This window comes from Bidens hawaiensis, unplaced genomic scaffold, assembly GCF_021521415.1.
Source record: "Bidens hawaiensis isolate Kalapana, Puna unplaced genomic scaffold, B.hawaiensis_p1.1 tig00018666_1, whole genome shotgun sequence".
Taxonomy (NCBI): Eukaryota; Viridiplantae; Streptophyta; class Magnoliopsida; order Asterales; family Asteraceae; genus Bidens; species Bidens hawaiensis.
Window position 1 is genome coordinate 280,177 of NW_027492828.1, and position 72,089 is coordinate 352,265.

The window sequence follows — 72,089 nt, forward strand, 5'->3', positions numbered from 1 at the left end:
AGTTATAGTTGTCAATTGTTCAGACAGATTTTCACATTTCGTACAAGGGAGTTTAGTACTTACCTCGGAGAGCTGGTCTGTCACTTCTGCCATGTAAGCTTCATTTTCGCCAGTCACTTTCTCACTTCCTGCAGTTTCGATGGTCACTAAATTGGCCTGTTCGAATACTTCCTCAACATGCAGATTCCAGTTGTACTCCCCGTCCTGTCTGGATATCATCGCCCTATTCTCACTACTTCCACCACTCTGTTGTGTAGACCTGTTCTGACTGCGTTCTACACGTTCATTTGTGCACTCCTTCGCAAAGTGTCCATTTTGTTGACAGTTATAACATCGCACCTTTGACTTGTCAAAACCTGGTCTTTCACCAACAAACTTTCTACCTGTCTTCTTCATAAACCTCTTAACTCTTCTCACAATCATCGCCATCTGCCACTGCAGATCCATCTCTTCCAGATCATCAGCATCGATCTGATCATAGTCTTCGTCCAAAGTTGCAGGATCAACAATCTTACCTTTAATGTAATTTTCATACGAAGCAATGAAATATGCATAGAGAGCAAACTGCTGTTCGGCAGATTTAACACTCATGGGCATCTTAGAGTAGTTGTTGTTAGGAACACTTGAGGAAAAACTACCCTTGGTTGCTTGAGGTTTAGAAGTATTTGATCCACCAGCTACAAAACACACATCACCATTCATGTTGAGAGATACATGACCTTCATGTGTTGAGTTAGCGCCCGAGTCTCCTTTTGAGTAGTAAGCAGATGATTCAGACTTCGAACTTGAACTTGTATTAACTTTTGCACCATACATTCCTGGATCTTGAACCTGATCAGTTGGTGTCTCTTTTCGAACCATGTTAAGTTCAAACGTTCGTAGTTTGTTGACTGCTGTTTCCAAGTCATAGTCGGCAAACTCTTTATCTTCTCTCATCAAGACAGTGTACATCTCCCATTTCGGTGGGAGAGCATCAAGAAGTTTTTCCACGATCTCATCTTCTTTGTAAGCAATGGAATAATTGCTGAGTTCGGTCATCAGATGATAATATCTCGTGATGATATCATCAAGTGATTCATTCTTCAAGTACTTGAACACCGAGAATTGGGGTTTAAGTAGTTTAATCTTTGATGCACAAATCCCCACATTACCCTCAAATCGGTTTTCAAGCGCTTCCCAAAGTTCTCTAGCAGTTTTATACTTCCTGAAGGTGTGAAGAATCTCTTGTGGAAGAGCCATTGTTATCGCTGCATGAGCTTTGCTTTCAGCCTCATACATTTTCTTTTCTTCCTCTTCCATCTTGTTGTATTTCTTAATCTGATCACGACCCTCATACTCAGCAGTTGGTGGAATGTATCCATCTTGAATGCATACCCACATCTTAGCATCTTGGTATTTGACATATTGTTCAAACCGATCCTTCCACGCCACGAAATCGGTTCCCTTAAGCATCTTCGGTGCCTTAGTAGCTGAACCCGCTTCCACTTCCATCTTCACCAGTTCCGTAATGTTTATAGAAGTCATCTTTCACGAAACACAAAGAAACCCGAAAAATAAAAATTTTATTCTTAACAGTACTGTAGGCGAAGTTGAAGTTAACTTCGCTTAAGTCTGAACTTCGCTTGAATTCGTAACTTCGCTCTCTTTTCTAAATTCGCCTGATTTGGCGAAGTTGTGGATAATTTCGCTTAAGTTAAGCGAACTTGTGAGGTAGGCGAAGTTGTGGGTAACTTCGCTTGAGATAAGCGAACTTGTGAGGAAGGCGAAGTTGTGGATAACTTCGCTTAACCTTATATCTTCGCCTAAACCCTACAAACAGTAGCGGCAACTTCGCCTGATGAACACGATGATTTTGCAGGTTTGATTTCTGGATTTTGCGAGGTATGCGAAGGTGTTATGGGTTGTTTTTGATGGTGGGAGGTGAGTAGGACACAAAAACTCGGTAAACTCGTCCCGCGAATAGTCGAACGGAACGATTTCTACACCCGCGTGATAATCCCGAACCACACAATCACGAGCAAAAGCTCTGATACCAATTGTAGGTTCCCAGCCGGATCTACACGGAATATCTCGTTCTACGTAGGTGCGGAATCCCTACGTAAGACGTTACGAGCGTAGAAGACGATACACGTTAACACGATCAAACACACGTAACAATAAACAAAGACACGTTGTATTGCAACTGGAAACACGTGATTCACTGATCACCGATTACACAACACGTAAACTCGTTACACAAAAACTCTAACCTTCGATTCTAAACTGCCGTAACCTAGCTGCTTATAAAGCACGACAACTTCGCCTAGCATGTTTAGGCGAAGTTGTCCCTAACTTCGCTTGTTCCACAAGTTCGCCTATATCAGCGAACTTGTGAGAACTTCGCTTACATCCAAAACACAAATCCAACTAACTCGATTACAGACACTATATACTGAACTACTGACATCATGTACCAACAGTCTCACAAATCTATGATCGACTGTACTTCACGTTATTCACGGAAAATGAATGTTTGATCTTAAACCCAGGTTTCAAATTCCTTGAGGAATGGATTTTGATATGTACTTCGAGGCACAATGATGCTTATATATTGGACATGAATAGTTCATACTCACGCAAAACTGCTTCATGTTTAATATCTAAGGCCTCGGATAACGTCTCATCTCTATGGCATAGACGTCTTGGCCATGTAAACTTTAAAATTTTAAACAAACTGGTCAAATGTGAGCATGCGAGGGGCTTGCCTATTAAAACTTTCTCTTGCATTCAAAAATGTCTTTCATGCTCTAAATGCAAGCGGCGCAAGCCCCCTTACATGCCCAAGACTGTCAATACCATACATTCCATTCTTCAGTTGTTACATATGGACTAATTGCCCTATTCATCCATTGGCAATCGGCTGAAAATCCCATTGTCATGTGATTACTGATGATTTCTTTTGTTTCAGTTGGACTTTCCTTTAAAGGCACAAGGATGAAACCGCACTGTTTTTTATCAGATTCATTACTGTTGTAGAGAGGCAGACTGACAAGAAGGTGAAGTGTATAAGAATTGACAGCGGAACATAATTTTGCAACAAAACTGTGGATGACTTATGCCATTCAAATGGGATAGATCGCCAGTTTAGTGCCCCGTACACTCCACAACAAAATGGGGTTGCTGAACGTCACAATCGAACGCTAATCGAACCTGCAAGAACCATGTTGTCATACTCAAAACTTCCATTATTATTTTGGGGTGAAGCCATCAATATTGCATGCTTCATACAAAACCGTGTGATTATCAACAAGCGCTTAAAGAAGACTCCTTTTTGAAGTCTACAATAAGACCAAGCCGCAAGTCAACTACTTCAAGACATTTGGATGTCCATACACTTTACTCCATACATGTGCTCACCAAGATCCAAAGTTTGCTGAAAAGGCTGATGAGTGTTCCTTTATTGGATTTGCAGCCAACAAAACCGCTTATCGTGTCTACAAAAAGAAGACAAATGTGATTGCGGAATCCTTTAACGTTGACTGGCAAGAGCTTAACCCAACTGGTGTGGCGACTACAGTGTCGCTTTAAGCCGGCAATGGTTAGGTGCGATCGCCGGTGTTATGAAGAATTTCAACGATGGTGGTGGTGCTCCAGTGGGTTGAAGAGAGCCCTTTTATGTGGCGGTGGCAACGTGGTGCTCAGGCGGTTGTCTGTCATCATGCTTAGGATGTGATTGTGAAGAGAGAGAGAGGGGGGGGGGGGGTGGAGAGGGAGGGGGGACAATAGGCAGCAGTGATTCCGATGAAGGGAAATAGCCAGTATTTTCTTTTTAGTATGAGAAAATCAGGTCCTTTGAATCTCCCCGTTATCAACAGTCAGGGTTATTCTACCCATGTGAGAACGGGATCCAAAGAGCATGTCGTTGCTATTGGCAACTCCGCTAATTCTTGTAGTGCGAGTTGATGTTAAACATTAATTTTTTTTAATGTGACTTTAACAAAATCTTGGAAATGTGGGTGATGACATGAGGAAAAGCTAGTATGCAATAACATTATTTATAGTATTTTTAGAGAAATATAAAATAACATTTTATAAATTTATATAAAATTGCAATATGACTATTTTATGACGCTGATTAATTAAAGAACAAGGCATGTTCAAAACGATCAATAGAGGTAATATTAGCTAATGTCCACGTTTAAAAAAAGGCTATATGTCTATTTCCAGTCTTTTTTTTAACCATCAAGAGTCCATTTTTGCTTCTATAGATGAATTGTGTGCCCGAATCTAACTAATCCCGACCTGCCTCCTTCAATTGAAAGGTCATGATCCTACATTTTAGTGGTTGGTCTAACTGATTTCCAGATCAATCGCATTTTGTCCCCCTTCTAAATGACACATTTTAGTGTTCATGTTCATTTCTCTACAATCATAATTGCAAACATACAAATGCAAATCTACTTTTCCTCTCCAGCTTTTTTTCATAAAAGTTGGACTACTTATGTCTTTCAGTTATTGGAGGTTACCGATATCTTCTTATGATTGTTTTCAAGGTGGCCTTCAAATATAAATTTTGTAAATAATAGCAAGATAAATAAACACCACATAGAAAATACGTATAAAAAACAAAAAAAAAACTCTACGGCGACATTCTGTCAAAGATTATGAATTTAAGAAGACACAAATTTTAACACATTTTGTTGCTATAATCATGATTGGGTTGAGAAAGGTGAGTTAAAAATTAAAGGGTAAACTAATAATTTAAAAAAAAATGATAAAGATAAAGATTGTTAAAGTTTAAATTTAATGTTTGAATTAAATCGTTTAGTTTAATTGTGTGGTTTATCAGTTAGATTTTAATGGTGTATTAGATTAAGTTGTTTCAGAAGGATTGACATTTGGATTTAGCATATATGTTAAGTCATTGTATTTGTTTTAACTCTTGTTGAATTTATTAATAACCTTAGTCGTGTTGGCTTTATTAATAACTGATAGTTTAGGTGCAGGGTTGACTTCTTGTTTTAGTCATCGATCGTGCACATGCCTTCATTTGGTATCAGAGTTTGGTCATGAGAAGATAGACAATCACGAAGAAAAGAAATTCGACACAAAAACGCAATAGTTGGCCTTCAACAAAATTAAAAACCAGCAGTGATCAAAAAGAAGAAGGCGGCCATGCAACATTTGCTATTTTTAAAACTCGAAAACCTGACCCGTTTAAATTTTTGGGTGTTCATTCATGTTCGTTTACGTTAAATTTTATCAAATTATGTTTATTTATATTTTTAGGATATTTTACAAACTCAATTTTATGTATTTTTTGCTAAAATTTCAATTAAAAAAATCCATGGGCTAATTATGTCAAACAAAATAATATAAACTTTTGGATATTGCCACTCGTCGTGTTATGCGACGAGGATTCATTAAGCTAATCGTGATACGTGACCAGACTGCAGATCAACAAATCTTTTGTGGTTCATTTTGTCTCCGTTTCTCTTTTTTTGGTATCCCGATTTCGTGTATCTTCCATATAGAACAACTGGAATATGCCTTGGAATCATGCCAAAGTATAATCCATTGATTCCTTGAAGTAAAGAACAAGATATTGCTAATTTTGCTAATTTGTCTATTTTGGTTAAAAACTAAATCTTTCAATTGAAACGATTTCAACTTGTTCTCCAAGACTGTCAAGCCTTTATACACGCCCTAGTTTCTGCTCATTCGATTCTACTCCCAATTTTACATTCAATTACGTTTTAATGCTATAATTTACAAGTTCCTTATGTTTTTGGGTAAGTTGTAAGCATAAAAGTTGTTTGTTTTCAATTTTTTTAAAATCCCATTATCAATTTCGTCAATTGAGGCGGTTTATTGGTTCAATTTCGTATTAACTCGTTTAGGGTTCTTAAATATTAAAATTGGGGATTTTCAATTACTATACTTTCTAATCAGAACTGGTTTTCGCTCCTAAAGAGTTTTAGCTTTGTTTTTATGTTTTACATGTGAGGGATCAGAATCTGATCCCATATTTACTGTTCATATTCTGACCCCCATCAACTCGTTTAAATATTGTTTTTATCATAACTTGAGAAGCGTATTAAGTTATTATGTGATTCAAGTTCGTAACTTCTCGGTTTAGTTATACTATCGCATGTATAATTTTTAGGATTATTCCGTGTAACATCATGAAAATTTCAAGTTTAAAATACCAGGTTTCCAAAGTCAAATGACCAAAATGACAAATTTCAAACCTTAGGGTTTAAATTGAAAATTCCGGTTTCCTGACCAATCGCGATACGCGACGGATCAGAAGGGAAACCCATTGCGTATCGCGATGGGTTGTCTGACACACAAAACACGTGGCGTGCCACGTGTCGACACGTGGCATAACGTTCGCCACGTGTCACCACGTGGCAGCACGTCTGTCACGTGTCGCCACGTCTCAACACGTGGCACAACGCCTGCCACATAGCGCCAAGTGGCAGGTCTACTTGGTAACGACGCAAGCCTACGTCGCGATATGCGACGGGCTAGCCAGAAACCATCGCGTATCGTGATGAGGCTACTGGTTTCGTCTATAAATAGCAGCTATGGGTGTCTCATTTTCCACATCCAATTGAACAGCTCTCTTCTCTCTCTAAGACTCGCACTCTCTCACTAGAAACCATCTCGAAATTTATGCCAAGCCTTCCTCGTAAACCGTGTCAAAATACCGACATTCCTCGAAGTGCGTGCAATATACCACCAACGTTTCAATCAAGAAAGTGATACCATCCCGACGTCCCGACGGCCTGCCTCGTAAAGCGTGCCGACGTGAGAAGAAGTGTCGGTGCCTCGTTTTGCGTGCCAAAGTGAAGTGTTGATCAAGAAAAGGTTGAAAAGGGTAAAAGACGTCGAAGTGCTGCTCGATTGTCTAGAGTTATTATAAGCCGACCAAGGTATGCATAATGGCAAATAAAATAATAATAAAATATTATAAAGGCTTAAAACCCAAAGTCGAGAAAATACTCGATACCTCGAAAATAAAAAGAAAATATAACGGAAGAAAAGAAAAGAACATGAAAATATATATCAATGTGAATATATATAATTCTTTATTATAGATTATTATTTAAGTAATTATGAATATTCTTAAACAATAAAGAAAAGAGAAGAATACGTTTCTTAAAGAAGAAGAAACATTCTTTAAGAAATGTAGGGTTTAAAGAAAATAAGATTAACTATATATTATCTTATAAAAAGAAAGAAGGATATTTTGAACTAACGGTTTAAAAAGAAAAAGAATACTTTTTAACTAAAGGTTTTAAAATAAAGAAATATAATCAAGGTAAAGATTATAAAAGACTAAAGGTTTTAAGCCAGATTGTATATTCGACTAACAAAAGGTTATACTCGTACTATAGGTGTGAGATAGCAACGAAAAAACCCCTCGGACGATGTATTGAAGCCGATCCAAATCAAAAAGGTGAATGCGCCCCAAACTTTACAAACTTGTTTTTAAACGAGTCAATGTGTTAATTGAAAAGGTTTACATGAGACTACGTGTCTCTAAAACATTTATAAACAAAGGTATAAGCACTAGACCTCATGCTATTGTATGTGTTTGTCTAGATCATTACATATGTGGCGGGCACACCACACCTGGTTATATTGATGCTTTCCTGCGGGGAGTTAATGACCATGTGTATACGAATAGGTACATAACTATGTCGAACGTTGCGGTGTTTGCTGGGGTATTTATTGTAGAGACTTGCGTTTATAATTGTATTTAACTTTGTTGTTCCTAAGCCACGATGGGCCGAGACCTACGTAGTCTTGAGGGGTAATAAAGTAAAAGAAAATATTTTTACGTCAGAATATTCGCCAGCATTCGTTGCTGACGTATTTTCTAAACATTTTGCAGGTAATCAAGATTAGGGATTGGGAAGATGAAGTGCTCAAGATTCCGATGGCTAGGATCTTTTTGTTAAACTTAATATTATTGAATGTGGTTTTGTAATTAAAACAAGTAACTCTAAAACGGGAACTTTTAATCCCGTCTTTTGTGAATGTAAATATTATATTTTAATCCACATGTTTTAAAGATTTTCGTTTTTATTACGTAACTCTGATATATTTAAAAATGTGGTACCAACTGTTGGTCGCACTCCCAGGCCTTAGATGGGGGTGTGACAGGTTGGTATCAGAGCCATCGATCTTAGCGAATTAGGTATTAAAAGATAATACCTAAGCTTCGATCCAAGTACATAAAAATAAATATTTTTGTTTGTTTTACTTGAATAGGGATAAGATAGGTTGGTAACCTTTTCTTTCCCTCCTCACTCTAAACCACCCAACTTGGATGTCTTTCAAGAATATGATGAGAAGTTTTGTACGTGAAGCAAAGAAGGCTGGAATACCCGAACCCATACCGAAAAATAATATGAGTGAAGATTATTATGATTATGAGGCATTCTTTAAACAAGACGTAGAGATTGGCCGAACCAAACCAATATACTTTCACGTAACCGAACAATACCCAATTAATCTACCTGATGATCCACCAAGGCAAGAATATCAAGCACCGAGACATTCAAGATACCACCCATCGAGCATACCAATGTACCACCCATCGGAGATCCCCACATATCAACCATCGGAGATTCCGCCATATTATCCATCCGAGGTCCCAACATACGTACCACCAAATCCTCACCCATCATATGCATTCCTCGCCAATAAACAAGTCAATGAGGAACCAAGATCCCCCTCTTCTGATTGGATGCAATGCCATTCTGATCACCGACGATGGCATACCGGAACATCTACTCTCGACGATGTGAATTCTCACCCCAACTCTTCCGAAAGACCATCTCACAAGCCAAGAATGAGGAAGATGATGCCTATGAAAGTTTCCGTATGCCCCCGATAATGAAGGAAACTACCAAAATGATGGAGGAAGAAGATACTAAGGAAGAGGAAGATCCAGAAGAAGAATTTGAAGAAGAACCAGAAGAAGAATACCCAGAAAACCCCAATGAAGTGACAACACCATGGAGGAACCGTCCGACTGTGATTGCCTGCCTGGACAAGGATGTGTGCAACCTTTCATCCATAAGAACTTGAGTTATGGCTCTGTTGATCCCAATATGCAATACCTCGAAGAACTCAAGAACAAATCGTCATCAAGTTTTCCACCCTACCAAGGAACGATCCCAACGGAGGAAGTGCAGGCAAATGAAATCCGCGAACAGAATGAAGCGGCCGAAGCTTTTTTCCATTACTCATCTGATGTGACCGCATCTCCATACCCTGACCCGAGGAACCATTATGATGTAGTTATAATGGGATATCGCGATCCACCACCAAAGTATGGGTACCCAAACGAGACCCCTCAATCACAAGAGGAGCATTTGGATCGAGCCTTGCATGAAACAGATGACCTAAGAAAGAAGATAGCAGTGGATGGAAAGAAGAAGAAAAATATGGGATAAAAACTTCTGCGAAAATGTAACAAAATGACTAAGATGGTAAAGAAGTTTATCAAGGACTGAAGCAGTGAAGAAATACGAGTGTTGTGTGTGAAAGATGCTAATGTTGTGAAGTTGTATATGTTTAATAATCCCTGTAATGTATGTGATGTTGTAAGGATATGTGTGTGTGTGTGTATATATATATAAGTGCGTGTTGTAACAAAATATATATATATATATATATCATTTCTGATATATATACATATTGTGAAATGAACAAAACATGTATTTTAAGAAAGAAAATTTGTTAAATTTCAGTTGAAAAGAAAACATGAAAAGAAAAGATAATTATTGTCAAACCAAATTAATAATGTTGAAGCTTCTCGAAAAGAAGCAAACAAAAGAAAAGAAAAAGGGAAAGAACATGAGAAAGAACAAGAAGAGAAAATTCCCGACAAATATATGAACCAAATCCAACAAATGATCAACGAAGCCATTAGGGCTGAAACTGAAGCTAGATCTCAGTCTAGAAAATCCAAAAATTCTCAATCCGTTGAACTTTCTCGCAAATCTGTCAAATCCCATCCTAAACCCTCCCACATTGAAGAAAGTGTCTTTGAATCAAATGCCAATGAAGGCCTCAAGAAAAAGTTTTAAGAAAATGAAAATCGAAAGTTGCTCATTCAAAGACTTCAAGTACTTTGTACCCAAGGAATTCTATGGTGATAAAGGCGCCATTGCTACTGTTAGATGGATCGAGGAGATTGAGTAGATAGTAATCATAAACAAATGTTCGGATCAAGAGAAGATACAATACTCCGCCCAAATGTTCAAGGGCGAAGTCTTAGAATGGTGGAACACGCTGATATTGAGCAAGGGACGACAAGTGATGTACAATCTTTCATGGGAAGAGTTCAAGGAGTTGATAATGGAAAAATTTTGTCCTATGCATGAAACCGACCAAATCCAAACCAAATTTCTCAATCATAAGGTCATAGGAACTAACTCTGTGAATATAATACCAAGTTCCATGAATATTGTCGCCTCGTTACCCAGCTGGTTAACCCTGAGTCCATCAAAGTCACTCGATACAAATGGGGATTTCCACGGGAAATCCGCGACATGGTGAGGTCTCATCCCCCTCAAACTTCCGACTCCGCAATGGAGTTAGCTGGTTATCTCATGGGCGGCCTTGTCCGCAATAAGGAGGAAGACAAGAAGGTCGTTTCAACCAACGACCAAAGGAAGACTAGAGGAAGCGCCCGATTCAAGGGCAAAAGTGTAAACCGAACTGGATTCAATTCTAATGCTCCTTTCTGCAAGACATGCAAAAAGAACCATACGGGCAACGTCGTTTTGCTCCGTCTTCTACCGCAACTATCTGTGAATCGTGTCATAGACCTGGCCACGCAACGACCGATTGCTGGAAAAAGAAGATGACTTGCTACAATTGCAAGGAATTAGGACATCTGAGCTTTGAGTACCCTAAGAACAAACCCGCGATTGGTGGTGCGGGTGGAAGTGGTCAAGCCAAGAAAGGCAATGCAAGAGTCTTCGTTCTTGACACCAAAAAGGCGGCCGACATGCCGGGAACCATCACCGGTACGTTCCTAGTAAAAAACACCTATGCTAGAGTTTTGTTTGATTCAGGTTTCAATTTAAGTTTTATAGATTATAACTTTTGTGGTCTATTAAACATACCTTTAACAAAATTAAATAAAACTCTAAGCGTCAAGACCGCTAACGGTGAAATAGTCAAAATCTCTAAAGCCCTTGAAAACGGAAAAATTCTATTAGCCGGTTATATTTTACATATTCAATTGTTGCCTATGACTCTTGCTGGTTTTGATATTATACTTGGTATGGATTGGTTATCCGACAACCATGCTCGTATCATTTGCAATAGTAAAACCATCGAACTTCGAGCCCCTGATAAACGAAATATTCGAATTGAAGGGGATAAAGACGCTGGCCAAGTTAGCATATTCTCAATGATTAAGGCTAACAAATGTTAAAATCAAGGATGCTTAGCATTCATGGCCTATGTCACCGAAGAATCTAAACCCAAAGAAATAAAAGACGTACCAATTGATTCCTATTATTCTGATGTCTTTCCTGATGAACTTCCTGGAATCCCTCCCGATCGTGAAGTAGAGTTTAGGATCGATCTTATTCCTGGTACTGCTCCAATTGCCAAATCCCCTTATCGTCTAGCTCCAACCGAAATGAAAGAATTGAATAAACAACTTGACAAACTGCTTGAGAAGGGTTTCATCCGACCGAGTTCATCACCATGGGGAGCACCAATTCTATTCGTCCGGAAGAAAGATGGATCCATGAGGATGTGCATTGACTACCGAGCGTTGAACAAAGTTACCATCAAGAATCGTTATCCTCTCCCTCGAATTAATGATCTTTTTGACCAACTCCAAGGTGCTAGTTATTTCTCAAAAATCGACCTTCGTTCTGGTTACCATCCATTCAAGGTTCAATCCGAAGATATCCCGAAAACCGCCTTCCAAAAAAGGTATGGACATTATGAGTTCACGGTCATGCCGTTTGGACTTACTATTGCACCAGCTGCGTTTATGGATATGATGAATCGAATCTGCAAGCCTTACTCAGATAAATTTGTTACCGTATTCATTGACGGCATACTCATTTATTCTAAGTCTAAGGTAGATCATGAAACTCATCTTCGAACCTTACTTGAATTGCTTAGAACTGAGAAGTTGTACGCCAAGTTCTCAAAATGTGAATTTTGGCTTCCCGAAGTATAATTTCTTGGACATGTTATAAATGTGAATGGTATTCAAGTCGATCCCGCTAAAATTGAAGCCATCTCAAAGTAGGAGATTCCAAAGTCGCCAACCGAAATCCGAAGTTTCTTGGGTTTGGTCAGCTACTATCGTAGGTTCATTGAAAATTTTTCTCATATAACCATTCCCCTAACTTCCTTGACTCGCAAAAACATTAAGTATGAATGGGGAACAAAACAACAAGAGGTGTTCGATATACTTAAACAAAAGCTCACTCAAGAACCTATACTGGCCTTGCTAGAAGGTACTGAAGACTTTGTTGTCTTTAGTGACGCGTCTCATTCTAGTTTGGGATGCGTAAAAATCCAACGAAAGAAAGTGATCGCTTACGCCTCTCGTCAACTAAAACTGCATGAAAAGAATTATACAACTCACGATCTAGAGTTAGGCGCCATAATCTTTAATTTAAAGATATGGAGGCACTATCTCTTTGAAGTAAGATTTATCGTGTATACCGATCATAAGAGTTTAAAGCACATTTTTGAGCAAAAAGAGCTTAACATGCGACAACGATGTTGGATGGAGACTCTAAACGACTGCGACTGTGAAATCGTATATCACGAAGGAAAGGTTAACGTTGTAGTCGATACGTTAAGTCGCAAGGAACATGAAAAGCCGAAAAAAGTCCCAGCGTTAAGATTAGAACTTCAAATTGATCTCATCGAACAAATCAAATCCGCTAAAATTCAAGCTATCAATGAAAACAAGATTTCCGACAAAAAACGTAACGGCACCATTGACTCGTTAGTCAAGGGTGACGATGGTATCCTTAGAATAGGAAACCGGATTTGGGTACCAATCATTGGAGACTTGCGTGAAAAGATTATGAACGAATCCCACAAGTCCAAGTACATGATGCACCCCGATAGTGACAAAATGTATCAAAATCTCAAACCGAACTACTGGTGGAATGGGATGAAAAAGGATATCTCTTCGCATGTTGCGAAATGTCTAACTTGTCTAAAGATCAAGGCTGAACACCAAAAGCCATCGGGATTGCTACAGCAACCCGAGCTTCCCGTTTGGAAGTGGGAGTTAATAACAATAGACTTTATCACAAAACTCCCGAAAACGAATCGACAACATAATGCTATATGGGTTATTGTGCATAGACTAACGAAATCCGCTCATTTCGTACCCATCAATGAATCATACTCAATGGATAGATTAGCGCGTATCTATGTAAACAACATCGTTGCTTTGCATGGGGTACCGTTGTCTATAATTTCTGATCGAGACAGTCATTTTACATCTCACTTCTGGAAAAGCTTCCAAAAAGCATTAGGCACAAATCTGAACCTTAGCACCGCCTATCATCCGCAAACTGATGGGCAAAGCGAAAGGAAAATTCAAACATTGGAAGATATGCTCCGAGCTTGTGTAATTGACTTAGGTGGAAGTTGGGATGACCACGCACCCCTAATGGAATTCTCAAATAATAATAGTTATCACACAAGTATTCAAGCCACACCCTTCAAAGCGTTGTATGGTTGAAAGTGTGGAACACCCGTGTGCTGGTCTGAAACTGGAGATAATCAATTGTCTGGACCCGAGATAGTCCAAGAAACCACCAACAAATTTCTACAAATCTTAGAACGACTTAAGACGGCACGTGACCGCCGAAAGAGTTACGCCGATGTCTGTCGTAAGCTGTTGGAATTCAATTTTGGTGAAAGTCTCGCCGTGGAAAGGTGTAGTTTGCTTCGGAAAGAAAGAAAAGTTAAGTCCTCGATTCGTTGGACCCTTCGAGGTACTTGAACGAATAGGTACAGTTGCATACCGATTGCGACTACCCGAGGAAATACAAGGGATACACGATGTATTCCACGTCTCAAATCTACGTAAGTGTTTAGCCGAAGAATCTCTATCTATGCCATTAAAAGATGTCGAAATAAATGATAATTTAAAATTTGTGGAAAAACCCTTTCAAATATAAGATTCGAAAACAAAGAAATTGAAAAGACGAACCTTAAAAATCATGAAAGTAAAGTGGGACTTACGAAGAGGCCCCGAATATACTTGGGAACTTGAATCCGAAATGAAAAAGAAATACCCCCGCTTATTCTAAGAAGCAATCTCGAGGACGAGATTTATTTCAAGGTGGGGAGGATGTAATATCATGAAAATTTCAAGTTTAAAATACCAAGTTTTCAAAGTCAAAAGGACCAAAAATAACAAATTCCAAACCTTAGGGTTTAAATTGAAAATTCTGGTTTCCTGACCCATCGCGATACGCGACGGATCAGAAGGGAAACCCATCGCGTATAGCGATGGGTTGTCTCACACGCAAAACACGTGGCGTGCCACGTGGCACAACGTTCGCCACATGGCAGCCCGCCCGCTACGTGGCAGATCCACTTGGTGACGACGCAAGCCTACGTCGTGATACGCGACGGGCTAGCCAGAAGCCATCGCGTATCGCGATGAGGCTACTGGTTTCATCTATAAATAGCGGCTATGGGTGATCTCATTTTCCACATCCAATTTCATAGCTCTCTTCTCTCTCTAAGACTCGCACTCTCTCACTAGAAACCATCTCGAAATTCGTGCCAAGCCTTCCTCGTAAACCGTGCCAAAATACCGACATTCCTCTAAGTGCGTGCCACATACCACCAACGTTTCAATCAAGAAGGTGTTACCATCCCGACGTCCAGACGACCCGCCTCGTAAAGCATGCCGGCGTGAGAAGAAGTGTTGGTGCTTCGTTTTGCGTGCCAAAGTGAAGTGTTGATCAAGAAAGAGTTGAAAAGGGTAAAAGACGTCGAAGTGCTGCTCGTTTGTCTAGAGTTATTTTAAGTCGACCAAGGTAAGCATAATGGCAAATAAAATAATAATAAAGTATTATAAAAGCTTAAAACCCAAAGTCGAGAAAATACTCAATACCTCGAAAATAAAAAGAAAATATAACAACGGAAAGAAAAGAAAAGAATATGAAAATATATATCAATGTGAATATATATAATTCTTTGTTATAGATTATTATTTAAGTAATTATGAATATTCTTAAATAATAAAGAAAAGAGATGAATACGTTTCTTAAAGAAGAAGAAACGTAGGGTTTTAAGAAAATAAGATTAACTATAGATTATCTTATAAAACGAAAGAAGGATATTTTAAACTAAAGGTTTAAAAAGAAAAAGAATAATTTTTAACTAAAGGTTTTAAAGGAAATAAATATAATCGAGGTATAGATTATAAAAGACTAGAGGTCTTAAGCCGGATTGTATATCCGACTAACAAAAGGTTATACTCATACTATAGGTGCGAGATAGCAACGGGAAAGACACTCGAACGTTGTATATAAGCCGATCCAAATAAAAAAGGTGAATACGCCCCAAACTTTACAAACTTGTTTTTAAACGAGTCAATGTGTTAATTGAAAATGTTTACATAACACTACGTGTCTCTAAAACATTTATAAACAAAAGTATAAGCACTAGCCCTCAGGCTATTGTATACGTTTGTCTAGATCCTTACATATGTGGTGGGCACACCACACCTGGTTATATTGATGCTTTCCTGCGGGGAGTTAATGACCATGTGTATACGAATAGGTACATAACTATGTCGAACGCTGTGGTGTTTGCTGGGGTATTTAGTGTAGAGACTTGCGTTTATATTTGTATTTAACTTTGTTGTTCCTAACCCACGATGGGCCGAGACCTACGTAGTCTCGAGAGGTAATAAAGTAAAAGAAAACATTTTTACTTCAGAATATTCGCCAGCATTCGTTGCTGACGTATTTTCTAAACATTTTGCAGGCAATCAAGATTAGGGCTTGGGAAGATGAAGTGCTCAAGATTCCGATGGCTCGGATCTTTTTGTTAAACTTAATATTAATGAATGGTGGTTTTGTAATTAAAACAAGTAACTCTAAAACGGGAACTTTTAATCCCATCTTTTGTGAATGTAAATATTATATTTTAATCCACATGTTTTTAAGACTTCTGTTTTTATTACGTAACTCTGATATATTTACAAATGTGGTACCAACTGTTGGTTGCACTCCCAAGCCTTAGATGGGGGTGTTACATGTCGGCTCGCTTATTCTTATCTACTTTATTAACTCGCATATATCAAGGTGAGTAATCACACTCTCCTTTTTACTATTTTATATTTTGTGGTTTTATGCATACACAAGTTTATTATTTGTTTATTATGCAAGTATATACTCAAACACAATTTCATTATTTGTGTGGCTGTAATATAACTCAATTAGTTGCTAAATGCTAAATGACTATGTGGTTATAGTTTTTATGGTTGGTTGGTATTTTACCCCTATCCTCATCCTCATAGTATGATCATCACAGTCCAAGTAAATATGTCCGAATCTAGTGGCATGTTAAAAATACAATTTTATTTTATTTATGTTATGTTAGTTGATGTAATGCACGTTATCATAAGAAATTATCAGTTTTATTAGTATATATATCTAAAATTGTGATTACTTACTCAACGTTATGTTAACAAAATATATCTATTTTTACGTTTATCGTAAGTAGCTATTTAGGATGATTGAAAATGCAAGACTTAGTTGGACCTTAGGTTTTTATTAAAATAAAGAACAATTTATTTGTTTTAGTTTTGATGTAATGGTTTTGGATGATTTTGATTTGTGAATCTCTTTTGTACTTTGTTGAATAAATAAATCAGATAATAACACTTTGTTTTTATTTTAGTGTCTTTGAGCTATGATACAAATTATGTTGCGCTTTGGCATGTTATGCCGTTAGGTTAGGGTGTGACAGTTCAGTCAACATCAAACTCGACACAGCCAAGAAGAGAAGAAAACTCAAAGAGGTTGCGTGATTAGGGAAAAAAGGAGAAAGATCAAGACAGCAATATGCGATTGAGGTAATAAGTTATGTGGTAAGTTCACCAGGCTGCGAAGAAAGAAATCAATAGTAACATAAGCAAGGAGTGTTCTAAAGGTTCTTGGTGTGTGTTTTCAACTTCAATCTAGGGGCAGTTCTTAGCTTGGGCTAGGCAGGGACTCGGTCCTAGCTTTTTCGTTCAGTAGTGCAATTTTTTCGAAATAATATATATATATATATATATATATATATATAGGGGTGGGTTATTGTACAATATTGGCTTATCGTACATTACATACACGACACTCCTTAGCATCGATTTCAATTGCACGCGGTGGCAAATTTGCAATTAAACACAAATCTAATACGTCGGCGCTATCTAATATATCGATTATAAACTTCCTTCAATTTCAATTTCAAGCGATGACAGATTTCATGCAATTAAATCTAAAACTATAAATTTCAAAATTCAATTAATTGATTTGAGGTTCACGATTCTCTATAAATTCAATGTATAAAACCTGCAAAACCAATTAATTCAATGCAAAAGGTTGAATATTTCCATCTACATGTTCTATATATGAGATTCACGAATGGCAAAAAAGATAATTTGTGTAGGTTTTGAAAAGAGTGTGAAAAACACTTAGAACAAAATTCCGACCAAAACAAATTAGATACTTTAAACGTTCAAAGCGAAGATCTAAAACATTCATAACAAATATCTAACCAAAATGAACACACTTAAAAAGTTCGGGGAAAAAAATCTAAGAAGTTGAGAACAAAATTTAAAACATTCAGAACAAAAATCTAAGAATTTCAGAAAAAAAAAGTTTTCATCTACATGTTCTGTATATGAGATTCACAAATGGCAACAAAGATAATTTGTGTAGGTTTTGAAAAGAGTGTGAAAAACACTCAGAACAAAATTCCGACCAAAACAAATTAGATACCTTAAACGTTCAAAGCGAAGATCTAATACAATCATAACAAATTTCTAACCAAAATTAACACACTTAAAACGTTCTGGGAAAAATCTAAGAAGTTGAGAACAAAATTTAAAACATTCAGAACAAAAATCTAAGAAATTCATAAAGAAAAAAAAAAGTTTCCATCTACGTGTTCTGTATATGATATTCACGAATGGCAACAAAGACAATTTGTGTAGGTTTTGAAAAGAGTGTGAAAAACACTTAGAACAAAATTCCGACCAAAACAAATTAGATACTTTAAACGCTCAAAGCGAAAATCTAAAACATTCATAACATTTTCTAACCAAAAGGAACACACTTAAAACGATCGGGGAAAAAATCTATGAAGTTGAGAACAAAATTTAAAACATTCAGAACAAAAATCTAAGAAATTCAGAAAAAAAAAAGTTAAGAAGTTCAGAACAAAAATTTAAGAAGTTTAAAACAAAAATTTAAACACCCTGAACAAAAAACATTAAAGCACTTGAACAAACCTTTAAACGTTCAGAAGCTCATATATGAAATTAAATTTTCTTTAACATGAAATTGAACACTAAAATCACTTCATATGATCTCGTAATCTTCAAAAAAATCATCAGATAATGTCGATTTGATCATCGATTCCATTATATGAACAAATGTGAAACATATTTAAACTTTTATCAATTGAATTCAATTCCCAATTTTCAATTATATTGAAGTGGTGTCTGCAATGACATCGGTGATGATGGTTGAATTGTCGTAACAGTTAATCATGATGGTTCAAAATCCTCTGACCCATCCAGATTATTTGTTCATAATTAGTCGATGCTTCAATTAAAACTTACAACGTGTGCATGCGTCAAGTTATTAATAGTAGGGTTCTGAGACATGTTAATCTCCAAATCAGATTGATCATCTTGTTTTAACCATCGGCCTTCACCATTTATTCCAGCACACGTATTAGCTTTGCTCTAGTAAACCCATGTACAACTTTGAGAAAGTTAAAAATGTTTTGATGTTATATGGTTCGAACATCTAGAATACTTATCCTTCTCTATATATGGGCTCATCAAAACTGGCTTAATTTTTACCGCATGGAGGAGATTAAAAAATTTAACCCCCTTATGATTGATCCTAATAGATGCGAATATAATAAGACATCTTTTGTATATGATTCCTCTTGGCAACAAAACACTTGTAATATAATATGTCGATATTTAGAGTTAGATTAACTTATGTGTGTAGACGACACGCTGTCATGGAGGGGAACAGTTGAATAGTGAAATGTGATAGCGATTGTCGGCGTTCCCATATCTTGACACGTGTCCAATTGTTAATGGTAAACGTCTACATCGTTTCGCAATTTACCGCTTTTGGAAACAAATCTATTTGATCTTGTGGACCCCTTGACTAGGTCAATTTCTTTCATATAATCCTGATTTGCTTTTTAAAAAAGTCGACTCTTGTTTCAAATGAAGACTTACATATGTTGATGTACATACTTTTGTTTTACAACAAATAAATAATGATACTCAACTATATATACTGTTTTTATCCCGTATATCTTCTATTATTTTACCTTTTAAAGCAACTAATGAATAAAAGTTCGACTATTCAGGATAACCTAATGACAAAAGGCAAAACCCGACCTTATACGGCCACAATCTCAACCAGTGTTGGGTAACCCAAACACACCATCTCGTGTTACGGGGAAAACCTGTCGCTCGAATGCCCACTACAGTAAATGTGCGGTCTTCAGCTCAAATCTTCATTTATTCTCCAATATCAATTGAAGTAAAGCTCATTGACGTTAACTATTAACTATTATCCTCTATCTAATATCTAATAAAAGAATAAAAAACTATGTCATATATTTCTAATTTTAAGTGAAGTTATATATTATTTTCAAGTTTGTTTTATATAATTTCTTTTTTTTTTTACGTATAAATGTGCTAAGATAAAATAGCTTAGTGAAGCCACGTATAAATATTAGTTTTTTTTATAAAAAGAGTGTAGTTGGATAAAAAATTACAGTGTAGTTGTCAAAATATTTATTAAAATGGTTTAAAAACTTATTTACTTCTTTATTTTTTGAAAGAAAAAATCGATGGATCAGGTTTCTTTATTCTCTTTATAATTAAAGGTATATAACTATATATTTAGCAATTGCACACCATCAAAATAGAAAGTGACAATGATCCTGGTACCGAATTCTCGTTGTGTGCCTGATGTAACAAGCCGGTAGAAATACTTGTTTTTATATGAGGTAAAAATTAACAATTTTTTTTAAACTAAATCAAGTTATTGACAAGCATTAGAACCTCTCTAATACAGCCACTAACTTGATCTAGTGACAAAGATATATGTATTACAACTAAATTTCTAACAAATTATGTATTTTAGTCTCACTTAAAACACGTATAAAATGTGGGGTGGGAGAATTAGCTTAAAAAAATAGAGCCTCTTTAATCATTCACTATTAACCAATCATTAAAAACATGCAACTTGGGCCATTCTAGCTTTAATTAGTACTCAATCATTACTTTCAAAGAATTTATTTAAAAAATAATAATTCGTTTTTTCTACTAAAGCTATTTGCCTCTTTCTTTGTTTGTTCTATTTCCAGGCATTTTTAAAATAAAGATATTAATCACCAAAGTATGTCAATTTTTTTTTTGTTTTATTTAGTAATGTTATAGTTACCATTCCCATTTTGACAGGGGGTGATAAGGTAGTTTAGACGTGAATTTGATAGTTAATAGTTCAAATCTTCTAGCGTGCAATATATTTAGTTGTTAAAAAAAGTTATGTTATAGGTAATATATATATATAGAAACATTTATGTCAATTTTTTTAAAACGTTGTAACTTCAAACATAACAAGTATTTCGCGTGTTGTGGCATAGCGGGTTAAATGCATTAAATGTTTGAAATTTATCGAGTGTTGCGGCGGACAGTTGGTTAGTATCGGTTTGATTCATTACTAGTAAAAATTTTGTGGCAAAAGTTTTATTACTAAAGTTAATGGGCTAAAAAAGTAAAGACGTGTGAATAGGCAAAAACCAAAGTTGAGAGACCATAAAATAAATCTGTAATACTAAAGTTGAGAGGCCAAAAAGTAATTATGCGAAACTTTTGTCCCAAAAATCTAACGAACCAAAGTTTATGAATAAAGTTAAGTGGCAAATATATATATGCAAAAGTTTGGTGACAAAAGTCTAAGGAATAAAAGTTTCCCGCTTTCCTTTTAATTATATATACTATATATACTCCATATAATTCCATAAAAAAAATCTTATGTGCCGCTCTCTGCCCCCCCCCCAACCAACCAATTTATCGAGCCACCAGATTGTTTCAATTCTAAATGGTGACCTCTCATTCATTTGACCCATTTAAGTTATAAATCTTTGCGGGTAATGGGTCTCACGAAACATGAATAACCCTTAAACACGTTATAACATCTAAATTATTTGTGACACTATTTCGTCATCAAACAATAATAGTAGCGGGTCACGGGTCTCACCAAACCCGGATAACCCTTAATAGGTAATATAATTTCATTTATTTATGAAACTCTTTCATAATCAAACCATAATAAAATTTCTCTCCACTACATATTGTTCGTTGCCGATCTATCCTCTCCATCACCAGTTAACTTCTGAATACCACCCACAATCGTCAACCGCCATCCCCTTTTATTCATCAGCCACCATCGTCATCTACATCAGTCTCCCCTTCTTTATTGGATTTCTTCTTAAACGTCGAATAAACATTGATTAAATGGCCACTGGTTCAAATCTGGTCACCCCTTACCACCTCTTTTATTTATGAAACCTATTCGGGTCAACCCGTTTTTATCTTCATCAATCATACCACCACCACCACACCAACTTTGATTCCAGGCCTAGAACGGTTGTTACTCGTGACGGATTACTAACCTACTATGCTATCTTAAATTTAATTTGAGTAGGATACTGTTATAACTTTCAATAAAAAAAATTAATATATTACGTAGGGGGTGTTCAATGTCGGTTTTGATGGTTTTTAAGTCAAACTTGTGAGTCCAACCGTTAGTATCGATTTTTTTCCGTCCAAAACCAAAATTGAACCGCTAAAAATTGAAACTGTGCCATTACTAACGGTATGGTTCCGGTTTGGTAGCACATTTTAAGCTTTAATAATCAATTTAGTTTAAAATGGTCATTAATTTAACTACACCATCAATTCTAACTTAACACTAACAAAATATGATACTTGAGAGAACAATAACATGAAGAATGATCATTTTAACTACGTGAATGGTAAACATTAATGAAATACCTGGTAAGTGAAAATGTGAAATAATAACTATAATAAAGATTACAAAAAATCATACTGCGATTAGGTGAATTTAAAGTTGTAATAGCCAAATTTACTTCTATTTAAAAAGATTTTATTTAATTATATTTTAACTATATCTAATATATATAGCAAAACGTATCTATTACTAAATAAAAAAAGATTAAAATACATTCATCATTTACAGTCTGGTTTCATATGGCCGGATTCTGATATAAACCGCGAATCAAACCGTTAGCTATAAAGTTTGAAAATTTTGAAGCCGACCAAAGTAAAAAAAACAAATGAGAAACCAAACCGATGACAAGTTCAAACGGTTTCAAGGTTTTAAACCGAACTATAAACACTCATAATTGTTAACAAGGAACGCACAAACATTTGTTTAATTTGTTTATACTTATGAATGTGTTGATGAATACCAAAGTAAAAATAAAGAGATAATTATAAACAACTCAACCCTGGTAATCCCGATAAGTCTCATACGTACACATTGAGGTATGAGGAGGATATGTATTTCTTTTATATTCTCTTTTATTTGCAGTAATTAAAGGTTTTTAAGCGAACCTCCCTTTATGAACATAAACAGGAGTGTATGCAGGTAAAAGGGAACGTTTCCAACCAAACTCGTATAAAAGAAAATTTTAGGTTATATATTTATGTTTTTGAAATTGCACCCGTAGGATATTTTGACATCGAACTCATAAAAACCTTTACACCGAACCTTTGGAAGCCTTTTTTTAACATATATATTTTTTTTCACTTATTTCAACCCATGTCTCAAGTAGGACTAGAACCAACTACCATTTGACATACACCTTTGAATTTTTATAATAACTTGTTAAACCTATAACATTGATTTTTTTGCATTTTAATTTGTTTTTTCTCTTTTTATTATGTGGCTCAACCCTACCAACTCAGCAGAACCAGAATGAAAAGCCAAACGCTAGTGACAGACAATCGGCTGTCCTTCAAAAATTTCTGAACCTGAAGAAAAAAAATTATGACGGTGCCACTACACATAAACCTTAATTTTGATGTTCCGAAGTCCTAACTAAAAGGAACCAAATTGCAGCCCCCCTAAAACGATTATGGAGATGTGAGTGAAATGGTCAGTTGGATAATGATAGGTGAACAAAAACTAGGTAGGGGTCAGAAATTGATTGATTATAACTTTTTGGTTAATCATGCAAATTAGTTCATTCCCTTTAATCAGGAAATAGAGTCTCAAGTACTCTAATATGGGACCTTGCTGCATGATTGACAAAATCAAAACCTATCAAATCTCTAGTGGTCATTTATTTTATTTGGAAAAATTCACAAAATGTTTATTCTTCTAAGAGAGATTTTACAAATTTCCTCGTAAATTAAAGTTTTCAAAAATGTCCCATTAATACATGTAACTGACAACGTGTTTACCTCCAAATACGTCTTCATGATTGCGCATTGAATGCGCCAAAAAATGTGTTAGTGATATGAGAGGTGAATTATTTATTATAAACACGTCTTCAGCCCATGTAAGATTTACATATGAATGTTACGGCCTTATAATTGGGTGCAACACCCATATTTCTTATAACACTTATATAATAAGTAGTTGTCTGCTGCGTGCGTTGCGACAAGTCAACCATAGTTGACTAAAAGATTTATGGTTGATTATAGTAACTATTATAAATCCACCCAATGACCAAAAAACAAACAATAAAGTGAAAATATAACCAAACAAAACGCATGACCTTTCAAAATAAAAATTGGATCACAAATTTGGTTTTATCTTTATATTATATGATCCAAAACAACTTGACTCGAACCCATCAAAGTTAAAACTTAGCATAACGATTGACAATGGACCCCACCATTGTTGAAAAATGGTGTACGCCGTCACTACATGTAACATGCAAAGAGGAAGTGGCAGAAACAAAATGGTGTACATCACCATTGGGAGTCCTCCACCAGCTGGTATTATGACCAACATGAGGAAGATAAATCACGTGTCTCAAAGTAAATCATGCATCTACTAATAGAGTTTGATCCCCAATCCCCACAACGGATCCCCCCACCTCTTACCACTTAGGCATTATAAATAAAAAATAGAAAATAAACTTACAATGGAAAGAGTTTATTAAACAATCTCGGACATGTCCCTGCTGAAAACCTAAAGTCCTAAATCTTACCCAACAACCAACAAATCGGGATCTAAACAAAAGGGAGTAAACCCCCAGCCCAACTAGTGACTAACAATTAACAAACTACTAATACTCTTAATGGACTTATAGTCAACCCAATAGGAACAATAATCACTAAATAACCATTTGTTACCAACTTCAATGGTAAGATCCCCGGCCCAAGAATAATCAAAATATAGCCCAATATCCCACCTTTATATTTAGGTTGTCCTCTATGGTGAGGGGCTTCGAAGCCCCTCCACAGTACCACGTTAGCGTCACGTAACCATCGGGGGGCTTCGAAGCCCCTAACCAATACGCCCCGTTGTGGTTTAATGCCAAGTTCAAGAAATAAATCAAATTATTGCAAGAAATAAGAGAAATGAATATGAGTTACTAGTTTTATTTTATGTTTTAAATATTTAAAAATAAATAAAAAAGATGTAAATGCAATAATAAATGAACTCTCTCTCTCCAATTAATACAACTAATATAACTATAATAAATATCTCTAATTAATATATTTAACTAATTTAACTATAATAATTAAAAAGATAAAAACACTACTTTAGTTTTATTTTTTATTTACACATTCTTCATTTTATTCAACATAAATACAATTTATTCATATAATACTATTTCTTTATATTAAAAAAAAATTCCACTCAATATATTAGCATATATCAACGTATTTAAGTTCAATAAATATATAACCTACACAAAGTTAAATAACCTACACTTGTTTTGAGCAATAAAAACGTACAACATACAAAAAGCATATGACTTACATATGTAATTCGACATTAACAATTATATAAACTACACAAAGATACACATACCTTACACATGCGTAGGTCATATGTTTTTCGTATGTAAGCCATATGTTTTCTTATTCTTAGAACAAGTGTAGGTTATATGTTTTTGTGTAGGTTGTATTTTTTTTATTGACATTTAATGCAACAATGTGTAAGACAGTTTTTTGTATTATTCATCACAATGTAACTACGTGTTGATGGTTATTGATAAGTTGAATTTGAAGAAATTGGTTTTGAAAAGAAATTAATGTATGAATAAATTGTATTTGTGTAAGATAAAATTTTCGTGTGTAAGTTATATGTTTTTTGTGTGTAGGTTATATGTTTTCGTGTGCGTGTGTATTTTATTGATGATGAATTTTGTGTGTAGGTTAATTTTTTCGTGTGTAGGTTATATGTTGTCTTATTCTTAGAGCATGTGTAGATTATACGCTTTTGTGTAGGTTGTATGTTTTTTGTTGATATCTAATGCAAACACGTGTAAAATTGTTTTTTGGTATTATTCATCTTAATGTAAGTATGTGTTGATGGATATTAATATATTAAGTTGGAAGAAATTAGTTTTGGATAGAAAGAAATTTTAATGTATGAATAAATTATACTTGTGTAAGATAAAAATTCAAGAAACAAAAAGTAAGTTATAAAAATAAATGAGTTCTTAATATTTTCTAATTATAATAATTTAATTAGTTATATTAATTAAATAAATAAGTATTATGTTTATTAGTTATATTAATTAAAGAAAGAGAATAATTAATAGTTTCTTTATTTAGTTTTAAACATTTAAAACATAAAACAAAACTAGTGGTCCATATTCATTTCTTACGTTTCTTGCAATAATATCATTTCTCTCTTGAACCATCCCCTATATATATATATATACACACACATATATATTTATTTGTGTGTGAGAGGTTGAGAGAGGAAATGAGAGGGGGGCCACACAATTCACTCATCCGCACCGGCCGTTGCTTTGCCTAATCCTTCCGCGCCCTTGGTTGGACCGCGCTCCATGGCGGTGTTCGGCGCTCACTGCGCCCCCAAAATCCCCTCCGTCGCCCCATAGCGACCAATCTTAGTAAAATGGTGGTCAAATGAAGATGACTCAATGTGGTTCTTATTTTAGTTTACAGTCGTGTTGGCCTGCCCACCAATAATCGGCAAACATGTTCTAGACAAAATGTTAGTATGAACACAAGAACTAAGGTGCGACCTGTAAGGCCCTGAACCCGGTGACCCTACTTTAGCGTCGGATTTACTCATAAACACAGTCCTTCAAATCAGAGTTTATTAAAACTTTTCGCGGAATATAAAACATCAATCATTTGTTACAAAACATTAAATCTTTTCTTTGATACCATAACACAAAACTTTATATTTAAAACATCTTTACTTCTTTCTTCAGATGCCAGCCGTTCAATCCATGTCGTGTGTCATCCTCATGCTAACTCTATAATCAGCTCACCTGAGTGCATACTAAAAGTCAGCTACGCTGAGTGAGTTCTAGTTAATCGAACGCCATACAATACATACACATACACACATATCCGTAGATACATATCCATACTTCACTAGTTACCCTTCTGTTCTACATACATACTTGCTACCATACATACATACATATCTACAATCACTAACCTCAGTCTACCGAGAGTACGTTCATAGTTCACCGTCTATACCTGTACTCAAGGTCGTGAACACGTACAAGGTTCGCTGTCCTTACCTATGTTCACCATTTATGGTACGTACAAGGATCACGGTCCTTCCCTATACCATAGTACATCCACAACACGTACAAGGTTCGCAGTCCTTCCCTATGTTGCAACCTAATTCATAGCACGTACGAGGTTCGCAGTCCTCCCATATGCTACAAAATCAGCACGTATAAGGTTCACAGTCCTTTCCTATGCTGAAATACATCCACAACACGTACAAGGTTCGCAGTCCTTCCCTATGTTGCAACCTAATTCATAGCACGTACGAGGTTCGCAGTCCTCCCCTATGCTACAAAATCAGCACGTATAAGGTTCACAGTCCTTTCCTATGCTGAAATACATCCACAACACGTACAAGGTTCGCAGTCCTTCCCTATGTTGCAACCTAATTCATAGCACGTACGAGGTTCGCAGTCCTCCCCTATGCTACAAATACAGCACGTATAAGGTTCACAGTCCTTTCCTATGCTGACGCCTATCTACATTACGTATAAGGTTCGCAGTCCTTATCTACGTTTACATATATCATTTACTTCACGTATAAGGCTCGCAGTCCTTAACTACGCCATCACCAGCCGAGCCTATGTCCGACAGAAGCTAGAGGGATTTGCCATCCTAACTTACTATGTCGAACGTAGAACTCACATGCCATTCGTGTACCTATACACACATACTTACATTATAACATAAGAACACTCTAGGCATTCTTTACCTCATTCATTTAACAACCATACCCCTTGTCGTTACGTGCAATATCCGAAGATCGTTCACGCCCCGACAAGTATTCATTTGAAATATTCATACATCCTCGATATATAATATTCATACCTTTATTTTTAACCTGACAGTACGCGCAATATCCGAAGATCGTTCTCGTACCGACAAACAATCATTCATATCTATCACACATATCACATATGACATACACTTATCACTTAGGATAAATGTATTAACAACACATCGAGTATGCACACAGCCCCGAAAAACATAACAAGGAATGGGGCTAGAAACTCACCTGAACTCTGCTTCTTTCTTCTGATAGCTGTAAATCCCTTCTTTAACTGAGCTCGGCTGACTGTACAAGTTACACGTATCAATACTCGCCTGATCTAATCTGGTGGTCTAGTATTAGCTTACTTTAACTTATCGCTTGATAATTTATTTTCTAATCAAACTTGGCTTTAGGCGAAGTTAACCCTCGGGCGAACTTGGCTTTAGGCGAAGTTAAACCTCAGGCGAACTTAGCTTTAGGCGAAGTTAAACCTCAGGCGAACTTATCACCAGGCGAACTTAAACCTAAGGCGAACTTGTCATCAGGCGAACTTAAGCCTCAGGCGAACTTGTCATCAGGCGAACTTAGCTTGCAGGCGAAGTTCATCGCTTGAAGGCGAAGTTGCCCAGATGAAGGCGAAGTTGCCCAGATGTCCGCTGTTTCGGTTTCTGATCAACATTTCGGGCGATTTTAACACCCTTCTTAAGGTTCAATACCACCCACTACACTTCCCGACCATTTTTGGTCGTTTATACACTAAAAGCTCGGATCTTTAAACTTCCAAGATCAAGAATCATACCTTTTGAGCTTGTTTGGATCTCGTTTATCTTGGTATCACCACTAATCTTTCTCTCTTACCCGGACCTCGCTCGATCCTTCCTTCTATCTCGGCCCGGCCGGCGGCGGTTTTGGGTATGTGTGTGTGGAGTGTGCTTGAATAAAGATAGAATGAAGATATTTTGGGGTGTTAGGGTATTTATATCCCTGAGATCCCATGGACCTAAGGCCCATTCTCATTTAACCCATCCTAATTAATCCAAGTCCACAACCCACATCCATTACCCAACACTAGCCCGACCCATACCAACTCCTATTCTATTATTTATTTCCTGATAACCCGGGTAAACTTTCTCTCTATTATTAAGTAACATAATTAATATTACTTGGAAATTTCGGGATGTTACAAGACCTATCTAATATTATAACAACATTCAAATTCGTTTTTTTCTTGATGGACGTGGAATCTTGTCTGTTTACATAATTATAATATGTAACAAATGAATGGCATATGCTTTATCCCCGTGTTATTAACGTGTGTAATTTATGAACAAACGAGCAATGTCCTATTATATATGATAATTATATGTATTTATGAAGTAAACAATTAGTTCTTCGGTAGCCGTGAGAAAGAGGAATATCGTAGAAGCTAACCTTGTGGAAATCAAAGATTCCATTTGTATGATTCCTTGGTACTTACAATCTAGCTTGCTCCATGAAATAACATAATAGCTTATTTAGATAATGTGTTTTCAATATTATCCCCGTTAATTCAAGTTTCTAATTTTGTCCCTTTGGTATCTCGTCGCCGACGACATGATAGCGAACACCGACGATGCGTTACTGAAACAAATAGGATAACGACACGTGGCCGAAATCTGGCCGGAATAGGTCGTCGACGATGCGTTAGTGGATAACGCATCGCTGCTACCCGACGTTAGCAACATAACACATCGCTGCTACCCTACGTTACGTTAGCAACATAATGCATCGCTGCTACCCTACGTTACGTTAGCAACATAACGCATCGTTGACGATGCGTTTATGTTGCTAACATAGGGTAATGCGTTATCCACAACGCATCGTGGAACCCTTGCCTTAAACATTAACGCATCGCTGCTACCCTATGTTTGTAACATAACGCATCGTCAACCCTATGTTATTTCAACACATCGTCAGTGTTCGCTAACATGTCGCCGGCGACGAGATACCAAAGGGACAAAGTTGGAAACTTGAATTTATGGGGACAAATTTGGAACCACATTCTATATTTAGGCTATTTTGAGAATTTTCCCTTTTATGATTATTTTTTGGACTATTGGTTTATAATACTCTCAACTTTCTCTCGTTGGTAGATAACACTCTCAACTTTCACTTTGTCTTCCACTACTCCCAACTTTCAACCTATTTGTTTCTATCACTCCCCCGTTAAGTTAAAGCTAACGTCGTTAACTGAGACGCTGACGTTGCTTTGTTTATAATATTTTGTTATTTTACTTTGCTAATGTGTCAGCTTACGTGGCGTGCCAACATGGAAATTTTTTTTTTTGTTTTTGTTTTTTCTTTTAGCAAACATCAATTAAAACACAACACTTATTAAGTGGATGGCGGTGACGGACGGTAGGTGGTGGTGATAAAACGCAGTGGTGGTGGTGGACGGTGGTGGTTAATTGGTGGATGATGGTGGTGGAGGTTGGTGGACGATGGTGGTGGCGGACAGTGGTGGTGGTGGCGAAAGGCGGGTGGTGGTGGTTGGTGGACAATGGTGGTGGCGGTCCGACGGACAATGGTGGAAGTTGGTGGATGATGGTGGTGGCGGACAATGGTGGTGGTGGCGAACAGCGGGTGGTGGTGGCGGACAGTGGTGATGGGGGTGGATGGTGGTGGTGGCGAACAGCGGGTGGTGGTGGCGAAGGGTGGGTGGTGGATGGTGGGGGCAGACGGTAGGTGGTGGCAAAAGGCAGTGGTGGACAGTGGGTGGTGGCGGACGATGGTGGTGGTTGGTGGTTGGCTTTGTTTATAATAAGTGTTGTGTTTTAATTGATTTGCTAAAAAAAACAATTTCCATGTTGGCACGCCACGCAAGCTAACACATCAACTGAGTAAAATAACAAAATATTATAAATATAGTCACGTCAGCGTCTCAATTAACGACGTTAGCCTTAACTTAACCGTTGGGGGAGGGGGTGATAAAAACAAATAGGTTGAAAGTTGGGAGTAGTAGGAGACAAAGTGAAAGTTGGAAGTGTTATCTAACAACGAGAGAAAGTTGAAAGTATCATAAACCAATAGACCTTATTTTTTATTTTATCGTAAGTACACTCTTAAATGTGAGGGCGATTGACACCGAAAAAAAAGAACATAGAAAACACTTTTGCATCTCATCCTTTATTACCATACGCGTACACTATATTTTTTTGTGGGAAAACAAATTACAAATCAATTTCTTAATTTTGTTTCTCACTATTCATCTCTAGTATATTTTTACTTAGGTTTATTGAATTTTAATAAGCTCTATCAAATTGTATTGATCGATAATAATTCAAAGTCAGTTTATCACAATGGGCAATCTCAAATTTAAAATAGTTGGCCTTCAATTGCCCCTCGTTAAAATAAACTTAACGACGTAGTATATTTTTTCCGAACTTCATAATAATGTTTTAGAGCTTTTGATCGGAATAAGGATTCGAGTCGATTAATGTAAAACTTAGCTCGAGGTAATTATCCAAAAAATAAAACATTTTTTAGTTAGGTTTTATTAATTCTTTATTCAGTTATGACATAAATGAAATGTGAAATTCTTGAGTAGTCTATTTCCTCTCGAATGATGACTCCTGTAATTCTTAATTAAAGAGAGTACTTTGAAATTCATTAGGAATTTAGTATATGTACTGTTTCATTCAATCTTTAAGGTCCCGACTTCACCTCGACGGTTAGGCCACAATGCCCTTAAAGTCTATATGCGATAGATAGACTCTTCTATGGGATGTAAACAAAACATTTACAATATGGGATTCAAACATCCAAATCAATTCGATGACACATTTGCGATGCAGCCACAGTGTATATGTTGAAAACTTGAAGATCATGACAAAAAGTGTCGAAAACAATGAACGTAGAAAGGGTGAATTGGGAAAACAAAATATTATACATACATAGGTACGTCACCATTTGCGACATTATTATAGTTTGTTTCTCTCTGTCTTTTAATATTTTATAAGAATTATATATCTACTTGAGACTGTGGGTTGAACCATTTGTGTATTCTTGTTAGAAAAATACAAAGACCGATGTCTATTTTAATATAATGATTTTAACGAGCATGTTAATGGCATTTAGCCTTTTACTAGTTTTTTTTATATAACGTACAGTACATTGTCGTAAATCTTAATGTTTATGTTATTGTTTAGTCTTTTATATGATTTCAACGAGGAGGTAGTAATAGTACCTTTGAACGAGTAACTCTTAACTTTGTGTCTCACCATCATTCTTGTGATGATGACAGTCTCAGGCTGCTCTAGAGCCGGTGGGTGCCTAACAATATTTAATTGGGAACGGCCCCGAGAATTTAAATACCTTGATCGATCAAGCTGAAATTAATAAAAGGCCCGTAAGCCACGAGTAACGAAATATATAAGTTCATTTTCAAGATGACGAATAACGTTATAACAATAAGTATAACAAAAATGTGTAGTACTAAAATCTCATGAGCGAGCTTGGAATTCAATCGGGCGTATGTGTTTGTTTATTTTTTTTAGTTTTTGATTTTAGTTTAGGCTCAATAGCTTAAATGGATTACGTACGGATAAAAAGCATTTGTGGCCCAATATATTTAAGATTATCAAGATCCATACCTACTTTATAAAAAAAATTATAATAAATATATAAAAATATATATCTATAAAAACATTTTGGCCAACAAAATAGGGGCCTCGGCTGTTGTCCGGCTCGCACTACCCTATGGCCGACGACCTTGCTAGCGTCCCACTCCTTTTAAGGTTGTTCACGAACCAGATCAGGGCAAGCTCGAAGCTTGGGCTTGTTTTGAAATTAAGCTAAAAAACTGAGCTAAGGCATGACTCGATTTAAACCGATTAACCATTATTATACACGAGTTGAAACTTGCAAATAATAATAAAAAAAGGATATATATAGCGTTGAGTTGTCGTCGTGACTGATGAAATATAAGTTTTGATATATATATATATGTGTGTTTGTGTGTTTTATGTTTATACTGAATATTAAGAAAAGCAAAAGCAAAAAAGAAATTCATTTTTAGCTATACCATAGCTAAAAGGTTTCATTTTGGCAACTAGATTTCCACCACCCCGCACACTCTACATCGACAACATGTGGTTTTGTTTGGTTAAAAAACTGAGAAAAACAATAAAGACAACTTATCATTTCTACATGCTTGTTTAGTTAGATACCACTTGTTGTTAGGGCTGTTCACGAACCGAACCGAACCGAACGCGGGCATGCTCATATTTGGTTTGGTTTGAAAGCGAGCCGAACCGAGCGGATTGAATTTAAATAAACGAGCGATATCTTTATGCTTGAACTTGGTTTGGTTTTGAAACCGAGCGGCTTGGTTCGGTTTGGTTTTGCTTGATTTCGTACAAAGTTTCCAATTTTAAATTTCTAAAACTTTAAAATATCATTAATTCAAGACTTTCAATTCTAAATTGTCTAAACTTTCACCTTTAAAATGTATAAAATACACAGTTAACAACAAAACATATATAAAACGAGTGGCTATGGTTTAAATTTGAACTTTGGATTCAACACAAAAAGAGGGATATTTTAAAAACTTAAAAAAAATAGTACACTTTTATATCTATACATAAAGTTTATATATAAAACTAATAGATAAAAAATAATTCGAGCGAAATGAACCGAACCAAACCAAGCAAGGCTTTGCTCGTGCTTGGATTGCTTTTAAACCGAACCGATCCGAACGGCTCACTTCCAAACCAAGCCGAAATCGAACGAGCATTTTTCGAGCATTTTTCGAGCGAGCGACGAGCAGTTTGGACAGCCCTACTTGTTGTAGCTATATAGATCAGTGATCACATGCTAAAATTCTTGTAGTGTTCGTTCTTGCTTAGGTAATAGGTTGTCAAATGCCGATCAGAAATCCAGATATTATGGCAATAATTATATATCTAGGTTCCTTAAAAGTAACAGAAAATGCCAATGTCTAAATAATGAGGGTCATATTGGAATTATTTTTTGTTGTTTTGTTAGTTATGTAAATTTGAATTTATTGTCTTTTAGTAAAATAGATCCCAACACTAAAGATACCTTCCCATTACAATTAGTGTATATTCTAACCCCTTTATAAACCCTAGCTATCACAATATTACCCATATCCTCAGACCAAGTAGAAAGCAAGTCTAACCTCTTTAATTACCACCCTCCAATGGCTTCTTTGATCTCAATATCCTCAGCAAAAAACTATGGTTTTTCATCTAGCATGGCAACCTCAAGAGATACTAGGGTTTTGTCCATCTTTGGGAAACCTATGGTTTCTACAAAAAAAACTCAAACCACCATTATGAATGTGGCCACCAATAAGCCAGAGATAGCGCAAACTCCGTTTCAAAATGAAGTCGCAGATGAGCGGAAGCTAGTGGCATGGACTAGTGTCCGGCAAGAACGGTGGGAAGGCGAGCTTGTCGTCAATGGAGAAATACCTAAATGGCTGGTATGATAGTACTATATATAAAATTATATATATTATCATCTCTATCTTATGTTTTATCGTTTCATCAACATATCAATACCATGGTATAATATTTATAGCTAAAAACAATGGGAAACTGTCCAAATTACACTTGAAAACAAGGACAAAATGTTTAAGTGTGCTTTTGTATCTATTTTCAGTTGATTATTAATAACCATCCGCTTTTGTTTTTTGTATGAACCTTAACACTTAATGTGGAGTTAGTTAAAAGGATGAGGTCATGTAATCAACACTCCCCTATAAATTTTAGGGCTATACATAATTTTTATTACACCCTATTTAAAATGGAAATTAAGTAGCTTAACGTCACATACCAACTATTTACGGGAAATTGGCTAGCATTCGGACACCAGACAGAGCATCTATGATTGCTCCGTGACGTTAATCTAATAATCCTGGTACTTGAACGGACTAACTATTTACAAGACAGATTGGCCAGTCTTCGGACACCAGACAAGAGCATCTATGATTGCACCGTGACATTGATCTAATAGTCCTGGTACTAGAACACATTAAAATAAGCATCTAACTGTGTGCTGACTGTGCCCTAATATTTTCTTACAGAATGGAACATACTTAAGAAATGGACCCGGGTTATGGCATCTCGGCGACTACAACTTCCGCCACCTCTTCGACGGCTACGCCACACTCGTCCGCCTCGGCTTCGACAACGGCAAACTCACAATGGGTCACCGGCAAATCGAATCCAACGCCTACAAAGCCGCGAAAAACAGCAACAAGCTTTGCTACCGTGAATTCTCCGAAGTCCCTAAACACGACAACTTTCTAGCATACATTGGCGACCTCGCAAACTTATTCTCCGGTGCATCGTTGACAGATAATGCCAACACGGGCGTGGTCAAGCTAGCCGATGGCCGTGTGGTTTGTTTAACAGAAACCATCAAAGGGTCGATTGTTATCGACCCGAATACGTTGGATACTTTAGAGAAGTTTGAGTATGATGATTCATGGGGTGGGTTGATTCATTCGGCTCATCCTATAGTTACTGGCTCGGAGTTTATAACGTTGTTGCCGGATTTAATAAACCCTGGGTACATGGTGGTGAGGATGGAACCTGGGACGAATGAGAGGAAGGTGATCGGTCGGGTTGATTGTAGAGGTGGGCCGTCTCCCGGGTGGGTGCATTCGTTTCCAGTGACCGAGCATTATGTGATTGTGCCGGAGATGCCGTTGAGGTATTGTGCTCAGAATTTGTTGAAGGCGGAACCGACACCGTTGTATAAGTTTAGATGGTATCCGGAGTCTAAAGGGTTTATGCATGTTATGTGCAAAGCTAGTGGCAAGATTGTAAGTTTAACTATGTGATTCATTATTAATATATTTGTGTGTTTGAATTTAATTAGGGTTAGTTTTATAAACTAAAAGGTTTGATATATTAATTATTTGAAGGTGGCAAGTGTTGAAGTTCCTTTGTTTGTGACATTTCATTTCATCAATGCGTATGAAGAAAAGGATGAAGACGGGAGGATCACCGGAGTTATTGCGGATTGCTGTGAGCATTATGCGGATACCACTATTCTCGACAATCTTCGGCTTCAAAATCTCCGGTCATGGTCTGGAGAAGATGTCCTACCAGATGCAAGGTATGTAACACAACTATATATTGCATGTTTGTAGGTCTCTAAACGAGATCTAACAACAAGTTCTTAATCTCACTTACTAGCTAGTGGAAATCACTGGTAAGCAATCGAGATCTCGTTTGCTTGTGTCCAGTTGTTTAAAGTATGAGTCCGCTAGCTATATATTAAATTAACTGCAAATCCAATAAAAACGAACACTATTATGATTTTCGGTCGCTTTTTCATGGAATGTAAAGAAACTCGTGTATTATTTCGATTTGTAGAGTTGGACGCTTTAGGATACCACTCGATGGCAGCGATAAAGGTGAACTATTTGCAGCATTGAATCCAGATGAACATGGAAGAGGGATGGATATGTGTAGCATCAACCCTAACTTCTTAGGGAAACAATATCGCTATGCGTATGCTTGTGGTGCTCAACGACCTTGTAACTTCCCTAACACCCTCACCAAGGTAAAACTTTAATAACTATATTGGCTTCAACTTATTACATACATTAATGTCAATTTAACGGTATACAGATAGACTTGGTTGACGGAAAGGCGAAAAACTGGCATGACGAGGGTGCTGTCCCCTCCGAACCATATTTTGTGGCTCGACCTGGTGCAACGGAGGAAGATGATGGTTAGTTTGTAGTAACCGTGTTTTGATTAAAAATATATAGCAATAACAATAGTGATAACATTATTTGCTTTGTATTCGTTTACAATTGGTATGCTATGTGTTCGTGTTGATTGTTCATGTATATTTATACAGGAGTTGTGATATCTATGATAAGTGATAAAAATGGAGAAGGATACGCGTTGGTCTTAGACGGAAAAACATTTGAAGAAATCGCAAGAGCAAAATTTCCATACGGACTTCCATATGGACTTCACGGATGTTGGGTTCCTAAGAATTAGACCAAAGATTTCGAAAAATCAACCGAAAATGTTGAGGATTGCTTGTACGTGTACTTAAATATTGTTTGTTACATAATATTTGTTCAGTAAGTGTGATTCATGAAAGGATTCAACTATATTTAGTGTATTTAATTGCTTCTTCTTCTAAAGTGGTTAAAGGTGACATAGTTTGCACTGTAGATGGATGTGTGAGTTTGGTGTTGGAAAGAAAATAATATCCCCAATGTATGCATCAAAGTAATAAAATAGTGTAAATGTTTTGTCGGATCCAGATTTTTTTACCACGGCCGAAATAATTTTATTAATATAATTAAGAAGGTTGGATTACGGGTCAACCTTGTTCATAGAAATATAGTTTCAAAATGGTCAAACTAATAAAATATTAAACTTATAGTATCAACCTGAAAATGATTTTTAGCTTGTTTTATTGACTAGTGGTTAGAAACTTATTTCTTGCATGGCTTAAATAAATGAAATGTTGAGTAATCATTAATGAAGATTAAGAAAATGTAAAATGCTATATTAATATAATATATGATTGAAATTAATATAATATATGCTTGCTGGAGTTTGGATGGGTGATGATGATGGGTGGTGAATGGTGTTTGATTGTGGTGTTGATGGTAGGGGTGTTCAAAATTTGATTCGAATTCGAATTCGAATTCGATTTCTAAATATTCGAATTCGATTCGATTCGTATTCGTATTCGAGTATAGTAATCGAATACGAATCGAATACGAATTCATGATTTTTTATTTGATTCGATTCGAAATTCGAATTCAAATTATATAATATATTAATATATATTTAATTTATTAATTTGGGTCAAATCCTAAAATAATAAATGTCAAAACATAATAATAAATCCCAATAACTCATACTGATATTTCTTAATTTTGTCAATACTTAATTTTGAACTTATTTTCATGTGGTATTGTAGCTACTTTAAACTTATATTTATGTGTTTTACATTGATGATTATATTTTTGAAGTGTTTGACATATGCTAACTTGAATCAATTCAAATTTATTCGAATTCGATTTGAATTCGAGTTTCAAATACGAATAGAATCGAATTTCGAATATGGGATGTAATACGAATCGAATAATCCAACTTTTAAACGAATACGAATCGAATAAGAATACCAGCAAAAAAACAAATTATTCGAATTATTCGATTCGATTAACTTGAAATTTCGTTATTCGATTCGATGAACACCCCTAGTTGATGGTGGGTTATGAATATTTGGAGAAAAATATGATGGTTAAAAAGAAAAAAACTTTTATTTATTTAAAGCCCTAGATTTTAAGTCAATTACACAAATAACCCCTGAGGGGGTAAAAAGACTAAGTTGCCCTCACATGAGGTGCACATGACTGGATTTAACGAGAAAAACTAACTGTCGTTAGTGAAAAGGACAAACCATATAACGTTTTTTGAACGTAAAGAATGTTTTCTGTCATTAAGTTTGTCAAATGACGTCCATTGAAAAACCGTGCAAACATAAAAGACGTCTTTTGCCATTTTGTCAATTTTCAATTGAAAGAGCGACCTCAAGTACGTTTTTGCACGTGCATTTTTTATTAAGTTCATTTAAAAAAATCATTTTGTGATATAAATCAAATCAATTTATGTACACATAGTATGGTGACAAGCATAAATGTAATATTTTTTTCATAAACGTTATGCAATTATTTGCTTACTTGTAATTTTATAATTTGGATTATCCTATGTCTGACACGGGCTCTAAAGCTAGTTTTTTTTTTTTTGAAAAATAAACTTCATTAACCAACAAAAACAAAAAAGCTACAAGAAGAAAAAACAGTGCCCCCCCCCCCCCACCGAGCCCGGAGGAGCCATTGCCAACATAACCAATTACATTAAGTCAAACTTACACCAATTAACCCAATTACCCGAAAACAAATTAGATCTATTTTTAACCCACTAAAAACCTAAAGATCTAATTTCATCAAAAACCTCCTCCATTTTAGTGTCTTTCCTTTCGTGAATCTTCTTGTTTCTAGCCTTCCACAAACTCCAACAAGCAATAACCATAATTCCTTGAATGATCTTCTTCTCAGTCTCACCTTTGTTAACCCTGTTATGCAAATTGAAAATATCTTCTACCGAGAAAACATATATATGGGGTAACTTGCACCAGACACTAATATGTTGCCAAACCACCGAAGCAAAAAAGCAACCAGAAAAAACGTGATCAACCGAGTCAAAGCCCGAGTCACACAAGACACAGTTAGGGGACTGAATCCCGATACCCCTCCTAATCAGGGCTCTAAAGCTAGTTACATCATAGATTAATTTAATTACTCTATGATATAATTACATAATTACTTTACTTGATTCTCATGTTTAGCACGTTAATTTCATTTGTACGTCAACCTCCCCTGAACTATAATAAATTTTGTTTTTTTTATATTCTTTCGAATTGTTTTGTATTTTGCTTTGTTGTCTCTAAAGAATGTCGTGTTGCACCTATTGTTTTTATATGTTATTGGTCAATATGACACATCGTGCACTGTACAACGTTTTACGTCTACGTTTTCATTTAGTTTTCTTAATGGTTAATGAAAATTACTTGCCGCGTGAGAGGGAATGATGTAGAGGACGATGGTTGTGGTGACGTCTTTATGTTTTCGAGTAAGTGGATGTGTTAATAAATAAGTTTACACACCCCTGCAACGTGGTGAATCAAATACTAGTTAAATATAAAAGGGTACTTTAATTAAGTAATAAAATAATTAGTTTCGAAATTAAAGAAACGGCAAAAAAATAATATGTGATATTGGATATCTATCTAGTTATACAAATAAACAAACATAATAAGAATGATGTCTCATAACTGAAGAAACGTGGATCGACTCACTGTAGACGATCTACTTTCCTCGGGTATGATTATACTATTTCAACGATGGTTTCTCTTGGATCTGTGTTCTTCCACCTACAAAATGAACAGCACCGTCAACTTACCCCTCAGAAAGGGACAGAGGGTCCTCTTTGGGGTAACCCTCCGGTGTGAGAATAAGTATTTGTGGAGAAGATAATAATGTGAGAGTAAGGAATTCTGGAGAGTATTGCTTAATAGCTGAATACTCTATAATTTGATGTGATTGTATGTTACTGGCTGTAACTGTCTGTGAATGAATGTAATTGATGAGGATTGAATGTGAATCAATGTCTGTAACTGTGAATGATTGAGTGTCTCTCCTTGTGGAGTTGATGCTGTATTTATAGTGCTAGGGTTTCCACTGATTGGGCTCAGCCTTGTTGGCCTCCTCCAATTGCTCTGCGCCACGTGTCGTCTGGGACACCTGGCGCTTTCTCATTGGTTGTAATCACGTGGTAGCACATGTGTCATGCTGAGTTGTCGACCTTTCATTTGGCAGCTGTCAACATCAGCATATTCTTATTCCTTAAAAAGATACCTTCTGGAAGGTTGTCTGACGTGCACAATCAGGGTTGCCCTAATCCTGATTTGGATAAGGATGAGGTTGATTATGTGCATGTGTGATACGCGCCAATCCTGAGGATGCGCGAGGTCTTCTCTTTATTCTCACGCGCAGATGTTTCATGCGCAGATGTGATATGCGCCGCGCGTTGATGAGCCGCGCGCATATGTGATATGCGTGAGCATATGTGATGCCTGGGCATATGATGCCTGAGCATATGTGGTGCCTGGGCATATGATGCCTGAGCATATGTGGTGCCTGGGCATATGATGCCTGAGCATATGTGGTGCCTGGGCATATGATGCCTGAGCATGTGTGGTATGCGCCATGCGCATAGGTTCTGGCTTTGTGCCTTCGTAATGTCTTGATTGTCTAGCCTGTTGTCTATATCTTGTGGGTTGACCCGCCTTGCTCCGTGTTGAGGCGGGTACATACCTCTTCAAGCCCCCCCAGTCTAATGTGTGTCTTGTCTCGCGCGAGCGAGGTAAGATAGATGTTAGACTAAATAGTTTGCTCTTTTGGTAGGGGTTTTGTCCTTTTCTTCTTACTACTCGTCATTGCGCGAAATTCTATCCTTTTGGTTGAAAACGAATCGTCTATGTACGTGATGGTTGCTGACGTGGGTCAGTGATGGAGACGTGTCAGACATTTCGTGTGCTCGAGGTGCTACAGTTGCCTTTCGTGTCCCCTCACATGCTGTCAGGGACACGTGTCGCGCTCGCGTTGGTCCGTTCCTGCGAGTGGTGGCGCGTGAACTCTGGCAGCAGCCGTATAGTTTCCTTTCATGTCCCCTCACACAGTGTCAGGGACACGTGTCTTGCTCGCACTGGCCAAGACTTGCCAGTGGGGGCGCGTGAAGTCCGTTCAGCACCCAAATTTCTCTCTCATGGGCCTATAAAAGCCAGCCCTTAGAGTTTTTTATCCTTCATCTTCTTGTTTATTCTTCTGAGCTTTTCTTTCTTTGTCTTCTGATTACCCTTGTTCTGCTTCCAGCTATCTGTTCTTCAGAAGTTTTCCTTGTTCGATTTTAGAGTTGTATGTCTGATAGTTCAGACAATACAATCTCCTCCATCCATTGCCGTAGAAAATCGTTAGTAATGTCTACATTGAAGAAGACCGGCAAGGGGAAGAAGGCTGCTGAGGGCTCATCGGAGGAGGTAAGGAGGACCAAGGCGGTGAAGAGGTGGAATGAAATCCCCTGCAAATTGAGGCAGGCTGATCTTGACAGCCTTATCGCCTCTCAGGGTTTTCCCACCCTGTTTGGCTGCATGTTGCCTGTGGCCGGGCAAACGGCGGCGGACCCGCCTACCGGCTATATATCCCTATATAGCCATTTTTTCACCCACTGCAACCTTCGTCTCCCGATGACAAGGTTTGTGGGTGCACTGCTTCAGTTTTATGGGATTCATATATCCCAAGTCCATCCGTTTGGACTTGTGCGCATGACTCACTTTGAGTTCATGTGCAAATCCCAGCGCGAGGAGCCCACTCCTCGGCGCTTTCAGTTTTTTTACAAGCCCAAGATCCAAGACAATTGGTTCTCTTTTATTCCTCGCAGTCAGAAGGTGAGGTGCTCCACTGTTTCATTCAAGAGCCTTCATGACTGGTCTGAGAGGTTCTTTTACATAAGGGCTGGTGTGATCCCCATCCGCATGACCATGCGCGCGATTTCTTCTGCGCCTGCGGATGTGGGTGTCCTTAAGAACCCAACTGGCGCCTGGGTTAATAAGCTGACCGCTGAACCATCCCCCGCCAAGAACATTTGTGAGGAGGCGCTGGTGGGGGTTGGTATGAGCAAGAGGTGGGCGGACAGCGCGCTTGAGCCCGTTATCCAAGTCGACGGGTTATGTAAGTTTTATCTCATTGGTTTATTTCTGCGCGAATATGATTCTTTTTGCTGAACTCATTTGACTTGTTTTGTGCAGTCACCAAGGAGTATATCCATGCTGCCTATGATGAGCACATGGAGGGTGGCTCCGTCGCGCTTGGCGCTGGGGAGGTTGGTTTCCCTGATCGCTTTGATGACATGTTCATCCCTGTTGATCTGGAATTTGTCTTCGACAGCGATGCGCCTGGTAAGCCTTTGTACTTATGCATTTTCCTTTATAATACCAAATTTTGCTAACACTTCTGTTGCATGTATTGTAAATGCGCTCGAAAACTACGAGCTGGAGCTCGCGGAAGAGGAGGAGGAGGAGGCGCCCCAACTAAAGCGTAAAGCTAAGGGGAAAACTGGCGCAGGGGCCAGTAAGAAACAGAAAAAAGATGTTGCCCCTGTTGTTCAGGACCCTCCTACTCAGGCGGGGGGATTTGGGAAAACCCAAGAGTTTACCACCAAGGTTTCCTTGTCTTCCCTGCCTATAAAAGTGGGCAGACCTCCTGTCCACCTGAGGCATGGTGCCACTACCTCTTCCCTTCGCGCGGCGGAAACGCCCGCGACAGGTAAACTTTGCTTATCCTTTATGGTTCTTATGAGCGCGATCCTTATAGGATTACTAATGAATCTTTGGTCACTCAAATGTTTGTAGAGCCGGCAACAGCGCAACAAGATGCCGAGGCTGCGCCGGAGGTCGCTTCGAAGTCCCCCTTTTTACCCTCAAAGAAGGGTAGAATGGACTTCATGGCGATGTTTGCTGCGCGAACGGAGTTGTGCCAAGGTACGTATTGCACTCTTATTTTCTGACTTTCTTTTAGATCAAGTCCTTAACCAGTTGTTTTTGATTTTTTCATAGAAGCCGTAGCTGGTGCACAAGCTTCTGGCGTCACTCCTGGCGCCGTTCCCAGCGCCGTTGGCTCTGCTCCTGCTCCTGCAAGCGATGAATCTCCCCTCATCGGCATTACTAAGGAGCAGGAAGCCGTTTTGCGCGCTGACTTGGCGGCGTCGAGACCTCCCTCACCTCCTCCTGCGCACAGCCCTCCCCGCGAGACCGATTTTGATTCTAGGTCGCAGGAGAAGAGGCCTATTTCAGAGGAGGATGAGGATTTTGAAGTTGAAGAACTTGCTGGCGCCCGCGCCAGCCCTGCTGCGCCACGAGATTTCGCGCCGGAGCCTTCTCGTAGGGCTGGCGATGACTTTTCTGCTTCATCCCCGCAGGTATAGTTTATTTTTGTTCCGTTGCCTTGACTTCCATCTTAGTGTTTTGATAACTTAGATAATTACTTTGCTTTTGCAGGAATCCGATTACATTTACCGCTCGAGATGGAATATAACTGAAGACAGCACCTTTCAGTCCATGGGTGTGTGTGCGGAATTCTGGGCTCATGCTGTGCCTCCAACTGAAAGGAGGTTCCAGGAGGACCGCGCTCGCGACGACCTGCTCAACGACCATATGTCTGCTGGGTCTGCCTTCTTTGCTGCCTCCCAAGAGCTTCGCTCTGATTACGTAAAAGTACGTGATGCTCTTGCGGAAGCCAAGCACGAGGCTAAGGTGTCTGCTTGGCATCTTTCTGATGCTCGCGAGAGAGCTGAGAAGCTCCAAGCCGAGCTCAGTGAGAACAGAGCCAGCGCCAACAGCGCCTTTATGAAGCGCGGTCATGAGCTTCAGGCTGCGCGGGAGAAGCTGCAGGCGGCGGAGGCTGACGCAGCCAAGTACTCGCGCCGAGCGCGCGAGTTGGAGCTTGAGGCGGAGGCGCGTGACCAAGCTCTTGTCCAGTCCATAACTGAAAAATCATCACTGGAGAGTGAGGTTGCGCGCCTAAAGAGGGAGCTGGCGGCCGCGCAGGCCGATAAAGATGAAGCCCTGGCGACGGCAGCGTCTAGCCAGGAAGCACTTGATTCTGCGCAGGTGGAAAAAGAAGAAATCTTGGCGGCAGCAGCGTCCGACAAAGAGGAGCTAACCAAAACTAAAGAAACTGTTGAGTTATTAAACTCTCAGGTTCCTGCCCTCGAGACGTCTGTTGCTGGCCTCGCGCAGGATCGCCACTGGCTGATCTCACAGGGCATGACTCGTTGCGCTTACGCGATGAAATACTCAGGCGAGTTTCAGGCCCTGGTGATGGATTGCAACGCTGCCGCGCGCGTGGTGGGCCGAGCTGAAGGGTTCACGGATGGTTACGAATATGGCATGTTAAAGAAGAACCCATCCGAGTACCCTTATCAGAGCAATGCTGCCTGCGCGCAAATGGCCGCGATGGGGGAGAAGTATATGAACACTCCCATTCCCATCCTTGCGCAGGTATTTTAACCTTAATGAGATTACCTTGACTTATTTTCTAAGTCTTTTTGTACTCATTTTTTTTTTGCTTATGATTTGCAGATATCCGCGCTTGCTGACCAGCCCGATCTCGTCGCGCTAAAGCAATTACTTGACGAGTGCGAAGGGGCTGGCGGCGACAATGGCGCTGAGAATGCTGGCGTTGCTAGCGGCTCTGGCGTGGCCAAAGGATCCGCTCCTGACACTGTCATGGTAGAAGACTCCATTCAAGATGAAGAACTTGACTATGGTCAGTTTGGAGATGAAGAGGAGCAGGCTGCGCCAGATGCCGAGGGCGATGATGAGGATGATGAAGAGGCTAATGTCAACGTGGAGACTTGAGGAGCCCTTCATGTTTTTATTTTTATTTGTAATTTGTATCTCATCTTGTAAACTTGTAAATTTCAATGCTTCTGAATGAAATTCTGTTTTTCCCTTCTTCGCATCTTGCGTATTCCCATTCATCTGTTTATATCGCATGTTTGCTTGTTGAATATAAGATATGCTTGCACGTTGGAATAAGAACAAGGTTGTAAGGAATTTATTATACTTAATCCTTGTCATATTGTAAGTGATATTTCCATATCTTGATTATGTTGACACGCGCCTTGGCGTTTTCATTATTCCTCTTTTGCGCTTCGTTTTCGCGCATGGAATTATGAAATTTTTAGCCTTTACGTGTCAATATGTGTTACTCAGTTATCCATTACATTTTCATGCGCGACCTCGACCTGAGACCTTAACAACTATGTTTTGGCATTTGCTTTGCCTTAGTTGTGTTTAGGTATTTTTATGGTCAGGGTGCGCAGTATGTAGGTTGGATGTTGTGAGTGATTTGAGCTAAGGCTCACATTATTGGGCTAAGGCCCTGACGTTTTAGAGTTAAGACTCTTTAACGCGTTTGCGCATGTATGTTTTACTTCGTTTTTATTTCGTTTTGATGTCAATACAATGTTGTCATATTGCTCAAAACTAATAAAGGGAAGTGTGAAACATGTAAAAGGTAGTAGAATTGGGCTAAGGCCCTGACGTTTTTGAGTTAAAACTCGTTAACGCTTATGAGCTTGAAGCTCGAGCATGTATGTTTTACTTCGTTTTTATTTCGTTTTGATGTCAATACAATGTTGTCATATTGCTCAAAACTAATAAAGGGAAGTGTGAAACATGTATGCAAAAGGTAATAGAATCCACATTAAGAGAAGACAGCGCGTATCATTATTCATAATGGCTTAAAAGGCCTTGATTACAAACTTGATATTTTTTACATGAAACATTTTCTAAGCTGTGCTGCGTTCCATGCGCGCGGGATCTTCTTTCCATTCAAATCTTTTAAAGCATATGCGCCTTTCCCCAATTCTTCTGAGATTTGATAAGGTCCCTCCCAGTTGGGGGACATTTTTCCCGGGGGTATCGCGCGGCTAGCTTCATTATTTCGAAGGACAAAATCATTTTTCTTGAAGTGGCATTCTTTCACACGCTGGTTGTAATATTTTTCCAGTTTTTTCTTGTACTTGGCTTCACTGATAATAGCTGCCTCTCTGCGCCCTTCAAGTAAGTTGAGATCCAATCTTCTTTCGCGCTCGTTATCAACTTTGCTCATCATGAGTACTCTATGGGATGGGCATCCAATTTCCGCTGGAATCATTACCTCTGTTCCATAGGTTAGGCTGAACGGGGATTCGCCATTGCTGGTTTTGCTTAATGTCCTGTGTGCCCACAGGACATTAGGTAGCTCTTCGACCCAAGAATGGGATTCTCCCTCCAATCTTTTCTTCAGCCCATTTAACAAGCTTTGGTTCGCGCGTTCCACTTGTCCATTCCCCTGAGGGTGATAAACTGAAGTGAAAATTTGGTTGATGCGCAATTCCTTGAGCCAGCTGGATATCTTCTTATCAGTGAATTGTTTGCCATTATCGCTCACAATTTCCATGGGCAAGCCAAAACGGCATATGATGTGGCTCCAGATAAACTGCTTCATCTCTTCGGCTGTTATTTTTGCTAGTGGCTTGGCTTCAACCCATTTTGTGAAATAGTCTACTGCCACTACCAAAAATTTTACTCGCCCAGGCGCTTGCGGTAGGGGACCCAAAATGTCGATTGCCCATTTGTGGAAAGGCCATGCAGAGGTCACTGGAATCAAGTTGTTCTTTGGCCGCATGGTGTTTGGCGCATAGCTCTGACATGCTTTCCATTTTTGGATCTCTTTTAAAGCGTCCAAGTACATGCCTGGCCAGTAGTAGCCTGCGCTCATTGCCTTGGCAACCACCATGCGCGGGCCAGCATGAATTCCACAGATTCCTTCGTGTATCTCTCTGATCACATAGCTTGCTTCCTCAGCATCTAGGCATTTCATGAGCGGCCCAAGATAAGAGCGTCGATATAATGTACCATCAAGCAGTTCATAGTTCTGCGCCTTGTGTCTTATCTTTCTTGCTTGCGCGCGATCATCTGGTACCTTTCCCTCCTTCAAGAATTCCATTATTGGAGTTATCCATGATGAAGGGGTTGTATGAGTTACCAGGACAGACTTCGCTACCACCGACGGGTTGCTCATTACTTCTACCCTGACATCTTTGCCAAAGTGATCAAAACTGGTTGATGCCATCTTACTCAGCGCGTCTGCAGATTTGTTTTCACTGCGCGGAATATGAATGATTCTGAAGCTGTCAAATTGCTCGATGAGCTTTTTCGCCTGCTCTAGATACAGAGGCATGGTATTCTCCTTGGCATCATAAAGGCCATTGACCTGTGCTGCTACCAAGTATGAATCAACATGGGCCTCTAGCTTTTTGACTCCAAATTTGTGCGCGATGCGCAGGCCAGCCAGCAGGGCTTCATACTCAGCCTCATTGTTGGTGCTCTTGAAGTCCAACCTGATGGCGTAAGTATATTCATGATTCTCTGGATCCACCAGTTTGAGCCCTGCGCCAGACCCTTCATTGTTTGAAGCTCCGTCAGTGAACAATCTCCAAACATTTTCTTCATCATTGGCTCGCGGAGGGTCTACCTCGCGCTGAGCCTCTTCAATTTTTCCTTCGGGGACCTCGGCAATGAAATCAGCCAAGATTTGTCCCTTTATTGCTGGACAGGGCTTATAGGCGATCGTGTGCTCGCCTAATTCCAGCGCCCACTTTGTCAGCCTTCCTGAGAGCGCGGGACGCCGCAAGACTTGTTGGATGTTGTATCCAGTCAGAACTTCAATGGGATGACCATTGAAATATCTATGAAGCTTGCGTGACGCGTGTGTTAGTGACAAAACTAACTTTTCCATGATAGAGTAGCGCGTCTCAGGATCTGTCAGCACCCGACTCACATAGTATATTGGCGTTTGGATTCCCTTGCGATCCACCAATAATACTGCGCCGATGGCGCGCTCTCCTGCTGATAGATATAATGTCAATGTTTCACCAGGAAGTGGAGCTGTGAGCGCGGGCAGATTTATCAAACATTCTTTTATCTCACTGAAAGCTTGCTCGGCCTCAGGAGTCCATTTGAACTGACTTTTCTTTAAGCAGTTTCTCAATGTATTGACAAATGGGGTAGATTTGGTTGCATGGTTCGCTAGGAACCTGTTGATTGATACCAATCTACCATTCAGCTTCTGAACGTCTTTCATGGTGGATGGCGAGGGCATGTCAAGGATGGCCTCCACCTTCTCAGGGTTCACCTTGAAACCATCCTTGGTAACCATTACACCTAGAAATTTTCCCTCTAGTACGCCGAAAGTACATTTGCTCGGATTGAGCTTCATGTTAACTTCCTTTAGGCGCCCAAGGGTTTCTTCGATGTCTTTGAGCATTTGCTTTTCCTCCCTGCTCTTGATCACCAGATCATCCACATAGACTTCTAGGTTTCTCCCGATTTGCTCGCTGAAAACGGCATCCATAAGTCTTTGGTAGGTGGCGCCCGCATTCTTCAAACCAAAGGGCATTTTTGTGTAGCAAAAAACACCCTTGTCGGTTCTGAAGGCGGTCTTGTCCTCATCTTGTGGTGCCATTTGAATCTGGTGATAGCCTTTGTAGGCATCCAGAAAACATTTTAGCTTGAATGGCGCCACGGAGTCCACCTTTGCGTCGATGTTTGGGAGGGGGTAACAATCCTTTGGGCACGCTTTGTTGAGGTCTTTGAAGTCAATGCACATCCTCCACGACCCGTTACTTTTCTTTACCATCACAGGATTGGCTACCCACGTCTGGTATCGTATCGGGCGGATGATGTTTGCGCGCAGTAAATCCTCAACCTGCTCATCCATGGCCCTCGCCTTTTCATCCCCCATGACTCTCTTCTTTTGAGCAATTGGCTCTACAGACTTGAAGGTGTTGAGAGAATGTTGTGCCAGGTCTCGCGGAACCCCAGTCATATCAGAGTGTTGCCACGCGAAGACCGACATATATGCCGTGAGCAATCTTTTCATTCTCACCCTCGTGTCGTCTGATATCGTTGCGCCAATTGTGATCTTCTGCTCCGGGAATTTTGGGTTGAGAATCCATTCCTCTGGCGCGTTTTCTGCCATTGGAGTTTTCATTCTCCCCTCCCGCGGAGTACTTGTCACTGCGCACAAATGATCCCGGTATACAAAAGTTACACCCGTTGGTGTTGGGAACCCCAATGCGCCGTGCGCTGGCGACGGTATGGCGTTGAATTGGGCAATCGTTTCCCTACCCAAGATCATATTGTGGCATGAAGTGGTGGGCAAGACCAAGAAGTTAACAACTTCGGCTCGCTTGTGTTTTTCATCCCCCATGGTTAGTTCAAATTGTATTTAACCTAGGGGATGAATGATTTCATTTGAAACACCCGAGATCGGGGCATTCACAATTTCAAGCCTTGCCTGGTCTACCGGATCCAGTTTCCTGAAACATTGCTCATACATGATGTCTGACTCGCTGCCAGTGTCCACCCGGACTTTTGACACTTCGTAATGAGCAATGTGTGTAGTGATGATAAGAGGACTGCTGATGGAAGGGCCTCCCCTGATTCTTGGGAAGATGACTTGTTGCTCGCGCCAATCTCCTTGGATTTGCGCGCTTCTCTTTCTTGATGTCTGTTCTTGCCTTCCTCCCTCGGCTACACAGATTCTTTTGTACTTTTTGCTGGCTGAGGCTCCTGGTTGTTCATCGTCTGGTCTTGAGTTTTTCACCAGGTGAGCCAGCTTGCCTGATTTCACGTCCTTTTCAATTGCATCCTTCAAGTGGTGGCATGCATCAGTGTTGTGCCCTGTGGACTTGTGAAATTCACAGTACTTGCCACTGTCTGATGGTCCCTTGTAGTGTAGTGGCTTAGGGCTTTTGAATTGGACATTCTCACTGCTTAACACCTGTGAAGGCGTTTTAGTGAGGGGAGTCCATATTCTTGGCAGAGGTCTGCTAGGATCTCTGCCGCCCTCCCTCTTGTCACCCTCCCCGCGATTACGAACATCTTTTTGGGGCTGGGGTGAACTTGGTTGCGCCTGTTTTTCTGCGGGTGAAAAACTGGTTGGTTGCAACCTGGACCATACAGAGTTCTGTTTGCCCCTCTTTTCTTTGCTGCGCGGTGACTCAGCTTGATGCGCTATTTCTCTTGCCCTATCTTGGGCAATTTGTTTTTCATTTCTCGCGAAAACTCGCGATGCTTCCATTAACTTGGCCCACGTGGTGGGCATGCCCTCTCTGCTTACGAGAGCTCGGCGGAGTTGATCACTGCGTGCGCCTTGTATAAAGGCCACGCGCAATAGTTGCTCAGTGATGCCTCCGATTGCCAGAGACTCCTGATTGAAACGAGTGATGTAGTCTTCAATCGTTTCATCATTCCTGCGCACGCAGTGCATGATGTCATCAGGGTCGCGCGTGTGTCTGCGCTGCTGTACGAAGTGGGCTTGGAACTTTTCCAACAGTTCCTCGAACCCATCAATTTTCCCAGTCGGCAAGCTCTCGAACCAGACACGCGCCGCGCCCGTGAGGCAGCGAGCAAACATGTGACACCATGTTGGCATCGTCCAGCTCTCTAGGTTTCCCGTGTTGTAAAAACCTTGCAAGAAATCGTCTGGATCTGTCGTGCCGTCATATTTGCCCAAACCACTTGGCATCTTGGTTTTGTGCTGGATGGGAGCCTTCGCGATGCGCTCAGTGAACTTTGAATGTTTCACCAAGATGGCCGGTCTGTACGGTGTGGTTACGTCCACTTGCCCTCTAACTGGTGGGCTGTACGGTATTTGCAGATCCAGATCGGCTCTGGCTCCAGGCTCCATGTTCACAGGCGCGCGGAGCTGTGAGCCTCCTGCATGAGTATCTCGCGTCTTCCTCATGCTGTGCACTTCTTCATCACTGAACTCAGTGTGTGCAGTGTGAACTGAATGTCCTTCTTCCGGCGCGCGCGGCCTTTTTGTTCCATGAACAGTTTGCTTATCAAACGCTTGCCTTTGTGTTAAGTAGGCTAGCTTTTTCTGTTTGACCATCTCATTGTACTTGTCCATTAGACGCCGCTGCTCGTTTATGAGCCATTCGTTAGGATCATTTGTTTCATCTTCTGGACCCATTGGTCCTTTTTGTTTCGCGCCGGCAAGATTTTGTAACGTAAGATCGTCTGGAGGAGTTTCAGTCTGGCCATGAGGAGTTGTGATGAAAGGACGGTTACTGGTGGCGCGCGTAGAATCACGCTGCGCCCTCAGAAACTGTTGTCCCTCATTAACATCCTCACGTTCAATATCCTCCAGAGCTTGATCAACGTTATGAACGCCAGAAACCATGGTGAAAATTGGTTTTTTATATAGATCTGAGTAGATCTGATTGCCGTTGTAACAGTGGATGGCGCCAATGAAGAAACGTGGATCGACTCACTGGTAGACGATCTACTTTTCTCGGGTATGATTATACTATTTCACCGATGGTTTCTCTTGGATCTGTGTTCTTCCACCTACAAAATGAACAGCACCGTCAACTTACCCCTCAGAAAGGGACAGAGGGTCCTCTTTGGGGTAACCCTCCGGTGTGAGAATAAGTATTTGTGGAGAAGATAATAATGTGAGAGTAAGGAATTCTGGAGAGTATTGCTTAATAGCTGAATACTCTATAATTTGATGTGATTGTATGTTACTGGCTGTAACTATCTGTGAATGAATGTAATTGATGAGGATTGAATGTGAATCAATGTCTGTAACTGTGAATGATTGAGTGTCTCTCCTTGTGGAGTTGATGCTGTATTTATAGTGCTAGGGTTTCCACTGATTGGGCTCAGCCTTGTTGGCCTCCTCCAATTTCTCTGCGCCACGTGTCGTCTGGGACACCTGGCGCTTTCTCATTGGTTGTAATCACGTGGTAGCACATGTGTCATGCTGAGTTGTCGACCTTTCATTTGGCAGCTGTCAACATCAGCATATTCTTATTCCTTAAAAAGATACCTTCTGGAAGGTTGTCTGACGTGCACAATCAGGGTTGCCCTAATCCTGATTTGGATAAGGATGAGGTTGATTATGTGCATGTGTGATACGCGCCAATCCTGAGGATGCGCGAGGTCTTCTCTTTATTCTCACGCGCAGATGTTTCATGCGCAGATGTGATATGCGCCGCGCGTTGATGAGCCGCGCGCATATGTGATATGCGTGAGCATATGTGATGCCTGGGCATATGATGCCTGAGCATATGTGGTGCCTGGGCATATGATGCCTGAGCATATGTGGTGACTGGGCATATGATGCCTGAGCATGTGTGGTATGCACCATGCGCATAGGTTCTGGCTTTGTGCCTTCGTAATGTCTTGATTGTCTAGCCTGTTGTCTATATCTTGTGGGTTGACCCGCCTTGCTCCGTGTTGAGGCGGGTACATACCTCTTCAATAACCACATTGAATTCTAGCTTTAGTTTCACTTTTATTTTCTAATATCTACTCTTCTTAATTCATATTATCTATGGATCATGGTTTTAATTCATATATGAAAAAAAGTATTTATTGTGACTTAAATCAAACAAAATTTTACTAACCCGTTAGTCGTTACATCTAATTTTATTATTAGATATAGAAAGTTTGATCATGTTTTTTTAAAACAAATAAAGTATTGAATATCTATAATAAATTTAAAATCAAATAGTGAATTATCAAATTAGTTAATTTACAAACCATTATCATGTAATAATTAGTGATCTATGTTTAAATAGATATTTAATTATGTGTGTATTTCAATTTTCGTTGTATAAATAAAATATTTGTAATCTTATAATTTGTAAAACACTATTTAACTTACATTCTTATTGATCATATAAAACATCTATAATATGCTTAGGTAATCACCAATATTTGATTTCATGTTATCTTAAAACATTATTTCAATCTTACCAAAATGTAAAATTTTATTATGTAACATTTAAAGTGTGTGATAATATTAAAATTAATCTATAAATTCAATAAAATAATCCCTAAAGTACATATGATATCCTAAATTTCAAACATCTGATAAATCTCGTGTAATACACAGGTTCAAAATCTAGTTATCTAATAAGTATCAATAAGATATTTGGTGTTGCGAAGACTCCTTTGGGCCTCTTTGCGGCACCTTATTGAATGCAAAAATAGCATAAATGTTGAGGCTTATTCTTAATTTTATGCAAAAATAGCGTAAATGTTGGATGCGAAAACTCTTTTAAGCTAACCATTCAACAACACAATCAATAAAGCACAAAACGCAATCCAAAATATAATAACAAATTTAAAACAATATCGCCCAATTTAATTATTCTTAGAAAAATAGACTGTCTAAGTTCTCATATTAATAATACAACTCATGACTAAAGTTGACACAAAATCATACAAATTAATGACAAATCCATATATAGTTCTAAAACTAAATCATCTTTGATCAGTATATACAGCATCAACATCATCAAGATCAAGTAAATTTGACATCAGTTCCTTATTCAACTCCATAGCTTCATCATCCACCTGCAGGTCACCAACAAAGAATCGGTTTTACCCAAAAGAAATAACATGATTGGTTTTATGCTACATTGTTAAAAAAATAAATTTATTCAACATTAAACAGTTTGAGCTGCTGGACCACTTGTACTAATTTGGTTTTATGCTACACTTTAACTTTTAATATATCATGATTCATGATATCAATCATATCATGTAATTAAGCAAGGATCCAAAAGCAAAACTACAAAAGAATGACGTGTGCCAACTAAGCTATAAAAATTGAACATATAATGTCACCCACTATTTCCAATTTTAATAATAATAACGAAAATAATACTAGTTTAGAGTATATTTTAGTTCATAAATACTAGTCAAAAATCAACTTGATTATCCTTAAGAAGAGTCTTCTTACTAATTTGGTAATAAACTGAATCTGATTATCCCTAAATAGCCTTCAATTTAAAGACAAGAAATAGAGCAGTTTTGTTAGTTTATAATCAATCATATGTAAAACATCCTAAACTCCTAAAGCAATCATTGTACATAACTACCGTTTTGACTTGTAAAATACACACACACGCGTGTAACTTATGATATTAGTATACCTCAATCATAGTCAGTGGTAGCAACTCGGAGCCATTATCTTGCTCGAACGTAACTCCTTCCTCGCGCAATTTCGATAGTATTTCCCCATAATTCTCTGAAGAGCTTACAATTTTATAGTATCTACAAAAATTGAATTAACATTAAATCATGTTAAACTAGCATACCCTTTAGCCTTTCCGGAAATAAAACCATCATAAAAATTTAATATTTTCTCCTTCACATAAAAATTTGGGATTTTTACTGGAGATCTGCATGAAACCGGAGAAACCGACTAATAACCAAAATAACCGAACTCAAACAAAAATGGAGTCAGTATTTCATGTAATAAAACCGAAAAGGCCGAACCGATTGTATATATTTCATTTTCTTATATTCAATGTTAAGTAATTTATAAGAACTTAATAAACAATGCAATCCAAATATTTTAGCCCAAATGTATAAAGATAAATTAATCATTAAGTAACAAGAAGATATTATTTTAGGCCGATTTTTATTTTTGGCCCAAAAATTTCAAGCCAAAATGGAACTGAAACCAATCTGTGTTTGAAAACTCAGAAACCAACTTTCTGGTTTCAGCCCAAAACCGACTCATGCACAGACGTAGACCCTAAACTTATATCAGGGTACCACTTGATGGCGTGTCAAATTACCATGTCCTTAATTAGCCAATCTTCAATTTGCTTATTTAATTAAAAAAACTCTTTAATTACATTTTTAATTAAAAATTCCTTTTTTGTTCTTTTAATTTTCTAAAGACAGATAGTACCTCTTGGCCTTATCTTCTTCGGGTTCATCATCATCAATGGAAGGTTCGACCACATCATCAGCACCAGCATCTAAAGCAATGTTAAGTAGTTGGTCCTTATCAGCATCAGTAACTTTCACATTCACAACCCGGGCCCGTTTAAACTTAAACATAATCGAACCAGGATCCGCCATCTTTCCGCCACAATCTTTAACCACTTCTCTAACGAGTGCCACCGACCGGTTGATTTTGTCGGTTGAAACCTCGACTATTATACCAACTCCACCATAACCATATACCTGAGGTTATAGAACACGGCCCATGTTATTATTTATTAACGGATTTTATTTGTTTCAAATATGAACTTTTTACCTCGTATACTTTCTCAATGTATGCTTCTTGGTTTTTATCAGAAGCCCGTTTGATGTTTCTCTCTAGGATATCCTTTGGCACATCAAGCTCTTTAGCTTTCTCGAGAATGGCTGCAAGAGCTGTATTTGATATCGGGCTTGGTCCACCTTTCTTCACACTATATTTTAAGACAAAATGTGATCGGTATGTTTGTGAGAATATAAATATGTGAATGATAGATCTTGTTCTTCGGTTTTGCAAGTGAAGAATAATATGAAAGCTACATTAACACCCTACATATTTTGTCACGAACAAAATATTAAATGATATGGCAGATATGATGTCATTAGAAGTTACCATGACTTGAGGTGTGTTTGTAGGTTTGGATAATCTGTTAATCAGAATCAGATAACCAATTGTAATAAGAAGAGTTTTTGGAAGTGTTTATGTCGTTTTAAGTTGAATATGTTAGAAACTCAGATGTTTTGACTGTTTGGCAAATATTATTGTTTGAGGAACTAATATAAAAGTACAAAAATTTTGTTAAATGGGAGTATAGGTCTCTCAACTTAGGGTGCAGCCGCCAGCCGGTATGAAACTATTTATCCAAATTTGATTTGATACCAAAATAATCAAATAATCAAAAGAAAGTTTTGTTTATCGGGAAAAAAAGACCGACTATTACCACATCAAGCTAAAATAATCAGATAAAGGGTTTATAATGATTTAATCCTCACAGGTTGAAAGTTGGCAAAAGTGTGGTAAACGACTAAACCTCCTAAATGGCTTAACTAAAACAAAATTACACAATCATTTTCAACATGCAAATGTAACCATGCTTAACAACTAATTATATATAACATGTTCTAAATTCCACAAGGGTACATAAGTAAATAATTTGAAAAACTTACGCGGATACAACTTCCTTCCCGACTTTTGCATAGAGTTTAGCTTTCTTTGCATCTTGAACCCCCTGCATTCAGGCCTAATAATGAATGCAGAAACATAATTAAGCAATAAAAACCTTGCTCCAACTCACATTTGGAATCCAACTTCACATTTGACTGGAAAAGTTGACTTTTTGAGTCAAATGTATTATCATCCACATTCAAAATTCAATTACTTTTTGTAACAAAACAAATACCATCAACGCTCAGTTCTTAGCATTAGCCATTGTTGCAAAATTCCAACTAGGCACCGATTAATCGTTAGTCCCTACTTTACTGATAATTTTGGGCTAATCGGCTAATTAATCAGTCAACGGTCAAATCCGAACTAAATCGATGCTTTCCGACGAGATTCCAACTAAACTTAGCGGTTTCCGGCAAGATTCCAGCCAATTTCCGGCCAAAATATGTTTGTGTATGTATAAAACTAAAAATTACATATAAAAGTGTGTGCGTGTATGTATAAAACTGGAAAATATACATTAAAGTCCGATCCGATTAATCGCTAGTCCCCACCCCACCGCCCGACTACCGACTAGCGATTTTTACAACACTGGCATTAGCTATAACTAAGTGCAAACACCAAATATTACATAAAAATTTCAAGAATCCAAGTAAATATTGAAAGCTTTGACTCTTTTAAATTTGACCTAACCTTTCTGCCTGCAATCTTGCAGGACCTTCTTCCCATACAAAGCGGGCCTCGAGTCCAAATCTTTCTGACAGAACCCACAGATTGGAACTCAATTGGATTAACCCATTTTGCACAAGACGAGTACAATGCAGAAGAAGATAGATTCGTGTGTAACCTAAGAGCACCTAAAACCAAATTGAAAACATGGGTTCAGCTACAAACATCTAATCGCGTAATTGAAGTATTGAATTGAAAGAAAAAGATTATTAATTTGCAGAAAACAATGAAAGAAATTAAATGAAATACATGGAGTTGAATTAACTAATTAACCTTGAATGGGAAATGAATTGGGGGATTTGAGATTAAGATTAATAGTGGTGGAGAATCTGTATAGCAGTGCACCGAAAGATCTGGTTGATGATGAACTCATTGTGGTTCATTAATTTGCAGGTTTTAGGGTTTAAAGATTTGAAGGTTCGAATGTTGAAGATGCTTGAATTGGGGAAGATAGAATATGATCGACGACATCTTTTGGGTTGTGGTCGGGTTTTGAAAATTACGGTTTTACCCCCTAAGAGGTTTACTTGTTTGACAAGTCCGTAACCTCTTTGAGTATCAACTAACATTTTAAGGCCGTGTGTAGTGGGCGAGAAATTGGGGCAATTTTGGATGAGAACTTGGGGCAATTTTGGGAGAGAACATGCGCCACGGAAGGGACTCCGGTGCCGACTTGAATAACTCATATAAAAGTATCGTAAAAAGAAAAAGGCTCAATGTGGATCATTGGTGTAGTCCACCCTCCACAAGGAAAAAGTTAGTACCCCTACCCCACCCGCACACCCCAACACCGGTGCTCTTATACTCGTTGAGCTTTCCTTCGAACATCAACATTTAATGATGAAATTAATTTTTTTTTAGAACTACAATAGAATCGACTCCTAATAATACTACACCAATGTCCATCATAGGATTCAAGCTCTCAAGCTTCAAGAGAGAAAGCACCTTATAACACACCAAGATACCGTTTAACGAAATATTCATTGGTAATTAATAATGAAATATCACCTAAAAAATCAAATGAGACTAGCATGAAAACATTTATAAAACCTTGAAGTTAATGCTAAGCATCCCTAAAAAATTTGTATAGTAGTAGCTAGGTATAAGATATATAGAAGTATAAAATTGATATTCTTTTCACCTTAAATCATAGAAATTAATAATCCATGAACTCATGAAGATCGATGATTAATTGATTATAAATATTAAACCATAAAAGTATAATAGAGTTTAAGACGTACATTGTTATATGAACATTAAACTAAACATATTAACTAATCTCCACAATTTTATTTACCATGTTGTCATATTCTTCACCAATATAATCCGACAGATTAATATACTTATCTTCTTGTCTTGACTCTCTCCACCTTGCTCTACAAACAACACAAGTCCTCGACCTCTTACTCTTCCATGCCGTCAAACACACCACATGAATCGGATTCTTACACGTGGCACACGCCACCACCTTCCTACCACCAACCCCTAACTCCTCCAAACAAATGGGACATTTAGAACCATCCTCTACATGCACCAACGACTTGCTAGCTTTCCAACGACGGTACAGCTCATGGAAACGCCTCCTGATCGGTGCACTGGCGACTGTTTTGTCGGATACGTTGGCAGAGAGGAGACATGTGAGTTGACATGGACGAAGAGTGCGACGTTTGAGACATGGGTCGTTGGTTGAAAGAGAGAGAACATGGACGTAGAGAAAGAGAATGTGTTTGCATGGGGTGGTGGGGTCCGGACACGTGCATGTTGGTGTGGCGGTAAGCGTGACGGTGTAGACGTTTCTGGTGGTGCCGAGTATGAAGAAGGTGGAGTTGGAACGGTGGAGGAGGGGAGAGGGGTTTCGGGTGGTTGCATATTGTATATTGTAGTGTACAAATAAATGTTGTATTGGTTTGAGTTTATATTAATTATATTCTATGTGCGTGATAGTATAGGAAAATAATGTATTTTGTATTGATTGATCATGGATTATTTTGAGGCCTGTTAATGCAAATTTAAGTGACTTGGGAAATTAGTGTATTGACTTGTTAAGGTTGTAGAAAATGACTGATTTACTTGATTTATGCATAAGTTGTAAAATATTTTATTAACTACTTGGTTACGTTTTGAAGGAAGGAATAGGCGGAAAAGGTGGGATTGCTGAGGTGGTTTTCTATGGAAATGGATTTGAGGTTTTCAACAAGCAAAGTCAACTTGTATCTTATAAGTTAGTAATAGCCTATAGGTGTCAACTATCAATATCAATAAAAGTACTTAAAAAAAAGGTTAAGTTACACGTTTGTTTACTATATGTAGCTAGCTATATGTTGCAATTAATGATTCACTCGTCCATGATTATCTTGATGAGCATGTTTAAAACTTTAAATAAAATGTGGAATTCTTCTTTTCTAGTTAATGTCTTTATGATATTTGAGACATGATATTTTTCAGTTATGACCCAACAAATTTTCTAGTGTTATGATCACTCATTTCTTTTAAACACATCGTTCGAGATGAAGTTTGCCCACCATCCTAGCTAGGAATCACTGATTCATCTAAGGTATCCTAAATACTGAGGACTTATGGTCTTTGATGAGGTTTGTTTCAAATGACTGATGTGACTGGTACCATTTGCAACATTTGACGTGGCATACAAATCATTATTGTTTCTTTTGGTCACTAGGAGATTAAGACATTGTTATTTGGGTGGAGACTTCTTAAGACGCCACCGTAGTTAGATAACCCAATCTGAATGTTTAATTGTTGAAATCTCATTTCATCCACATTCAATGCGACACATTGGTAATATGACACACTAAGCATTTATTATAACCACATGTCTATGATATTTGATATACCATATATATAATAACAATCACTTGTTTTTTTATATCCCAAAAACGGTTCCAATTTTTTCACTTAGTTCTGAGTGATGCAACGAAATTCATCTAATGATTTACAATTTTATCACAAACCAAAGTGAAGATTTTAAACTTCAAACATATTTCATGTAAGTTGAAACCTGAACAAGGTTAGAAATGAGATTGCTATACTTCATCATATGAATTCTAACTTTAACACATTGATGTGATCAATCTCAAGCCTCTTGTATGGCACAAGCCTCTTGTATGGCACATACATTAGAAACTGCAAGTGAGAACCATTTAGCGTTAAACAAGTGGAATAGTGATAAACAAGTAATCACAAAACAACCGTACCAAACTAAGTAGTGGAATAGCGATTAAACTATGGATTTAAATCGAAAATATGACAATTTGATTGATTACTAGAAATGATCCAAACGAAGGAGACGATTGGAATAGTGAAGCGACAAAGTAAAGTTCCGATTACATCTTGCTTTGAATCGTGAAGAGGTGACTTAAATCGCCAATGCATGAACCGACGAGTAGAGCTGGGCCATCCCATAAAACAAAGTTATATACCTATATATTTGGGTAAAACAGATATCCTAATAATCCGATTTTTAAAAATTCTCTTATCCGAATTCGAACCAAGTATCTAGTAATTCGGATTCAGATCCATCAAACCGAGTACCCGAATCAAACCGAGTACCCGAATAAAGACCCCAGGGTGTGATGCGAAATTTTCCCATCCAAACTCTTGCTAAAACCTTTTTCGGCTTTGGTAACCCTAACACATTTCACAATCGTCATCAATGGCGTCTCGATACCGTTCAATTTCAAGACCAGCTTCCACAATATTCAAATCCATGGCTACTCCTTCACCCAAACCCACTTCAATTCCACCTCTCACCCCTCGTTCAACTCCAACATCTTTAACCAGGTATTTTTCAATTTCATTATTAGGGCTTTTAGCTTCTATATGTATAGTAATGTTATGATCATATGATTGTAGTTTTTATAAAATAATTAGTTTTTCTATTCAAACATGTGAAAGTTGATATTTTGGATGCAGTTTCATGAACAGTATTAAGTGTCGTTGTCACAGGTCATTTCCTCGAATAGGTTGTGTGCAATCTCTGTTGCCGTTACACACGGCGGTGTCCTCTGCTCGGCTGACGTCTTGTCTCGGGATCGACTCGAAAGGGTCAAGGTCTTTGTCTCAGGGTATGCTTTCCAGTGCCAACCCGGGAGTTTGATATGTTCTCTCTTGTTTTTATCTGTAAGCAAGCATACTACTTTGTTTTATTTTGTTAAGAGTAACATAGTTGATTTTAAGTTGTTGTTTAAGCTGTATACTTGTTTCAATATACGTCTAAAAGCTGAATGCTGGAAGTCCAATAGTGCCACAATAATACAGTATTCTCTTCTTGGCTGAAAGGATGCTTTAAGTATTTTTGTGGTTTGCCCTGTAGTTCGTTCCGGAATTACCCTTTAGCAAAGTAGTATTTTTTACGAATGTGATACACTTATTTAGTGATATGATATGCTTATTTATAGCTGGTTAGTAATCAGGATGTGTGCTAAGCTTAACTTGAACTCGATATAATAGAGACTAGTAGATTAAGGTTGTAGACTTGTTTAGGTTTTGCATGATTGTGCACTTTGACGTTATTAATGTATATATGTGTGAACCCTCGGGTGAGCAAAAGTGAAATTGCACTAATTTTGACGTTATTTTACTAATCTCGTGAAAATAACGTTAAAAGTGGCGGGAGGTTAATCAGGCATCATGTGGTGGCGTTGATAGCCGAAAGACAAGGGTACATGCACCGATCAGCTGGTGTCCCGATGATTGAGTGTTATGTGTCTTATGTCCAAGGCTTGATGCAAAACTACTATCGAGCCAGGGGTCTCACCGGAAGCAGCCTCTCTATCCCTATGGGGTAGAGGTAAGGCTGTCTACATCTTCCCCTCCTCAGACCCTACCATAACTTTGCTATTGGCATGATGATGATGATGATGATGATGATGATGATGTATGACAAGTGACACATCCAAGTTTTTCCGGTTAGATTTTTCAGTTAGTGGTCTTATATCTTGCGTAGTTTTGTTTTCTTTTGTAAGACTCTAGTAGTTCTCAACTAGTTTTTTGCTCTAATACTGCCTTGGAAATTTGGAATAATGGGGAAATAAAATCAATATTTGGAATAGGAAACATGCATATTAGAGGTGGGGCAGTGTACATTTATTTGAGTTAACTGCGTTTTCTTGAAAATAACTGTAAAATACTTGAATAGCTTTTACTAGAGTGACAAACTGAGAGAACAAGCCTTTTATCGTGAACTAGTTGGATTGGATATAAATGGAGTCGAAAGAGATAATACAACTATTTAACCAATGTCTCCTAGGGTTCGAGGACATGAATATTGTTTTATGCACTCATGTATGAGTCCAATTTTTAGGTGACTTGTTGGTTAACTAGGCATGCGACATGACAATGAATATTGTTATATGCACTCATGCTCTGATTTACGACCCTACTGCATTTTAGTTTTTTAATAATGATCTTTAACACTCATAGATTCACTGAGCTTGAGGTTGGCTCGTTTGACTTAACAGAGCTGGAGTTTGTTTTGATCTGTATATCTAAAGCTCTTGCTCAGCTTGTTAGAAAGTTTTCTGGCTTGAGCTTGGCTTGTTTATTGCTTATTATTTTCTTCATTATATTTTTATATGTATTTTAATTACTTTTTTGTAAACTTATAATTTTATATATATACAGTAATTTATATCATTTAGTTTTTTGGATTTTTATTATTTGTATAATAACATTTATTATCTAAGATATATCTATTATAACTAATAGAAATTATTATATTTATATAAATAATATGCATGCTTAGGCTCATGAACCTAGTCAAGCTTAGTACAAGAAGTCCAGGCTTGTTTTATTAAACGAGCTTCAGTTTAGATTTGAGCATGGGCTGGAACTCATTTAAGCTTTGTTCTATTTGAGCGTTTTTCGAGACAATCTTGAGTAGTTCACGAACGGCTTGGCTCGTTTACACACCTAGCAACTATCACTCGCTATTTCTTGTTAAGTTTCAGTTTCTTTTTTTTTAAATATTATGGAAACCAATGCGATTTTGGTCATCAAATGGTTGGCTTTCTCTTTGGGTCCGCTTTTATCCAGAATTTCAACTTTTCTCAGGAATAATGAGCTCAAAAGACAACATAGTTAATAGCAGCTGAGATGCAAACATTATAAACATTGCCGAATTTAGAGGCTAAAGTGCTAAACACTTTTGAATTAGTAATAAATAACCTTACCTTTTCAGTTTTAAAGAACCAATGTACCTAACCTTTTAGTTTCACTATTTTGGCAATAAACAACCTTCAGTAACACAGTTAGCATACCTATGGTTGGAGTTTGTTTGGTGCTGTAATAGTGAAAATTTAAAAGCTTGAACCGTTGGTTGTTCAAAACTTAAAATGGTTAGATTCTTTATTGCTATATTCTGTAGTGTTTAGTTTATAAAACTCTGCAATGTTTTCAAAGTTGGCTAGCTCTGTTTGTTGGGCCCAATATTCTTAACAAAAGTTAAATATTTGTTGGGTAAAGATAAAATGGACTTAATTTCTCTCAAATGTTCAAGTTTAGTCCTGACTGATGCATATTCTGACTGTTCTTTTTTTTTTCCTTTTCAGAGATGGGTCTCAGTGTGCCTCGATAAAGAAGGTTTATACACGAAAGAGGACATTTTAATTTACAAGAATTTCTAGCAACAGTTTCATATAACCCTTGCAACACTTGAGTTCTTAAAACATTCGCTATTTCAATTGTGGTCAGAGTTCATAATATTATTGTTTCATTTTCGAGAATCTTTCTTGTTAATTTTTGTTTGTTGAATATGGAATCTTGTGAAGATTTCAAATTGAAATTTACATGGTCTTTTTGTTGGAATATGTTATTAGATTTACAAGTGATCTGGTCTTTTTATGCTTGATTTTGGGCAAGTCATGTTTGTGGGGTGGAAAGATTGGTTGGGTTGGGCATGGTAACGGGTTAACACGAGTAATTTTACTCGGTTTGATTAGACCTTTAGTTTCTTTTCTTTTTTTTTTTAACAAGATATATGTGCAATTGATGCATATAGTATGATGAATTGATGATAATAGATGTTCATGGTTCAGTTCCGGTTTGATTAGACCTTTAGTTTCTTTTCTTTTTTTTAACAAGATATATGTACAATTGATGCATATAGTATGATGAATTGATGATAATAGATGTTCATGGTTCAGTTCGTTCGCTTTTGAAGAAGTTTTTAGACAAACTTCTAACTACGGTCTTGGAAAGATACAGACCGGACCAGCTGTTTTTTTTTACCATTTAGCTTAGACAAAAATAAATATAAAAAAAAATGAAAAGCATAGTTTTGTATGAAATTTTTAGCAGATAAGGGTTTTTCATCACTCTTTATAAAAGTTGTTACCTCAATTGTGATTTAAAAAGCTACTAAGATTGTTTATTATGTGTAGACAGTAGATATCATTTTCGTCCAAAGTTCATTCATCATGATCAGGTATATATAATTGGAGTATGACATGTATTCGTATTCAATTAAATCTTCTATTCAAACATCAATTGTGTACCTTTTTGATACCATAATGTACGGTTAATCAAGGGGTGATGTAATGATAAACATGTGATTCTCATCTAATCTCTCATGTTCAAATCTTGTTTATACTGGTTTTTTAAGATAATCTTGAGAAAGCTACTTGACCGGCATAAGTTGTGATTTGGCTTCGCTGATTAGCTGGACATTGACGTATCTCATGTGTTTTCCAATTAACGGTTCTAATCGTAATGAAAAAAAAAACTACCTCTTTGATATCGTAATCATATTTTCATCCCAAACTATGGGATGCTTGGGATTTGTCCACCAACCCAAGGATGAGACGGGGTCACCCAACACTCATTAAAAAAATATTTGTATACAACATATAAATCTAAAACCCGAGCGCACTGCTAAGGTTTTTTTTTCAATAATAAACGATTAATAGATATCAAAACCAAAAGTGATATCGGTTGTGATGGTTAATACTTAATACACCTTACTTTAACATTCTCCATGGAGGCAATTGTTTCAAACCTTGTTTGTTTCTTTTTATCATTGATATGCATTTAGTTTTTCATATCCAAATCTCTCTAACTATAATCTAATATCTTATTTTAATTATTTATTATTTGATTTAAACTTACTAATGTATAAATCAACTTTGTTTTCTTTTAGTTATGTACTCATATTTTATTTTACTTTAAAAAATTTATCCAGATTATCATTAATAACAAAAAAATTCTAAAAAACGTTTGAAATTTAAAGTAGTTCATGACCTTTTACACATGCTAAAAATATTTGTTTTAGTTTTTACAAATTTATGACAAAAAAAACACTGTATTTTTCAAAATGACACGTAAAAGAAAAATAGGAAACCAAATAAATAAGTAGCCCTAAAACTATAAACTTGTTATAATTTAGCTATTATTACCACAATATTTATAAACTGGAATTTTGCATAGATTTTAAGAAGGGTAGAGATATGAACTTATTCAAATTCAATGTCAAAGGGATGATATTTCATTTTCATCGTAGTAGTATTTATACTACACAAAAGGTAAATATACACAAACTCAGACATTGAAATATGTGGAGCGTTCATGTGGCTAAAACTTTTGACAAATATGAAAAGGTGACATACAACTTGCAAAATCGTCGGTGGTTTCACAACACTCCCCCTTGGATGACACATTTTCAAAACTACGGGGTCTTGAAGTACTGCCTCATTAAAAACCTTGCTAAAGAAAATCCAATGGGAAAAAACTTTAGCTAAGGAAAAAAGAGTACAGTATATAGCTCTCCCTCAAGTTGCAGGTCGTTACATTGTCCGTACATGGCGCATGCCAATATCATGAACATGTTTCCTGAATGTTGTTGTGGGAAGTGTGTCACACCCCCGTCTTAGGCCTAGGAGCGTGACCTAATAGTTGGTACCAATATTGTAAATAAATCAGAGTTGCGTTAGTTTGCGGAAGACTTATAAAGCTTTAAGGATCAAAAGTGTAACATTTATATTTACATTCAAAAGACGGGAATTGTAAAACACCCGTTTAGAGTTGTTAACAAGAGATTATTTGTTTATGTTTATAAACCACCATATTAAGTTATTACAAAACAAATCCGAGCCATCGGATATTTATAGCACTTCGTCACTTCCAAGCGCTATCATTGTTCACCTGCAAAATGTAAGAAAATACGTCAACAACGAATGCTGGTGAACACGCTGACGCAAAATAATTTCTTTTACTTTATTACCCCTCGAGACTACGCCTGCCTCGGCCCAATGTGGCTTAGGAATAACAAAGTCAAATAACACATTATAAACTTGAGCCTCTACTCTAGGTCACCTCAGCAAACACCGCAGCGTTCGACTTAGTTAAGTACACGTAAATATACACATAAGTTCGTACTCCCTGCAGGAAAGTGTCCTACGACCAAGGGTGGTGCGATCATGCCCATACATCGCATAGTACCACCTATGTAAGGATCCAGACATACGTATACCACAGCCTGCGGGCTAGGTTTATACCCATAAACGGTTTTAGGAACACATAGTTCTTTATAAACAATTTCATATAACAAGTTTGACTCATTTGAAAACAAGTTTAAAAGTTTGGGGGCGTATTCACCTTATCTCTTTAGGATCGGCTTCACTCACCGTCCAAGGGTCTTTCCCTTCTTTATCTCGCACCTATAGTACGAGTATAAATATTTGTTAGTCGGATACACGATCTGGCTTAAGACCTTTAGTCTTATTTTATATCTCAATCCTCGATTGAACCTTTAGTTCAAATCTTATTACTTGAAAACCTTTAGTTTAAAAGTAAATTATAAACCTTTAGTTTATATAAAAACCCGACATTTCTTCTTCTCTAAGAAACGTAATCATTTTCTTTTATTATTTAAGAATACTCATTATTCATTAAATAATATTTTCACAACAAAGAATATACACATATATACTTACACACATATATATGTAATCACAATATTCATTCTTTTATTCATTTCTTTGTTATGTTTTCTTTTCTTTTCTTTTATCGAGGTATCGAGTATAACCTCGACTTAGGGCTTAAGCCTTTAATATAATATTGAATTATATTAAATTCATTATTACGCCTAACCTTAGTGGCGTATAGAAATCCTAGGGACTTGAGCAGCACTCCAACGCCGCTTGTTCTCTTTGGTCGTCAAACGATAACGCCAAATTTCAACACTCGACGACACGCTTATCGAGATTCATCGCCATTTTAACAAACACCGTCTTGGTATGTGGGTGGAATGTGGCACGCACTTCGAGGACACGTTTTACGAGGAATTAAGGCACAGATTTCGAGGTGTATTGAGTATACGATTTCCGGGTTTTAGAGAGAAGTTAGAGAGAGGTAAGAGAGCTGAGTTTGGATGTGAAAATATGAAATCCTGGACCTGCTATTTATAGACATTATTTTGGACCCCATCGCGGTACGCAATGGGTCCCTGAGCAGACCTATCGCGTACCGCGATATAGGTCTGCTGACTCACAGCGTAGACCTGCCACGTGTTTGACACGTGGCAGGCGCCGCTCCACGTGCCAGCAGTGTTGCCACGTGGTGACACTTGGCAGCACCTAGTTCCACCGTGTGCCACGTGGCACACGTGTCACAACGTGTCAGAAGCTCCATCGCGGTACGCGATGGGCTTCTCCTTTTGTCCATCGCGTAGCGCGATAGGACAAGAAACCAGATTTTTCATTTTTAACCCTCATGTTTAGAATTTGGCAATTTTAGTCCCTAGACTTTGGAAAGTTGATACTTTGAACTCGAAATTTTCACGATGTTACAAAGTGCTTTTGTGAAAAGATCAATTGAGTTGTTGCTGGATTGGACATATCTCATCTCAACCTGATTGTCTTGAATAAGGTCCCGAGTATACTCAAAATTTCTTGGTGGTATATGCTTTGTTCTGTCACTTTTGATATACTCTTCCTTCATTTGCGAGATACAAGCTGCATTATCTTCATAGATATGAGTTGGAATTTGATCTTTCTGCAGACCACAAGAAATCAATATGCGTCGTGACATAGATCTTAACCATACGCATTCTCTTGAAGCTTCATGCAATGCAATGCAATGCAATGACTCCAGCATGATTTGAAGATGTTGCAATGAGTGTTTGTTTCTGGGAACGCCATGAAATCGCAGTTCCTCCATTCTTAAATACGTATCCAGTTTGAGATTTTGCTTTATGGGGATCAGATAAATAACCTGCATCTACATAACCAACTAACCATTCTTTTGAATCGTTAGGATAAAATAAACCTAAATCAGCAGTTCCTTTTAGATACCGAAAAATATGTTTAATGTCATTCCAATGTCTTTTAGTAGGGGATGAACTGAATCTTACCAATAAATTAACTGCAAAAGAAATGTCAGGTCTTGTACAGTTAGTAAGATACATAAGTGCTCCAATTGCACTGAGGTATGGTACTTCGGGACCAAGAATCTCTTCATTATCTTCGCAAGGACGAAATGGATCATTGTCAACATTGAGTGATCTAACAACTATCGGTGTGCTTAAAGGATTTGCTTTGTCCATATTGAAACGCTTTAAGAGTTTCTCAGTATAAGTTGACTAATGCACAAGTATCCCATTATGCATATGCTCAATTTGTAAACCAATACAATATTTGGTTTTTCCAAGGTCTTTCATTTCAAATTCTTTCTTTAAAAGAGCAATCGCTTCATTAATTTCTTTTTGTGTCCCAATTAAATTGAGATCATCAACATACACAGCTATGATCACATATCCTGATGTTGTCTTCTTGATGAAGACATGGACAAATAAGATTATTTGTATATCCTTTGCTTATCAAATAATCACTCAAACGATTGTACTACATCCTTCCAGATTGTTTCAGTTCATACAAGGATCTTTGTAACTTTATGGAATACATTTCCTTAGGCTTTGAGCTTAATACTTCGGGGAGTTTAAATCCTTCGGGAATTTTCATATAGATGTCACTGTCTAGTGATCCATACAGGTAAGCTGTGACAACATCCATAAGAGGCATCTCTAAATTTTTAGAGACTGCTATGCTGATTAAATATCTAAACGTAATAGCATCCATAATAAGAGAATACGTTTCTTCATAGTCAATTCCTGGCCTCTGAGAAAAACCTTGAGCTACAAGTCTTGCTTTATATCTTGTAACTTCATTTTTCTCATTTCGTTTTCTCACAAAAACCCATTTATATCCTACAGGTTTCATTGACTTTGGTGTAATGACAATAGTTTCAAAAACCTTTCGATTGTTTAGTGAGTTTAATTCAGCTTGCATAGCATCTTTCCATTTGTTCCAATCTTGTCGATTTTTACAATCATCTACAGATTTTGGTTCAGGATCATCATTTTCTTCCATGATATCACTTGCCACAGAATAAGAAAATATATCATCAATATTTTCCATTTCACCTCAATCTCACATTATATGTGATTGACCATAGTTGATTGACAATTCTTTATTGGAATCATTGATTCCTTCCTGAGGAAATGTTATAGCATTTATTCTTTCCTGAGGAAAGGTTTCCTTAGGGTCAGTATCCTTTTTAGAGCCTTTTCTTTTTCGATGATTTTTATCCTTTGAACCGATTGGCCTTCCACGTTTTAAACGTTTTTGAGATTCATGAGGTGCATTATTATGATTTTGCTTGCTTGGAATCTCAACTCGAGCTGGAGCATTAGCAGTTGGTATATGAGATTTAGCGACTCTATTTATATCAATAAATGCATCAGGTAACTAATTGGCAATTTCTTGTAGATGTATTATTTTTGAACCTCTGTCTCACTTTGTTTTGATCTTGGGTCTAGGTGTAACAATGATGGCACACACCATGATATATCTCTTTCTTGCCTTTTCATTTCTCCCCTAATGCTGGGAACATTGTCTCGTTAAAATGGCAATCAGCAAAACGTGTTGTAAATACATCACCTGTTAAAGGTTCAAGGTATATTATAATGGAAGACGTTTCATATCCAACATATATTCTCAGCCTTCTTTGGGGACCCATTTTTGTGCGTTGTGGTGGTGCAATAGGAACATACACAGCACACCCAAAAATTCCAAGATGAGAGATATTTGGCTCATTTCCAGAAACAAGTTGTGTGGGATAGTATTTATGATTTGCACTTGGTCTCACACGGATTAATGATCCAACATGCATAATTGCATGACCCCAAATAGAAACAGGGAGTTTTGTCCTCATTATTAATGGTCTAGCTATTAGCTGTAGGCGTTTGATCAACGACTCGGCTAAGCCATTTTGTGTGTGTGCATGAGCAACAGGGTGTTCTACAACAATCCCCACAAACATGCAATAATCATCAAAAGCATGTGCTGTAAATTCTTCCGCATTAGCAAGCCTTACTCTTTTAATGGTATAATCCGGAAAATGTGCACGTAATTTGATAATTTGATCAAGAAATTTTGCAAAAGCAACATTACGAGTCGATAATAAAGAGATATTAGACCATCTGCTGGATGCGTCTATTAAGACCATGAAGTATCTAAATGGTCCACATGGTGGATGAATTGGTCCACATATGTCACCTTGAAGGCCTTGTAATTAATTTTCCAAGAGAACAAGATGTACATTGAGACATTTTATCTATTTTGTGGATCTTTTGACCTTTCAGTGGATGCCCATGTGTATTTTCAATGATCATTTTCATCATTGTGGATCCTGGATGGCCTAAGTTGTCATGCCATAAGTTTATGATACCAGAATCGCAACAATTTTCTTTGACTGCCATATGTGTTTGAGGCACGTTTATATATGTATAATTCAAACCAGAATGGAGCATTGGCATTTTTTTCCAATATCTTATCTTTGCTTATGATATGCAAATATTTTTCGTTACTAGCAGTCCTTGACTGAGTATTATACTCATTATGATATATGTTTTTGAAACTCAACAAATTTCTTGTTGATTTTGGGGAAAATAAAGCATTTTCTATTTTGAGCTTTGTACCATTTGGTAATGCTAAATTAGTTTTTCCCACTCCTTCTATCAAGTTTGTAGGACCTGATATTGTATTGATGATTCCTTTTGTTGGTTTCAGTTTATAAAAATATTTTTTAGATCTAAGTATAGTTATGGGTGGCTCAACTATCCGCTATACATATATCTTCTTCATTTGTTTGATCATGTGCTCCAGTGATTTTCATTTTAAATCTTGAAAAATATTAAGAAAAATAATAAGGCCATGTTTGGAATTCCTTATTTACACTTCCTTTTGACTTATTTAAGGAGGTTTGATAAGTTACAATATTCTAACTTATCAAAACTCCTTTTTCCTTCTTTAAAAACTTAAAAAAGTCATATTATCCAAATACTCTTTTAACTTACAAAAGTCAATAAGTTATAAGGAGATAAAAATAAGGAATCCCAAACACCCCCTAAGTGTATAACGAATAGATGTGATATTTTAATAAGAACTTTATTTAATTGAAAAACAAGCGGTACATAAAAGAGGAACTACATAATTAAAGATAATGAGAAACACACTTAATTATTGCATCTAATTATAGTCATCAAGCAACTTTGTTTCAGAGTTCCACATCAAAATCTTCAACGCTCAGCTCAACATTGATATTATTAAAGTTATCAACATGGTTCACTTTTTTCTCTTTTCCTTTGAGGGAGGCTTTGTACAGTTCACACAGATGTGGTGCTGTGCGACAAGACTTTGCCCAGTGGTTTGTACTTTCACATCTAAAACATGAAGTGCCGTTGTTTTCGGACCTACCAGCTTCATTCCATTTATTGTGTTGGTTGGAATTGTTATTTTGTGGAACATGGTAATTGTTGGCTCTCTGGCTACGACCACGGCCACGACCACGACCGTAAGAATTAGTGTTCCATTTAAATGAATGGTTACGATCATTAAAATGCCTTCTGTCAAAATGACCACGGCCACATCCACGGCCTTGTCCACGACTTTGTTCCCATTTATGACCAGAATTTTTATGAGAATTTTTGTGAGAAACTTATGCTTCTGGTATTGCTAAGGACCCCGTGGAACGAGATTGATGATTTTTCATCAATAATTCATTATTTTTCTCTGCTACAAGGAGTAATGCATTTAAATCAGAGTATCTCCTAAAATTCTGCAAACGATAATGTGTTTGCAAGTTTATATTTGATGCATGAGCAAATTCGGTATAAAGCGAAGGTGTAATCATTTACCCTATTAAAATCTTGGAACCTAAGACTGTTCCATTTATCTCTAGAAGTAGGAAGTAAAACTTCCCTTAGATGATCAAATCTATTTTTCAAATATTCCCATATCATATATGGGCTATCACAATTAAAATACTCATGCTGTAGTAATTTATCAATATGTTTA

At 37.7% G+C, this 72,089-nt stretch overlaps 3 protein-coding genes across 3 annotated transcripts; 2 read left to right on the forward strand and 1 right to left on the reverse strand.

Annotated features, from left to right (window-relative positions):
• Window positions 1-33,981: 33,981 nt before the first annotated feature.
• On the forward strand, window positions 33,982-36,881 carry LOC143556648 (carotenoid cleavage dioxygenase 8 homolog B, chloroplastic-like). The gene is made up of 6 exons (XM_077045919.1): window positions 33,982-34,299; window positions 34,903-35,646; window positions 35,749-35,942; window positions 36,203-36,392; window positions 36,461-36,563; window positions 36,696-36,881. The coding sequence occupies exons 1-6, from the start codon at window positions 34,015-34,017 to the stop codon at window positions 36,839-36,841; spliced, it is 1,662 nt and encodes a 553-aa protein (XP_076902034.1). The 5' UTR covers window positions 33,982-34,014; the 3' UTR covers window positions 36,842-36,881.
• A 16,383-nt stretch (window positions 36,882-53,264) lies between these two features.
• Window positions 53,265-57,123, reverse strand: LOC143556649 (putative transcriptional regulatory protein At2g25830). The gene is made up of 7 exons (XM_077045920.1): window positions 56,998-57,123; window positions 56,689-56,852; window positions 55,998-56,059; window positions 55,108-55,264; window positions 54,757-55,034; window positions 53,990-54,110; window positions 53,265-53,408 (listed from the first exon to the last, which is right to left on the reverse strand). The coding sequence occupies exons 1-7, from the start codon at window positions 57,095-57,097 to the stop codon at window positions 53,316-53,318; spliced, it is 975 nt and encodes a 324-aa protein (XP_076902035.1). The 5' UTR covers window positions 57,098-57,123; the 3' UTR covers window positions 53,265-53,315.
• A 3,206-nt stretch (window positions 57,124-60,329) lies between these two features.
• On the forward strand, window positions 60,330-63,546 carry LOC143556650 (protein NONRESPONDING TO OXYLIPINS 2, mitochondrial-like). The gene is made up of 3 exons (XM_077045921.1): window positions 60,330-60,522; window positions 60,688-60,861; window positions 63,291-63,546. The coding sequence occupies exons 1-2, from the start codon at window positions 60,395-60,397 to the stop codon at window positions 60,836-60,838; spliced, it is 279 nt and encodes a 92-aa protein (XP_076902036.1). The 5' UTR covers window positions 60,330-60,394; the 3' UTR covers window positions 60,839-60,861; window positions 63,291-63,546.
• The last annotated feature ends 8,543 nt before the right edge of the window (window positions 63,547-72,089 follow it).

Coding starts and splice junctions, on each gene's coding strand:
- LOC143556649 (XM_077045920.1), bottom strand. CDS start 57,097: ATGAGTTCATCATCAACCAGATCTTTCGGTGCACTGCTATACAGATTC. Junction 55,035..55,107: donor ACATTGAGAAAGTATACGAG/GTAAAAAGTTCA, acceptor CTATAACCTCAG/GTATATGGTTATGGTGGAGT. Junction 53,409..53,989: donor TACCACTGACTATGATTGAG/GTATACTAATAT, acceptor GGTGACCTGCAG/GTGGATGATGAAGCTATGGA.
- LOC143556650 (XM_077045921.1), top strand. CDS start 60,395: ATGGCGTCTCGATACCGTTCAATTTCAAGACCAGCTTCCACAATATTC. Junction 60,523..60,687: donor ACTCCAACATCTTTAACCAG/GTATTTTTCAAT, acceptor TCGTTGTCACAG/GTCATTTCCTCGAATAGGTT.
- LOC143556648 (XM_077045919.1), top strand. CDS start 34,015: ATGGCTTCTTTGATCTCAATATCCTCAGCAAAAAACTATGGTTTTTCA. Junction 35,647..35,748: donor GCAAAGCTAGTGGCAAGATT/GTAAGTTTAACT, acceptor AATTATTTGAAG/GTGGCAAGTGTTGAAGTTCC. Junction 36,393..36,460: donor TCCCTAACACCCTCACCAAG/GTAAAACTTTAA, acceptor AACGGTATACAG/ATAGACTTGGTTGACGGAAA.